Source organism: Borostomias antarcticus, assembly GCF_949987555.1.
Source record: "Borostomias antarcticus genome assembly, chromosome: 14".
NCBI lineage: Eukaryota > Metazoa > Chordata > Actinopteri > Stomiiformes > Stomiidae > Borostomias > Borostomias antarcticus.
Genome location: NC_140247.1, coordinates 6632932 through 6705020, shown reverse-complemented (window position 1 = coordinate 6705020; position 72089 = coordinate 6632932). Strand labels below are relative to the sequence as shown.

The 72089-nt window shown below is 46.6% G+C and overlaps 1 protein-coding gene across 1 annotated transcript; it reads right to left on the bottom strand.

Moving 5' to 3' along the window:
* Nucleotides 1-52253: 52253 nt before the first annotated feature.
* neurl1b (neuralized E3 ubiquitin protein ligase 1B) lies at nt 52254-64103 on the bottom strand (the record flags this gene model as incomplete). Its single annotated transcript, XM_084449072.1, has 6 exons — nt 63974-64103; nt 58476-58720; nt 57954-58287; nt 54509-55252; nt 53711-53836; nt 52254-52501 (listed from the first exon to the last, which is right to left on the bottom strand). Exons 1-6 carry the CDS (start codon nt 64002-64004, stop codon nt 52254-52256), a joined length of 1728 nt encoding a protein of 575 aa, XP_084305198.1. The 5' UTR covers nt 64005-64103.
* Between the last annotated feature and the right edge of the window lie 7986 nt (nt 64104-72089).

Here is a 72089-nt window from a genome sequence, read left to right as displayed (position 1 = left end):
TTTTGATGTGCTGTGGGCTCAATTTTTCATATTTCAAAAATCTGTGAGGATCTTTTGGTGAGGACAGTCTGAAGATACAGTAGATCAATTTTGGTGTCAATTGAACTAAAAATGTGGGAGGAGATAGGTTTGATAGGTTTTACAGTTTATGAAGAAATCAGAGTGATGGACTTCAAAATTCCTGCAAGGTCAAAGCGTATGAAAGTTTTGTCTCACTTGGGCCTACATTCACGTGGTGGTTTTACAGTGATAGCACCTATGGCTGATTTGTTATGATTTTTTAAAGTTTTAAACTTTAGACTGTTGCTGTAGCGCCACCTTCAGGTTTATTGACCTACAATGCAGGTTGAGGACTTTGGGTATACTACTGGAGCTATGTGCAAATCTTGGTGATTTTTTGTCCACGGGAAGTTAGACTTCAGTGGAAGATGGAGAATAATAATAATAATCAAGATTCCTGCAAGGTCAGAGTGTATGAAAGTTTTGTCTCACTTGGGCCTACATTCACGTGGTGGTTTTACTGTGATGGCACCTATGGCTGATTTGTTATGATTTTTTAAAGTTTTAAACTTTAGACTTTTGCTGTAGCGCCACCTTCAGCTTTATTGACCTACAATGCAGGTTGAGGACTTTGGGTTTAGTACTGGAGCTATGTGCACATTTTTGTGATTTTTTGTCCACAGGAAGTTAGACTTCAGTGGAAGATGGAGAATAATAATAATAAGTAAAACATTTTAATGCATTGTAAACTCAATTTTGATAATTCAATAATCTGGTCAATGAGTTTGTGAATGACAGTTTGAAGATCCAGTGTAGCAACTTTAGTATTAATTGATTGAAAAATGTGGGTTACAGGTTTTGTTAGCTTTTTTTTTTCATAATTGAACATTAACTTCAGCAGCTGTGTACTCAGTCAGTTGCCAATCAATCAATTTAGTCATTGTAATCCTCGGCGGGGGTTGGGTAGGGTTGCCAACAGCGATGTCTCAGATTCGTGGAGCTTGCGTTGGATTGTGGGTAACGTAGTTTTCTCTGTATGAAGTGTTGGTTTCAGAGGACAGAATTAAACATATTTTTAAAAATTCAATTTTTGAGATAAAATTCTGAAAAAAATCATACTACATCTTGGATATGTGGCCAATGTTGTCACTCTTTATGAGGATGATCAGACATTGATTTGGCGAGAATTAATAGGAACTATACAGAACTGTTAACAGTAAAACTTTTTGAAGTGCTGTGGGCTCTATTTTTCATATTTCAAAAATCTGTGAGGATCGTTTGGTAAGGACAGTCTGAAGATACAGTAGATCGATTTTGGTGTCAATTGAACAAAAAATGTGGGAGGAGATAGGTTTGATAGGTTTTACAGTTTATGAAGAAATCAGAGTGATGGACTTCAAAATTCCTGCAAGGTCAAAGCGTATGAAAGTTTTGTCTCACTTGGGCCTACATTCACGTGGTGGTTTTACAGTGATAGCACCTATGGCTGATTTGTTATGATTTTTTTAAAGTTTTAAACTTTAGACTGTTGCTGTAGCGCCACCTTCAGGTTTATTGACCTACAATGCAGGTTGAGGACTTTGGGTATACTACTGGAGCTATGTGCAAATCTTGGTGATTTTTTGTCCACGGGAAGTTAGACTTCAGTGGAAGATGGAGAATAATAATAATAATCAAGATTCCTGCAAGGTCAGAGTGTATGAAAGTTTTGTCTCACTTGGGCCTACATTCACGTGGTGGTTTTACTGTGATGGCACCTATGGCTGATTTGTTATGATTTTTTAAAGTTTTAAACTTTAGACTTTTGCTGTAGCGCCACCTTCAGCTTTATTGACCTACAATGCAGGTTGAGGACTTTGGGTTTAGTACTGGAGCTATGTGCACATTTTTGTGATTTTTTGTCCACAGGAAGTTAGACTTCAGTGGAAGATGGAGAATAATAATAATAAGTAAAACATTTTAATGCATTGTAAGCTCAATTTTGATAATTCAATAATCTGGTCAATGAGTTTGTGAATGACAGTTTGAAGATCCAGTGTACCAACTTTAGTATTAATTGATTGAAAAATGTGGGTTACAGGTTTTGTTAGCTTTTTTTTTTCATAATTGAACATTAACTTCAGCAGCTGTGTACTCAGTCAGTTGCCAATCAATCAATTTAGTCATTGTAATCCTCGGCGGGGGTTGGGTAGGGTTGCCAACAGCGATGTCTCAGATTCGTGGAGCTTGCGTTGGATTGTGGGTAACGTAGTTTTCTCTGTATGAAGTGTTGGTTTCAGAGGACAGAATTAAACATATTTTTAAAAATTCAATTTTTGAGATAAAATTCTGAAAAAAATCATACTACATCTTGGATATGTGGCCAATGTTGTCACTCTTTATGAGGATGATCAGACATTGATTTGGCGAGAATTAATAGGAACTATACAGAACTGTTAACAGTAAAACTTTTTGAAGTGCTGTGGGCTCTATTTTTCATATTTCAAAAATCTGTGAGGATCGTTTGGTAAGGACAGTCTGAAGATACAGTAGATCGATTTTGGTGTCAATTGAACAAAAAATGTGGGAGGAGATAGGTTTGATAGGTTTTACAGTTTATGAAAAAATCAGAGTGATGGACTTCAAAATTCCTGCAAGGTCAGAGCGTATGAAAGTTTTGTCTCACTTGGGACTACATTCACGTGGTGGTTTTACAGTGATAGCACCTATGGCTGATTTGTAATGATTTTTTAAAGTTTTAAACTTTAGACTGTTGCTGTAGCGCCACCTTCAGGTTTATTGACCTACAATGCAGGTTGAGGACTTTGGGTATAGGACTGGAGCTTTGTGCAAATTTTGGCGATTTTTTGTCCATGGGAAGTTAGACTTCAGTGGAAGATGGAGAATAATAATAATAATAATAATATAGGCAAATACAATAGGGTTCCGGCAGCTACGCTGCCTGGCCCCTAATAATTAAAGCTGCAAGCAGCGTTGTGGGGGCCAAGCTGACCACGCAAAAGATGAAGCAAATACGACTGATGTTTTGAAGGCTTTAGAGATATGTTTGTCAGACTGCAACTACACTGCAGACTTGGTAAACACAGCAAACGTTATAACCACTGTAAACTTCAACCACTGCAAACTATGAAAATCATTCAGCTCAATAAAACAAGAAAAGTAGGCTGGTCTAATACTCAACACTCGTGGGCAGCGGATGAGAGCTAAAGTCTTTCCCACACCCGTGTGGCCAGCCCGTTCGTGGAAATTCTGCCACACCTTCTCTTTCAAGGCTGTAGGGAGGACCAGCTGAAAGATGGAGTTTGCGGTGTTGGGGTCCCTCACACACTGATGCAAGACTCCCTCCCTCAGAGTCAGCCTCTATCTCTCCTTGAGGATCTGCCGAGTGTCACGTTGCAGGGCGATCCTTTCTGTTGCACTGGGCGGTTTCCCTGTCTGCAAGGATAACAGCATGTGGCGAATCATGTCATCTTTTTTGCTGGGCGTCCTTCCATTCTCCAGGGGGTTCGGCCCAGCTGCACTTCTTCTAGGTCAACTTGGACAGGAGAGTTAAGCATTTCTGGGCATGGGTTTTCCACCCCGGTGAGAAAAGTCTTCAGGGCCAGGATCTCCTCCTCTTCACCATCCTCTCCTCCATCCACAGGTACACGAGATAGGGCATCAGCATTAACATTGGTTTTGTCAGGCTGGAACTTGATGTTGAAGTGGTAGTTGTAGAGTCTGGCTGCCCACTGTTGCTCCAAGCTTCTCAGGTTCACCTCCTGTAAGTTTGCGAGAATGTTGTTGTCAGTGAACACTATAAAATGGGAGCCTAGAGTGGAATTTCTTGCTGCACCAGCGAAAGACGGCCTACCTTCTGATAGCAATGAAGGTAAACAGGAGTCTGGCCAGTGTTCTTCACTTCTTCACTTGCACCTTCCCATTCAGACAAACTAGACTCCATTGAATCTTCAAAACCTTCCCCTACTCCACAGAAGTCTACACCCACTCACTGCATTTCCTTTACCCACTTTGACTATTTGTACACGGCCATGAACATGGCAAACAATACGCAACCAAGTTCCGTCTGCTGCATTTTACACAAGAGGAGTGCATTACTGTACTATATGTGATTGTCTGTACTGTATGTGCTTGTGTCTATGTAATTGTGTCTATTGTATGTTATGTTCTCTGCTGTACTGTATGTCTGTGATTGTCTACTGTATGTGCTTCCGTCTGATTTTCTCTACTGTATGCAATTGTCTATGTGATTATCTTTACTGTATGAGCTTGTCTATGTGATTGTCTCTACTGTATGTGCTTGTCTGGATAATCGTCTCTACAACAAAACCCATGAATATGATGTACCGTACTGTAAGATGCCTCCCCCACATGGCAAACATTTGTAATACACACATATTACTTACTCTAAACAATAGGCACACGAGTCCCTGGTCTGTGAGCCAAATTTCACAACTTTTAACTGGCAGGAGCGACCTACAATGATTCTGTTGTCTGCCATTGACTTCCACAGCAGCATATTACAATAATTATAAGAATGCACTTTGGATGAACGGGAATCGAACCCTGAACTCGCTGCTTGCGAGACTGACGCGCTACCCGCTATGCCACAACGGATCTTACAAAGTGCGTCGCAGATTTGAGTGGATAATGTCAGCTTCTGCTTCCTCTTGGTAGAGTGAGTCCTGAGCCCTTAATTAATGTCACCTGGTAGGGTTGCTTCCTCTCGGTAGAGTGAGAGGGGGGGGTGTCTTTGTTTAAATTGGCACACAGCGAAAAGTATACATAGCATAGCTCAACTATTTACTTCTTCAGAATCCAGACAATCACGCGAACATTTCCATGTATAAAATGTCCTTCGGTCTTCAGAAGTGTAGGAGAGGTGAAGAGTTAGAAACAGTTAGAGATTCTAGAGCGAAGAGAGATTTTCTAGAGTGTGGCTCCATTGATTTCAATGGAGGGGGGGGGGTCATTATTCGAACTGTCACAGAGTGAAAAATATACATCGAAGAGCTTAGCCTTTTTGATTTTATGAATCCCAAGAGTCGTGTGAACGTTTTGATATATAAAATGTGTATGAGCTGTGAGAATTGGAAGAGGGATGGCAGTTTAGAAAATGTGTGACTTTTTCCAAAATGCGCCTTTCAGCACTCTGAAACTGGGGAAATTGTGCAGAAGACAAAAAGTGTTCCTTTCATTCTGCAATCAAACAAATGAAGTAATAATGACACCATGGGGTGTTTTGAACTCAGCATGAGCCAGGGAATCCATTGTTACCATAATTTTGAAGATTGGACATACAGTTCAAAAGTTACTGGCATAAACGCAACTCCAACTTTGACACGCTGGTGGCGCTAGAGTGCACGAGATGTCAACATGAGGCTTGGTGACAGATGTCATGGGTATGTCCCGAATGAGTGTGCCAAATGTGGTTTTGATAGATTAAAACATTACTGAGATATGACCCCAGTTCCTGTTTTGCAGCTTTTCTGCCAATTTTGATTGGCTGTCACATGCGAACGCAATGGATAATCAAAAATCCCTGTACATCCTTTGTAGACATTGGTGTATAGATGACATCCACCGATGTTCATGCAAATTGGTGAAAGTTCCTAGGAGGAGATACATTTTAAGGGTTTTGCACATCATTCAAAATGGCGGAGAAGCCAAGATGGCCACAATGACGTCATAGAGTGCGTTGAATCCGGCTTGAGCCAAGGAATTGAAGGACACCTGAAGTTTGAAAATTGGACTTGCTGAAGAAAAGCTGCATGCATAAATGCACCTCCAACTTTGACACGTTGGTGGCGCTAGAGAGGGTGAGGTGTGGACATGAGACTTGGTGAGGAGGGTCAGGGCACTGTCCCGAATGAGTGTGCCATTTTTCATAACTTTCTACCATAAGCTTCTATGGGCTGCCATAGACTACAATGGCAGAGGAATAAAGAAGAAAGAGAAACGGTACAAACTTAATGGGTGCCTGCGCAGCTGCGCTGCTTGGCCCCCAATAATAATATAGGCAAATACAATAGGGTTCCGGCAGCTACGCTGCCTGGCCCCTAATAATGAATATTTACTGCAAATCAGTGTGACTTCTGCTGTTGCCTTTCAGAGACCAGTTCAGCCCTTGGCAAGTGCCACTCTCATGTCATTTTCGCAACAAAGTCTGTTCCTTTCACAATCACACGACGTACCATCACGACAGTCACAAGTCGACTACTGAGCGCACCAAATTCCCTGCAGCACAGATAGGCCAAGCGATGTAGCGTGATCACCTGCAGCCAATGATGGCCAAGCGGGGCGTGTCATCACGAATCATATGAGTCGGGTGTGTGTCTTGACCTCCGCCGAACCCCTGAGACTGACTCACCGAACCCCTGGGGTTCGATCGAACCCAGGTTAAGAACCACTGCTCTAGATCTATGTCTGTTGCGCGCAAAAGTTCACGGGCCACTAGCCACTGTGAGAACAAACAATAATTCCAATGTAATCCGTAGCCTACTCCTACCCTACTGATTATAGCCTACTGTGAGCAGTGCCAGGGGCGGGCTGGCCATCTGTAGGTTCTGGAGAATCACAGAACGGCCGCCGGTGATAAGGGCCGGTGGCGGCCAGGCAGGTAAATTGCCTGCCCCACCTAGCCTGGTACGACCATCCCGTTCTTGCGAGCTCACATTCTGTTTCACTAACGCAGAACGGTCTGGCCTTCGCCTCCTCCAGAGCGATTATGCCAAAATCCAGACCATACCGGGCCAATCAGGGACTGCGTTTTAACTGCTGTCCCGCCCCACAGTGGAAAGCAGCCCCTGATTGGTTCGTGTCCCTGCCGCTCGCTAAACAAACATGGCGGCACCCGAAGCAACGAGTGGTAACATTAACGTTAGAAGAATAAACGCAGCTGTGCAGTTATTGCAGAAATAGACTTAATCACAACACTTCAACAAGAACAAGAGTATGCACTAGCGGAGTTTCTCGGTGGAAAATATGTTTTTGCCGTTCTTCTGACTGGATTTGGCGAAAGTTTGCTGAACACTCATTGGCTGAAGGTGTTTGTCTGTCAAGGCAAGTACCCCCGCCGATGTAATCGCTCCCTATGAGGCAAAGGCCAGACAGATATTGCGGAGCGAAGCAGTGAGCTCGCTAGATCGGGATGGTCATACCAGGCTATGCGCCCCCCCCCCCCCCCCCTCCGGTTTTCACGTGCTGATTGATGTGGGCAGGGTCAGACTCCAGGGCTGGTTTTTAGTCCCAGCACGTCCCTGAGCAGTGCTGATACTATATGGATAATAAAACTTTCTATTGTTCTTCCTGTCTCGAAGCGTGAGGCATGGCTAGCTGGCTCAGCTGTAGATTTTAGATTAGCAATGCTTCCCGCTTTATTCTGAATGCTGCCCAGCCTACCAATGGGCATTTATGATCAGCCGGCTCGCCCAATCACAGGTGAGCAAATCATTATTAGAATGATACACTTGACGGGGTGCCTTGCAACATATAAGGGAAGGGGACCCGCCCTCTGGGTCCTGTTCCCGTTACCACTTTGGAAATCTAGGTTACAAAATATAAAGAAAAAAAAATCTAGTGGGGCAGTGGGTGCGGGGGCCTCCGGTACGCCAGTGTCTCTGGGAGTGTGGGAGAAGGGGTACACATCTGACAGAGCTCCGGGTGTGGCAGTGTTTTCTGTGATCCACATCACACCGACCAGAGCAAGAAAGTAGAGGAAGAGTAAGGATGCTTAACCTGAAATTAACTCCCTGGCAATTGTTACCACTTGCTCACTATGAGCTGAAAAGTAGGATAGATGAGATCAGAGGGGTCGCGGAGCCTGGGGGTGACCCTATGTCTGCGTGACCACCGGACAGAGGGAAGGACCGGAATAGGATTCAAACATATAGAGGGGGACGACATGGCTCTAATTCATCACCGGGTTGGAAAGTGCCTTACAATCCAAGAGATTTACAATCTACCTCTGTAAGAGACTTAAAAAGATGAGTTAAAAGCCTTGAGGGATGAGTTCAGGACAAAAACCTGACTTTGTTTTGAAGGTCTGCCAAGGCTATGATGTGGTTAACAGATTTGCAATCCCATTGGTCCCTAGATGACAGTGAGCCAGACCAATGATTCGATAGGCCTATCCCTTCTGCCCCATGAATATTTAACACCAACAACACCAATATTTGCAACTCACATCTGTTTAGGTCTAACCCTACTAACACAGTGGGTTGCAACAACGTTGCACATAAGTTGTACTTAGGTAAGTTGCAACGTTACCATCAGGCGATGTTGTGACAACGTCCATCTAAGGTCGAAAATAACTTTACCCTCCTAAGTCTAATTAGACTTTTCTGCAACGTTGCAGAAACATTGGCAATATGGGTCCCAGTGACGTTGGATTAAAGTCCTATTAGGCTAGCATCGGGCTATCCCGTGACGTCACTGCTTGCTGGTTCACAGTTAAAGTAGGCGGTTCTTTACCAAACTGCTCCTGTATTATTATTTTTAAAATTTTCGCTTATATCCTTCATATTGTACTGTATGTTGAGGTTAATAACTCATCTTAGAAATGTTATTGATTGTATATTTTCCTGTTTGTTATAAATTGAATGCTTTTTCATTAATTAAAAAAAATTCTACTAACTTTTCGGTGTCGACCAAGATATCATTTTTCAAAAGACGTGTCGAGAAATCCCATTCATTCTCTCGGCATTGTGGAACGCTTCCACTAGGGGGCGATGAGATTACTTTCCCTCCCTATAGATGGGTTCGCCGCCTACGTCCCAGCAGAGCGAGCACGCAGCTTCTGGGTAAAAAGGCAAACGAACTCGCCACAGTAGCCAGCAGCTCCGTTTTATGTAGCTAATTATGCCTCAAAGCTGCTGTGCTGTGAACTGTACAAACAGAAAAGGACAAGATGATGGCCTCAGATTCTTCAGCATCCCCTTGAGATGTCACCCTTTTCAGAGGAACCGCCGAAAGCTGTGGTTTAAATCCATAAAGAGAGCAGATTGGGGACCAACAAACACTTTTTTGTGTGGTGCGCACTTCATCTCTGGTAAGTTATCTAGCTAACGTCACCTCGGGGTTTTTTTCCTCATCAAATTACATTGATTTGACTGTTGGTTTAGCTATTTATTTGTTTACTTACCGGTAATAATTTAAGTAAACAGAAGTAACTCATAACCTGCACGCTAAACTAAGTTCAGGAATTGGAAGCCCAATGATAGCTAGCTAACGTTAGCTAATGCTAGCTAGCTAAGTCGAGGCCCGAACTTGACAAACGTTTAGACAATATTGCAAATACTCCGACAAACTATTGCAAACCTTTTTTCTGTTACTGCTGGCTTTGTGTTCGCCGCGAACATTTGCAGAAACATAAGCGAACGGTCTGAGCTGGTAGTTTGTGTTAGTTAACGTTACTCTAAAATGGCCGCTGGACTGAGGGAAATGTGAATTGTTTGTTTGACTGCTGAATTTGAGACTCACATTGGGAGCTCGCTCGTGTCAGGCTTTCTAAGGCCATCACGAATCTTAGGCTAATTTTACATAGGCAAAGGTGAAGGCGAAGCCAAGATAATGCTTTATATATTTTCCATTTGTCTGGAAAGTGGGAGACTGAGAACAATGCCACCCACGAGGTAAGCGGGTTACCATGGACAATAACGTTAGCTCGAAACAAAGATGGAGGCAGCTTTGTTTGCCACATTAGTAGTATCGGTGTGTATTGTTGGAGTTCGAGTCAAAAACAGGCGTTCCTGTTAAAACTGCGAGTAGTAACGCGTGATTCACGGGCCTTATACATTTAATCTGTGCACTGCAGTGGCTAATGCCTAAACTAGCTTCATGTTTCCCACACTGATGATTGACCGCCATTGACCGCATCTGTCCTGGGCCGGCAGAGAATCAAAAAAAAAGAATAGTATAGAATAGTGGCGTGTCACTAATTACTTATCGGCTGTAATGACTTGTTGAATTGTTGTTTTAGTCGCTTCTTCCCCTCTGCCTACTTTCCCATAGGGTCCTTATGTGTTTATAAACTTAATATTTTTTTGTTTATTGGGCAGACTATTGCAGTGTGGAGTTTCTGGGGGAGGACACTGTGTCGGTTGTCCCAGTATCCTGGCTCTCCAAAAAGGATGGGGTAAGAACATGTTTGTGTGAACAATGTTTCTGATTGGTGTGCTACTTTTCAATTGTACAGGGAAGCGGGTACTAATGGTTTCACTCACAGTTGCAGATGTGTTCCTGGCCAATGAATGAGTCAGCCAACGGATAAAGAGCTGTGTGGAACCTAACCCTGGCTGGGCGCTCCACAGAGTCTGGGTTTTCCCAAAGTCCACAACTGGTACTGTTTGCATTTTAAGCTATTAAAAAATACTGATGGGGGTGGGGGGAAGATCATGACTCATTATTCTGAGGAAAAAAGGATGGCTGAAATGTATTGATTATGGTACTTTATGCACACAGATCATTACGAAGGTGCCAGGCTCATGGCAAAAGTCTTTGAGCAGCAGTCGTCAATGGACGAGTGCCAAGACGTTCGAAAGAGACGGCGCAACACACGCTATCACTCCAGTGACGAAGGTAATATACTAAAGTGCATTCAACAGTCCCAAAAGAGTAGTACTTTTGAAATCGAGTAATCTGAGCTAATTTACTGATATTCCACTAGATATTCCAAGCCCCGGGCAGCCATTGGTCCCCACAATGCAGGCCAAAGACAGTATGCCAGGTGCCGGAGTTGAAAGGCCTCTGCCAGCGGTCCAGTACAATCCACGTGTGCTGTACAATCCAGGTATGCATGTTTGTGTTGAAATGAAATGTCTATGCCTACTGCACACTGATAGTTGGACTATTTTTTATTTATTTTGAATACCATTTTACTCATCTTGCAGATTTTCCAAGCTTGTCCCATGTGGGCGAGCGGGGCCCAGGCCCCATGTATAGCACCCCAGCCAGATCATACAGCACCCCAGCCAGACCAGGTAAGAGTGGCATGTACTGCTGTGGTGTTGTGGGGTCTACCTGTCTTGTCTTTATTTAGTTTCCCTCCAAATGCCAGAAGCCAAAGCCAACACCATAAAGTTTCCTGCTAATCCCTTTAGGTTTTCAGTTAGCTCTGTGATTGGCTTTTTTAGATTGAATACCATTTACTCATCTTGCAGATTTTCCAAGCTCATCCCCTGTGAGCGAAAACCACATGAGCCCAGGCTTCATGTATAGCACCCCAGCCAGACCAGGTAAGAGTGGCATGTACTTCTGTGGTGTTGTGATGTCTACCTGTTAATGTCTTAATTTATTTTCCTTCAAATGCCAGAAGCCAAAGCATGCTGCCAACACCATACAGTTTCCTGCTAATCCCTTTCCTTTATCCCTTTTGTTTTTCAGTTAGGTCTGTGATGCCGTCGCCCAATAAAACGGCTCCAACACCATTGACTCCATGTACCCCTCTACCGAATCGATGCTGCTCTGCAGATGCTGGTATGGGACTACTTCATGTTGCATGCAGGGATATATTTTGAGTTTCATTTAGTTTTATGTCAATGTACTTATAGCCACATCTGTGTTTATCTAGATTTCCAGAGGTCTGTACATCAGCAGTTCTCAGAGATGTGGGAGCAACTCCGTGAGCTTGCACGGACTGTGAGGGAACTGGCCCAGAGCACGCGGCCTGTGGAGTCTGGAGCCCAGGGAGAAGTGCTGGATGTACTGAACCCTGCCCAAACGGACGAGGAGCTGCAGGTCTGTGAGGCCAGGTTGAAGGACCGGGAACATCAGAGGAAGATGGTGAGTGTCTGCAGGGCGGAACTTTGTCTTATTTTTGCAGTGCAGGTAAGGGTACAGTAAATGACTGTCTTTGTTTTGCAGACACAATACCTAGGTGCCATTGGTGGCAGAGACTTGGCGGACACAGTCCGGCGGGTGCTGTCAGCTGTAGCCACACATGCCGTGTGGAGCGCCTACAGTGTGCACGGGAAGAAGGGGAAGAAGCCACTGAAGAGTATGACACTCTTCAATGTTCTAACACGTAAGAAATGGTTCATATTTTGAATATTTTTTAATACATCGTCTTTGTTCCATGACCGATGTGAATTGAAACCATTACCTTTCTTGATAACTTAAAGGTGCAGTTATGGTCTCCATGCCGAAGGCTACGATGGCGGAGGTGGCCGCCCAGCTGCAGGAGACATTGAAACATGCCCCTGCTAAATGCAGAAGGGTAAGTGATGTCTTTTTTTTTGGTTTCTCCTACCCAGTGACACTGCATGGTTCCAAAGATTGTGTACCACTTTTTTGTGCATGTATGTGCGTTATGTATTTACGGCCATTTCATTGTGTCTTTAGGTATCTGCAGAAGTCCGCCTGAGCACAGCCCATCCAAGAACAGTCCATCTGAGCACTCCCCAGCATTCTGATGAGGAAGACTTCCCTTCCTAGCTGCCCCCCAGCCCATCTGACGCCCACCCGCAGCCCATCTGAGCACAGCCCCCCCCCCCCAGCCTATCTGAGCACAGCCTGCCATTTTTTTGTAAATAACTTTTTTTGTAAATAACTTTTTGTATTATTTATTTTTTAAAATCCTTTTTGTTTTTAAACTTGTTTATCATGTTGCAGGCCAGACATTGTGTGTACTTTTTTAATAAAATAAATTGTTCTTGACTGAATGGTGTTGTGTCATAACTTTTGTACCATAATTTTGCTTGCTGCATTGACTATGACATTAATAGGCTCTTTGCACAAGCTCCACTACTTCCTGACACTCTACAGGCGTATTTCTTTCCTGTCCTATACTAGTGGATGGAAGTGATTGATCAGGTGTGCTGCACACCGGATTCATCGCAATTGCTATCCAATAGTATAGGACGGTAAAGAAATATGCCTGTAGAGTTTCAGGAAGTAGTGGAGCTTGTGCAAGGAGCTGATTTGTTTTGTAATGCAAATTATATATGTAGCCAACGGAAGTGTAGTATATATAAACGTGTATACAACGTTGCAGCCATATACATCGAAATCATCACGGAAATTACAACGTTGTGTACACATTGCAGGCACGTTGCAGACATGTTGGACCTGCACGTTGCAGCAACTTGTGTGCAGATACCGCGTTTGCGTTGCATGCACGTTTAACTTGACGTTGAGTGGACCATACAAAAGTCTAAATTGCACGTTTCTGCAACATTGCTGCAACCTGATTGTGTTAGTAGGGAATAGCCATTCCAAATAATTAAAACATTTTTGTCACAAAGCAGCAATTTATGACAAAATAATCGGATTAATAGCCTAAGTGAGTTATTATTATTACGATAACAGGTCCCAAACCTCACCTGCATTCCTCAGTTTTTTGTTCCGAAGAACGGAGAAGATGACGAGGAGGTTCCCCAGAATGTCGACCACGATAGTGAAGATCAGCACGCTGGCCAGCGCAATGGACATCCGTGCGGAGGGGTTCGGTACCACACTGCTTTCGTTCTGACAGTGAGCCCAACAATTGACACCGGTCTCATTTGCATCCAAATCCATGACCCTCAATGTGTCATCCACACTGAGAAACAGTGTTTAGTAAAACTCGACTTCCCCGATAGAGTCCTTAACTTTTACTATGGCGGTAGAGGTTTCACCGATGATGAGCTGTAAGCGCCGTGATTGCATGATGGCATTTGGGGTGTGTGGTGAATAATTGCCATGAATAAAACTTCTTTAAAACGAACTCATAAAATATAAGTTCCCTGCCTCCCCTTCGAGTCTCCCAACGTTGTCATCCTTCTCGTTTTGAGTGGCATGAGGTCTGCTACCATTCTGGAGTGCGCTCAGTCTAACTGCAGGCGTTATCTCTGTGCGTAACGGGGATGGAAATGATGCGATATCCATCGTGTGGAATCTCGGACTAGCCTACTCCTCTGATTTGTGGTAGCATCAATAAGTTATCTAAGAAGCACATTCCATTCTTATGATCGGATTAGAGTCCTTGCCTTGAGTTTATAGACCTCTCCTAAATATTTAGGGAGTAGCCTATGCTCCCAAATATTTGCAACATTTTTGTTCCCTGGTCTTCGACGATTTTCTCCTCCCCTCTCATCACTGTGTCGGATTCCAACACCTCTGACACATAATCCCCAAAACCTCTATAGCATAGCCTACCACTGTGGTTAGACGTATTTCTCCCATCCAACCCCGATGTCTGTTGTATTTGTAGGCTTAGTCTATTGTCACCGTGTCTGCTAAACATTTTCAATCAACATTTTCCTTGGAAAATCCTCCAATCGCAACAATTCAGTCATCTTCCAATGCCTCGCGTCAACATTGTTCAAAGTGAACTAGCCAAACCAAGTGGTTCTTGGGAACTAAGCCTACTGCTGGTGTATTTAATGCATCCAAAATGAATGACCCACGATTCAATTAAATATACCAAAATAACTATTCCTGTATGCCTAGTTCTTTACCCACATGTCGAATCACTGTGTAAATGGCGCCCTCGTGTGTCGTATGTTGGCAGTTGCAAACTCGCCTCGCCCAGTTCAGAGAGGCCAACTGAACAGGCCAATGGCATGAAACGGCCTTCGAGCCTCCCTTGAATCCAATAAATGGTTGTTAATGTAATCAGCAGTTCTGATATACTTTAATAATCGTGACAGGATTCTCCACCTATAGAGATGCATAATGGGCAGAGGGAGAAGGTAAAAAGCTTTAGATGAACACTTGAGTGAGAGCCCGCTTTTAGAATAGAATATAAAGTTTAATTTGCCATATAGGCTTTAACCAGTACAGATACAAGTACATTGGAATCATTGTCATTGCTTGTCAGCTCTAGTCAGTTCCTCATTCCAGTCCTAGGTACTGTACGTAGTCCCAAACAATTTACTATCTGTAGTCTAGCAGTCTATAATTTCTATCAATTTGACCCTCATCTACATATCCCATATGGAGACTGTGTTCTTGATATAAGTAGTGTAATTAAATAACATTCAAGTATACAGTTGTACAGAGTCAGTTGTTTTGTCTATTGTATAGACAAGGTGCAAGGTGCTCAAAGTGTCATGTGTTCAGTTGTTGTCCATTGTGCCCGATGACGTGCCATGCTCTGGTTCATCATGAAACAAAACCTAATGCAAACATGTAAGCTAGCTGAACTCCTGAATTATATATGTCATTTATTCCACCCCAGCTAACGCTCATCTCTCCAGGGCATGCTAGTCCATGGACAGGGGGAGACATCGGAATAGCCTTTTCAGAGCCACTTCTTGCAACACATGAGGGTGAAAACAATGATGTGACGACAGCTAGACCTCAGCTTACTGGGCAGCAGGTGTGGCAACAACCTTTGGTATGAAACAGGCAGGGTTTCCAGAACCGTCATCACACTAGGTTGAGTCCATAGGAGACCTCTGAGTGCACACAGAAATACAAGAACAACTAGAAGGGCACTCGGTGAGCGCAGACCTCTGCCCATGATGCATGTCATCAGCATGTGCAATGACATAAGGGTACTGATACTTGGAGGAAACAAATGTCAGAAATATAAGGATGGTGCATCAGCTGGGGTTGGCTGAACGGGGGCTCTTTGGCTAATTCAAAGCAGTTGATCTTTGCCATCAAGCCATGATTACATTATTTTGGTCCCAATACCCGCACAATAGCTAGGTGTTCAATAGCTAGCTGAATCAATCCTTCCCAGCATGCTATCAATTACAGTACATCATAGTAAGCTATAATGCCATGTATTAAACCCGTATGTGCCGGTCTGGTGTATTTGGCAATGTTAATGAAAATGAAAAATAGTTAGTGGATACGCCCCGTGAAATGTAATGGGTTATTTCTTGGCCCATGCTACACCCCTCCACTGAGTTTAATGAAAATTGGAATGGGTGACAAACCAAAATGAACTAACTAACTAGAAAAGGGTATTCGAAAATGCAAACCCCCTGTCCATGTGTGCATGTCGGCAGCATGTAGTGTTGTTGAATGTGTAAAGAGAGTGGGCTTTTCTAGTTTAGAGAAGGACGTCTCTCGATCTTGATGTCAACGATAGTGAAACAATTTGTGGATACGCCAAATTGCCCATCTCACAATATCAATAAACACCAGAGGGCACTGATCAGTGAGATAGGGCATTCAGCCATGTTATATTACATGGCTGAATGCCCTATCTCACTGATGTTTCCAATCTATTTGAAGAACCTTGGGTTCATCAAGTATGACTACTGTATAAGTGTAGCTTTATGGAGAGAAAAGCACTTTTGTAATTGTCTAATTTTAAGCATTTTGTAACATCGTTTTAAAAAGTGCTATATAGAGTCTTCTTCTTTTTCTTCTTCTTCTTCTTCTTCTTACCACCGTATTATGGAGAGAGGTAGCCGTTGATGCCCTCTCCTATAACAACACTGGCAATGTTAATAATGAAAGTGAAAAATAATTTTGGGGGTAGAGACATGGGGTCTTCACTGGGGGGCTTGAGGAGCCATATGCAGAACCACAACGGTTCCATGGGCACTTTGTAGGCCTACTATTATTATTGGGAATGGGAAAAATGTATTGAAAACGGACTAGCATAATGGTGGGCTGTGGTAGGCTACATCTTTGTGAAGGATGGAAACTGTAACTGTAACTGAGGGCGGGACAATAAGCCTATCACAAAAGGTGATTTCAACATGTTCGCGGCCGTTAAAAATATGCACATAGATTTTTGTTGTGTTATCATAACAAAAAATGGCATGTTAAAATGTCAGGATGTGTTACCGTGTCCATTTTTGTTGTGTTAACGTGCAAATATCTAACACAGCTAACAGATTGTTCCATTCTTGTCGAATGGGGGGTGAGTAGGCTATTGCTACATTCCAGCGTACCTCAAAACCAGGCCAGATCCAGCCTGGCTTAGGTGTGAGGCTGACTTGTTTCTGTTCAGGACTGGTAGGACGGAAGCTAGTCATACCACTGAAATAGCTGTGAATTGAAAGGACATGAAATAATGTCTGATAAATTAAGATAGGTCTTGTTGCTTGGACACAGTTCCAATGCTTCCAATGCTAATCCAGCACAATGAGAGCAGAATAGCCAGTTAGCTCATGGGCTCACAACAACTAGCAGCAGCTTCCATAACATTAATGGTAGCGGTCAGTGGCTAAAGCAGTTACACTGATGATAACATAAAGTCATCCCCACCGGGAACCCCGGTCTCCTGGGTGGGAGTCCAATGCTCTCACCATTACTCTACTTGTGCAGTGGAGATCGGCGGGTGGGTTTTGGTGTCCTTCTTCCAGTCCCTATAGTGGGCACAACCAGCACCAATGAATCCAAATAATCTTGTCTGACTAGCAATTGTTTATAAAATGAGAAGAAAACGTATAAATACATAAATGTGACCACACGTCTAGTGGGCGTCACAACTATCTGACATGAAAGAAGGCTATACAACTTGCTACCGAAACAATTTTTCCTCATTGGGGTTGTTTACCTCGAGTCTTATAAATAGGTCTAGTATAGGCTAAAGAGTTGATGAAAGTAGCCTTACATAGAAAATATAACCTATTGTGGTGAATTATACAGTCCCTCCAGAAAAACGCGGGCAAAAATCCTTGATTATGCGGGCAAAAATCCTTGATTATGCAATGGAATATGCAGGGTTTTTATGTGATTTTATGCGTTGAAAATGCGGGGATTTTCTGAAGTTGCGGAAACTTGCGAATATTGAGAGAATATGTGAAAAATGCAAGAACGTGACTGTATTTTCGTGCACACCCCACTCTAATGCATATAGCCTACACTACCTCTTCACATGCTTGGAATGATACGAGAAATAACAAAACCATAGCCTATGCGACAGCGCCTAGACCAGGTACGGTAATAGACCGGCGTCATGATTGAAGGCAGCCTTAAAAGGCAGCATTGGAACTTATAAACAACCCCCGATGTCTGGTCTCTGTGGTCGTCCAGGTCATTTGCTATTTCCAAGTTTATCAGACCAAACATTTTGCCCATGTCTTGGTTTATGCTTTAGCCTACTCTTATTGGCTATTTATTTCCTTCATTCATGATGAGAATAGCAGAGGACTTTGAACTTGATATATATTAAACATAAATTGGTGCAATTCACTAGAATGCAGGAAATTAGATGTCTGACACTCCTAATCTCATGGGGGAGGACTAGGGCTGTAACGATTATGAATTTTGCTTAACGATTAATTGTCAGAAAAATAATCGCGATAATTACAATAATTGTCAGAGTTGTTGACCGGGGGGGGGGGGGGTGGGGGGGGGGGGGCTCGCATCACACCACTAGGGCCCCTTGCCGATCTGGCACCCGCCTACTTCGCCTATGCCACGGGCCGGCCCTGGCACTGATGCTCATGTCCGCATGATTTGAGTGAGAGAGTGTGTGTTTGAGAGAGAGAGAGAGAGAGAAAGAGAAAGACACAGAGGGAGTAAGTGAGTGAGTGAGTGAGGGTGGGTGGGTTCCGGGTTCTGACTCATTTTTAGCCTAATAACACAAGTACTCAGCCTATGAAGTAAACCTGTGGTTTAAAACCACGCCTCTCTAATATCATGAATGTTAATTTACATAGAACATATATCCTCCTCAATAAAAAAAAAGCATTGAAAAATTAAAATTAAGAAAATTTACAAATAGCACATGAAGTGGACAATGCATCAGTGCTTCTTTACTTCTTTAATACAGTGTCTCTTGTCATTATTTGCTATGAACGTATAGGACAAGTGCCAACAAGTTGAAGAATTCCATTGAACTGGGTTGCTACCATATTAACTCTGCAACATATTTGTATTTTATAAAAAAAAAAAAAAGGTCCAGCCCTAGGGAGGACCCCCAGACCCCTGCTTTGTGTTCCGTGAGCATGGGACTGCTGGCAAGGTGTCCCTTATTTTTTCCCATTGAAGATGGCAACCATACAAACGAGGTGAAAAACATTAAAACCTGAAGCAGAAAAATGCGGGAAGTATGAAATCAAGCGAGCCCCGCATATTCCACGTTTTTTTTCAGTTCAGTGATTTTCGCGGTGAAAATGTGCTCTTTCCAAAATGATGTGACCCTTGCATAATCTGCGCCTTTTGCCTGATTATGCAATGAATTATGCGATCGCATAATCGCGTTTCTCTGGAGGGACTGATTATACCATATAACATAGCCTATTATTATCATAATTGCCAAGTATTCAATTACCAAACAATTTATTAAGTGCAAATCTTAACACTAGGGTGCCAGTATGTTCAATATTAAGCAAAATACAATTGTTGTGGGGAGATTATTACAGTCTGATATGTCAAGTCAAAGTTTATTTGTATAGCACATTAAAACAACCTTAGTTGACAAGTGCTGCACAGGTTACACATTACAAATGCAAAATCCAAAGCAAATACCAAAATAAATAACAAAACATCACAAAATGGACAAGTGCTGAAGGCCAGTGAAAACGTAGTATATGTATAGTGTATAGTTGGACCGTCAAGAAATGTAACATTTAAAATCTTCTGTTTTTTAATAGCTCCTAGGTCATGTGATCCAGTCTCCCCAAAACCACTCAGAATATTACCCTACATTAGCCAAATAGGACACAGTAGACTTTATTGCATTTTAATGCATTTTTTGTTTGGTTTCAATCTAGCCAACAGTGAGTGTGGGTCCATCATATTCGTCCGAGTCGACGCCCCTAAGCAGTTGGAACGGACAGCGGGTCCGTGCCCACGGCCCTCTAGGCCCAGCAGCTGTCCGCCCAGTCACCACCACCTGAAGATCTCCAGTTCCCTCTGACCAATTTAGAGGAGGTTAAGGAGTTTGAGGCATGGCTGGCTGATCCAGCAAAGTCTGCTGTCAGAAAAAGGTTTTTTAAATGTATTTATTTTTAAAATGATTTCCAGCTTTTGGTCTACCTGACACTGCCTAGCCCCTCTTTTAACCTGCTAACACTGGCTAGCACTTCTTAAGACAAACTGACCATCTCCTTTTGCAACACTGCCTCTGGCTAGCTGACAGACTGACACCAACTAGCTCCTCTCAGCTTGGCCAGGGCCCCTTCCAGCTTGGCCAGGGCTGGTCTCATGTCACAGGTTGCGAAATTAGGTTAAAGAGAGGGAGTCTTGGTCTTAAACATGTTTATGTCATATGCTGGCGTCGCTTGGTGGCCAGGACACCAAAAAAGTAACCTGGAACGTGCTGGCACATATATACTCTGATGGTGTGGCAAAAAAAGTAAATTGGAAAGGCGCAAACAATAAACTCAATTTTGCACAATCAAAGATGAATGCCTACGTTGTCTGTAAGTGCTCTCTTCATTCTAGAATGATTTACTTAGTGAAGCAAAATAATGTTCTCTGTTATCAGCTGGCGTGTTGATGTTTGTCCTCAGGTGTGGTACAAAAGTCCACTGTGGGCAAGAGTGCAACCCAAGAAGAGGTCAATAAACATTGCAGGCGTCGCACCACAGTTGGAACGGACAGCGGGTCCGTGCCCACGGCCCTCTAGGCCCAGCAGTTGTCTGCCCAGTCACTGCCATCCCAGTCGACCACCCTACGCCCAGGAGTTGGTCACCTAGGTGCACATTCTTACTCTGCTCGAAAACATAAAGCAGCACCAGACCCAGCAGACCCAGATGCTTACTGCACTGGCAGCTCGCATGGATGCCGTGGAGGGAGGTCCTGTTTCTACTGAGATGCCTGAAGATGCGCCCAGCAGTTGGCCTTGTAGGCGCAGCACCACAGTTGGAACGGACAGCGGGTCCGTGCCCACGGCCCTCTAGGCCAAGCAGCTGTCTGCCCAGTCACCGCCTTCCTAGTCGACCACTCTACGCCCAGGAGTTGGTCACCTAGGACGCCATACAATCAATCAATCAATCAAAGCTTTATTTGTATAGCGCATTTCATACCCAGAGGCAACACAATGCGCTTTACAGAGAACAAGGGAGGTGGGCATACGTCCCACCCCTACATATTCCAGAGGGAAGCAAAAAAAACACAAGCACCAGCACCACAATTTGAACTGCCAGTGGACAGCGGGTCCGTGCCCACGGCCCTCTAGGTCCAGCAGCTGTCCGCCCAGTCACCACCACCGCCTGAAGATCTCCAGTTCCCTCTGACCAACCATCCGATGGTTCAACCTGGCTGCAGATCGCACTGGTGGCTGAAAGGAGCGGTACAGGTTAGTGTTACCTCAGTCACCCATCTCCTTCTATCCACCGTCCTTTCTACATCTCTACTCTGTTGCGTGTCTACTAGCTCCCTCTCTCCTTAAACAAATGTCTTTCACAGTTCATATCATCTCCTTTCCCCCCAGATTATCTCTGCAGGAAGAGTCAATGCAGGGAGAGCCAAGAGCTTCCTGTTGAGCCATCTGTTGAGCCAGACTACCACTATGTTTAAAGTCCCAGTTAACCAAAATCAGAGATTTGCTTGAAAACACATTCTATGTGTTAGTGATGCATTGCTGATAACATGTAAAAATGGGATGAACCATGTGTAGTACTGAATTGTGAAGTTAGACCAGTTTTGTGTTTTTGACCAGTTTTGATTTCTGGATTTTCTGGGCGGGCTTAAAACGGTACCGGATGACGTAGAGCGGTGTTCTTAGCATATCCCCGCCCTAACACTATATAAAGCTAGAACGGATTTGAATCTTCGGTTCTGCTCAATCTTGAGTCTAGAATTAGCTAGTTTTAACCAACAGTCTAGAATTAGCTAGTTTTTCTTAGTTAGCAATGCCTATGCATAAAACTAAACGAAAATGCATCCTTCCTGGATGCCAGCAGGAATGGGATGATAAGGTCTCCTTCTTTCACTCCCGAGTAAAGCTGAAATGAGAAGCAAATGGGTTAGCATTTTTGAAGAGCCATGGTGTTACAGAGTCTGTCACCGCTAGCGCCCGCCTCTGCAGCAAACATTTCACTCCCGAAAGCTTCTGCAATTATAATATGAGGCTTTTGGGTTTCACGGACTCACGACTGGTCCTGGTGAATTCGGCGGAGCCACCATCTCCCTCCCCGGCCTCCATTCTCCTCCTGTCAACCATCTCCCTCCCCAGCCTCCATTCTCCTCCTGTCAACCATCTCCCTCCCCGGCCTCCATTCTCCTCCTGTCAACCATCTCCCTCCCCGGCCTCCATTCTCCTCCTGTCAACCATCTCCCTCCCCGGCCTCCATTCTCCTCCTGTCAACCATCTCCCTCCCCGGCCTCCATTCTCCTCCTGTCGCATCAACCTTTGGTGCCGACAGCGCTGCCTTGTGTGCTTATAGCTAATTAACGTTATAACGTTAGCTAGGTAACGTAAGCAATAGGAAAATACACTGCTACGTTAATCTACAAAATGTGTCTTGACATTTATGTGGTAATGTCAACTATGATTAATTATATGTAATCTTAGGAGGAATTATAGCTAACATTATCTATGTAGATTGTTGCAAATGGGAGTGTGTATATAACCTTAGTCTAGCTAACATCTAGCAGCACCGACCAGGCGACCACCCACCAAATAACGTTACGGATGATATATTATGACTATAAGCGTTAACTATACAGAAACTGCCTGCCATATTTGTGGCACCTGATGTGCGTATGGGTTCACCGGTAATGGTTACAGTATATTTGTATGGGTTCACCGGTAATGGTTCAGTATATTTGTATGGGTTCACCGGTAATGGTTCAGTATATTTGTATGGGTTCACCGGTAATGGTTCAGTATATTTGTATGGGTTCACCGGTAATGGTTCAGTATATTTGTATGGGTTCACCGGTAATGGTTCCAGTATATTTCTCCAGCGGGAGACCGGGAGGCGGGAGCGAGGGGGATGGTTAGGGAGACCAGGTAGACCAGGTAGACCAGGTAGACCAGGGAGACCAGGGAGACCAGGTAGACCAGGTAGACCAGCTGCAGCTGGAGAAAGACGCACCCTCTCCCAGTGAAGCGGTGCTCGGCGGCTACTGGCTGAACATTCCAGTTCTGTTGGATATGAGAGGGAAAGTTGAAGCCGAGTGCTCGTTATTCTCACACATAACGTTGCCAACGAGAGTGGATGAGTCTGTCCCGATTATCAACTCCTGTAGTGTACGCTTCTTCGCGCTATCAGCGCTGTTCAAGCCAGTGACTAAAAGGTACATTTTAAACAACTTTTTCCATTGATCCCAAGGGACGACAGGATCGCCTGGGAGGGATAGGAATGGGTCCGGAGGTGGCAGTGAGAAAATAGGGACAGACTCATACATTCCTCGTTGCCTGTTTTTGTATTTTGCATCTAAGGGAAGTAACACTGGCGCGTTGGTATAGAGTAGCTACAGTTTTACCTGTGTTGTTTGTCAGGAGGTAGGTTAGGAGGAAGCATCTGTGCGTTTGACTCATTAGACAAGTGTAATTTCAACTCCTCTCTGTTTTCACAAAGCTGTGCCTTCCTACCACAAAAGAGACGGCGTGCCAGTGTGACAATATGCAGACCAGAGAACTGTACTATTTGACAGGTTCTTCCCTCCACACCCCCTCCCCACGCAATTGGGTGTGGCTTCGGTGCCTTCAGCAGACACGCCCCCACAGTCTCAGACCAGAGAATGCTGCTGATTTTTCACCGATTTTGAAGCCTTATTTTATATACGAAATATAGCGACATTTTTAATCACTCAGATTTGGCTGGGTGGTTAATGACATGTTTTCCTGTGGTGTGTGAAGCTCATAACAAAAATTTGAACTGGGTTAACCTGGACTTTAAGGTGATTTATGATTCAGTTATGAAACAATAACAACTCCAACAAGGCACCCAACTCACTATGTATTGTATACAATTGGTTCAGAGCTTACAAGTGGGTATCAAACGAGACAGATGTGAATAGATATTATGATCATTTTGGACCTTTCAACGTTTAAAGAATGTCACCACTGTTTGTTGTTGTATTTTTTTTCAGGAAGACAGACCACATAAAGGGGGGCAGGGGTGTCTGGGGGTCCAAGGGGGAAAGTTTGAGCATCAAACACTACATTTCCTGCATTCTATTCTATTCTATTCTATTCTATGAATTTCTATGCAGTCTGCTGCTATCTAACCTGACGCACCAGATAGTTTGCTTCGCATAATCATCTGGGAAATCTCCTTTGGTATTGCTTGGCAGGTGATTGAATGAGCCATCTGAGTATCACCATCTATCACGCGCTTCAACCACTCCTCACTGTCACACTTAAACCCACCCTGCCTGTTTATATTTCAAATTCCTCACAACCAACGCTGATTGGCGAGATTGTTTTCTGATCTGGCACAAACTGATCTTTATGGAGAGTATCCAGACTGATTTGCGAAAAAAACAGAATGTGAGCTCACAAAATCAGGATGGTCTCACGAGGCTAGCTGCTATCTAGCTAGTTAGCTAACTTGAATGCCAACATGACCATTTATTTTAGTAATAAATAAATGTATATAAAGGTATAATATGTAGTATGTGGATTATTTCCCCCATCTAGTGTCTAAAGATAAGAACTGCAACAACACAACGTATTGGTTGCCAAAATGCCAGAGAATGCACTGTTTCAGTCATACTGTGATAAGATCTTTACTCCGAGAGGAACATAACGTTACACTAATCAGTAATCAAAATCAAGTATTTCAGAGTGCCATGTAATAAGCTACGTTAGATGCTGTAGTGTGGAGATAATGTTAGGTCTGGCTATTGTCACGGCCAGATACCACCCGAGAATCATTAATGCGAACTCGGTAGTCTAGGGGTTACCTCGGGCTAGAAACTGAGCCGTGCACTCTAAGCTCCGGTCTGTCATCGGCGCGGAATATGTTGTACCTGAACAGGTTGGCTTAGGCGGGTCCTACCTGGACGCAGTAGGCTACTGACGGTCGCTCCAGTAATCGGTCCAAGCCTTCTTGGGAGGGCAGCCTGGCTTCCATAAGCGGCCAGCCCAATCCTTGGGTTGCTACTCTCAGTGTAGCGCGAAGAGCCACCGAAGCGGCTAACGAGACAACGGACACAGGATCTCTACAGGGTTCAGTCACGGTCTTAATCAATGTCCTCAGTGCAAGGTTTGGCTTCCCGGCGAGACGCTGGATCCACGGGAGCCTTCTCTTCCGTCTCCTGCCGGGTTAAGTTCAAACCCTCCCTGAGTCAGACCCGCCCCTAAGCCTCTTCAGACCAATCACCATCCCACACAATGACAGACACAGAGACTAGACGGATCCGACCGTGACATTCCTCCCCCCATCAAAAAGAAAAAACATAAAAAGACACTAGACACGAAATAGTTATTTTTCTGGATTTTTCTACAATTTCATATATTTTTTTATTCCTCCTGATTTTCCCTTTTTCCAAAAATCACTACCATTCACCCCCACAACAGCCTTGTCCAAATACCAGGGTTCGAGTAATCAGCCTAAGGCCCTTCTTTTTTGTCAAAAGACCATCCTTCAGACTATCCCCACTCCCCCTCACAGAAGTATCTGGCACCTCACGGCTTCCTTAACCAACGTAGTCCGACTTGGGTGCAATCCCACATCGTGCTGCTTCACCCTCTGGACAGGGCATCAGCAATAACATTATCCTTACCCGCTATATGCTTAATCACCATACTATACGGCTGCAAGAGTAGCCCCCAGCGAAACACACGAGCATTAGCGCTACTGAACTTGGCCAGAAACGTTAACGGGTTATGATCAGAGTAGACCTTCAGCACTTGATCACTACTGGCCACGTAGATCTCGAAATGCCTCACGGCCAGGACTAAGGCTAGGGCTTCCTTTTCTATGGTCGAATACCCTCTCTGATGACAGTTGAGCTTCTTCGAAAAGTAGGCTACCGGCCGCTCAACCCCATCAGCCCCTGCCTGCAGCAGAACCGCTCCCACTCCTACATCACAGGCATCCACTGCTAAAGCAAACGGTTGTGAAAAATCAGGTGCCTTAAGGACCGGCGCACTTGAGAGGATGTTTTTCACCTGGGCTAAAGCCTCCCTACACTCTCCCGACCAATCCCACTTCACTCCACTCCTGAGCAAGTTGGTCAAGGGAGCAGTCACGGCCGCGAAGTTTGACACAAACCTTCTATAGAAACCGCACATCCCCAGAATCTGCCTCAGCTGGGTCCTCGTCCTGGGAGGGGGAAAATCTATGATGGCCTGCACCTTCGCTGTTCTAGGCAACACAGTCCCACCGCCGACCTGATGACCCAGATAGGTGACCCTGCCCTTCCCGAACTCACACTTCGGAAGGTTGACCACCAATCCCGCCTCCGCCAAGCGCTCAAACAATGCCCCAACATGAGCGACATGCTCCTCCCACGTCTCGCTGTAAGTTACCACATCATCAAGGTAGGTGACGGTGTTACGCAACCCCTGAGTGACGGCATTCATGAGCCTCTGGAATGTGGCCGGGGCGTTCTTCATTCCAAATGGCATGACTGTAAAGCGATACAGCCCATCATGCGTCACAAAGGCTGACCTCTCCTTAGCTCGTTCGGTCAGGGGAACCTGAAAGTAACCCTTCAACAGATCCACCTTCGTGACCCACTTGGCCTGACCAACCTGGTCAATACAGTCCTCTAGGCGTGGGATAGGGAACGCATCCCCCCGCGTCACCACGTTCAGCTTTCTAAAATCCACACAGAATCTATCCGCTCTTCCCTCCTGTGCCGCCAACACCACAGGAGAGCTCCAAGCGCTGTCTGCTGGCTCAATGACTCCAATCTCCAGCATATAGTCTACTTCCTCCCGTATAGTCTCTTTCTTACGCGGGGGATAACGGTAAGGGTGTGACTTTACTGGGGCAGCAGTCCCAGTATCTACATCATGCTGAGCCTTCCCGGTCCGACCCGGTACATCCTGAAAGAGCTGGGGAAATAAACCTACCAACCGCTGGATATCTAATCGCTGAGGCCCGGACAGGTGCTCTAGCTGGCTATCCAACCTGGCAAGGGCTTGGGTGTTCTGTAGCCTCACCCCTACAACCCCTGGAGGGGAGGAATCCTCCCCTAACTCCTCCTTTTCTTCCCCCCTTTCCTCGGCAACACAGCAGACTACTGCCTCCGTGTCCCGCCCCTCGTATGCCTTCATGGAGTTCACATGACATAGGCGGGTCTTCGAACGCCTATCAGGGGTCGCCACCACGTAGTTAAGATCCCCAAGCTTCCTAAGGACGGTATACGGGCCCACAAACCCTGGGCCTAGCTGTGTCCGAGGCCCTGCTACTAACACCAGGACCTTGTCGCCTGGGTCGAAGGACCGGTGGGTCGTCTTGCAGTCATACTTGGCTTTCATGCGGGCCTTAGCCCCAACTAAGTTCTTGCCCGCCACTTCACACGCTGCCTGCAGCCGAGCTCTACAAGACTCAACATACTGCAAAACATCTCCTGGAGATGTGGGTTCAACCATCTGCTCCCTTAACAGTTTAAGGGGGCCCCGCACCTCATGCCCAAAAACTAATTCGAACGGACTAAATCCTAGAGAGTCAGAGGGGGCATCCCGAATAGCAAACAAGAGAAAAGGGATTGCCTCGTCCCATTCTTTAGGCTGGCTTTCCACAAACTTCCTGATCATACTTTTCAACGTGCCATGGAAGCGCTCAATGGCCCCCTGGGACTGAGGGTGGTATGCAGATGAATACTTGGGGAGTATTTTTAGCTCTGACATCACTTGACGATACAACTGAGACGTGAAATTGGATCCCCTATCCGACTGAATAGTCTTCGGCAAACCCGCCCAAGCAAAGAACTTGATTAGATGTTCTGCGATAACCTTCGCCCTGATAGTACGCAAGGGAAAAACCTCTGGATACCTAGTGGCCATATCCAAAATAGTAAGTAGGTACTCGTTACCTCGCTTGGTCTTAGGTAGGGGGCCTACGCAATCAATCATGATTTCCGCAAAAGGTTCCGTCACAACCGGCAACGGTTTAAGAGGGGCGACCGGGGAAACCCTCCCCGGCCCTCCCACCACCTGACATGTGTGGCACGAGCGGCAAAACCGCTTCACCTCACGCCTTATGCTCGGCCAATAGAACTGCCTGCTAATTCTGTCCATAGTCTTTTTGAACCCCAGATGACCGCCTAGACTGGACTCATGCGCCAACTGGAGTACCTCTGCTCGACATCTCTGGGGCAGCATGACCTGTTCATAACTAGCCCAGTCCTGATTCGGCCGGCCTACTGGTCTCCACTTCCTGAACAAAACCCCGCCACGCCAGAAGTAGCCAGTGTTCACCTCCTTACTCTCCTCCTCTGAAGTGGCCATTTTACAGGCATACGCCAAGGAGGGATCCGCTTTCTGCTCTCTACCCAGGGACGATTGGTCAAGAGAGGGAATCTCTGGGCCTACTGCTACCTCAAATGGCTCCATGCTGGTCGGCTCCCGGACTTCTGGCACCCGCTCACTCGGGGGCGCCTTGCCCCCAGACTTATCCAGCTGGGGGAAGACTGTCTCCCCCAGATCTATACTAACCTCACCGCTGGTCCCCAGTGAGGGGTCCTCTCCAGGAGTTTCAGTTTCCTCCGCCCAAGCCCGAGACCGGGTAACTACACACGCTGAAAACACCTCTGGAAATTCCCTTTCCAACTCGCACAGCTCTACTGACTCTGAAGGCTGCTCTAGTACTACTGGTTCTACTGGCTTAATTCTGGGCCTCGCTAAATCATTCCCCAAGATGACCTGTATTCCCCTCACAGGCAGACTACTTACTTCTGCCACGGTTGCCCATTGTTCCCCAGGGGAACACAGCTCCTCTGAGCGCAAATAGATACGGTGGAGAGGCGCCTGCTCATAGCCGCCTCCAAATCCCTTTACCACTACAAACTGACCAGTGAACGTAGTGTTAGAGAGTACATTCACCTCTTTCAACATCAGAGTCAGTTTTGACGCACTGTCCCTTAGTACAGTCACTGACTCCTGTGGCCCTTGGTCGGACTCTGACACCGTCCCCTCTGTTACATACTCCTCATACCCACACAGGTCTCCTTTGGCATCAGCCTCTGTCGAGATGGCCATTAGCTCACGCCGAGGGACGTGATCATCCCTGGACCCTAACTTAGGGCACTGGGTTTTCTTATGGCCCCACTTTTTGCAGTGGTAACACTGGATGTCCACTGGAGAAAACTGACCGCGGCCTGCTGACTGGGCGGAGCCCCCTTGCCGAAGCGGTGGACGGTCTGGCCTCCCTGAGAACCGATCAGGTCTAAACGGGCCGGCTTGGTTTCTCTCATTCACTGGAGGGTACCAAACACCTCCGTTATCCTGCTTCCTTGGGGGAAACGCCCCATTCGATCTCTCCTCATGGGGTCGTCTCCGACTAACTCCGCCCCCAGTGACTCTGCCATGAATGATCTCATAACTATCAGCCAACTCAGCCGCTCGTTCTGGGCTTTTCACGTCCTTCTCACTTAGATATATTTCTATCTCTCGGGGGGCACTATTCTTAAACTGCTCCAATATGAATAGTTCTCTTAGCTCCTGATAGGTAAAAGTCTCAGTAGAGCTAAGCCATCGGTCAATTGCTATCACTTGTTTCCTCCATAAGTCTAGATATGACTCTCCTGGCTGGCGCCTCAACTCACGAAACTGCTTCCTATATGACTCAGGTACACTACCATAGGCCTGCAGGACCGCCGTTCTAAGTGCATCATATTCCAACCCTGTTCTGCAATCCAATGCAGCTACAGCTCTTTGGGCTTTTCCCTTTAATACACTCTGTACAAGGAGCGGCCATTTCTCCTCTGGCCATTCACTGTCTTTCGCTACCTTCTCAAACATCTCAAAGAAGATATCTACTTCTCCCTCTTCAAAGGGTGGTATGAAGTGACGCGCCCGGTTTATGTCAAAGCTTGTAGATTTCTTGTTATAGACTAATTTCTCTAGTTCCATCTTGGCCATTTGGGCTTTGTGCCCTGCCATCTTGGCGTCATGCTCTCTACTCTCTCTTTCTATTCTTTCTTCTCGCTCCGTCTGTGTCACTCTTTCCTTCAGTCTCTTATTCTCTTCTAACTGACAATGCTCTATAATAATTTCAGCTATAGCTAGCTTTCTCAGATCTTTGGCCAAGTCTATATCCTCCTCCTGTGCTATTGTGATCAACTGGTCCTTGCTCAGCCTCTTACATTGTTCTGGGGTTAACCCCCACACATCGACATGCTCTCCCATGATCGATTGTGGCATTGGGAATTCGCTCCCCACTCACTAACGTTACCAGGCTATCGCAACAACACTACTGGCGCTAATGTAGCAGCACTCCTATGCTCCACACTTAGCCCAGTCTATCCAACCAATTTACAAATCACCTCACGCACAGCCAGAACCCAAGACATCAAACTAACGCCAACTCTGTGCAACCGTATACTAATTCCCCGTCAAATCCCATTTACCATCTACAAATCAGACTACTATAACTTTAGCTTTAATCTATGTTTGGTCTGGGAATTGGGACTACTTGACGCAACAGCTAATCTGCCATTTGAATTCAACGCCCCTCTAACTAACTGGCGGCGTCTGAACCATCCAAGCTGGCCAACCCAACTCAATGCGTCTTTCGTCCCAGCAACCAGACGTTCTGATGCTAAATGCTAACAAAAGCTAGCACCATACTAAATAAAGCTAACTAATAGCTAGCGGCTAAAAGCGAGCGGCTAATAGCTAGTGCAACGCCACTTAGGGCTAACTCCCCAACCTGTTAGCTAACATTCACTCACGTTCAATCCCGGACGAGCCCCCACAATGTCACGGCCAGATACCACCCGAGAATCATTAATGCGAACTCGGTAGTCTAGGGGTTACCTCGGGCTAGAAACTGAGCCGTGCACTCTAAGCTCCGGTCTGTCATCGGCGCGGAATATGTTGTACCTGAACAGGTTGGCTTAGGCGGGTCCTACCTGGACGCAGTAGGCTACTGACGGTCGCTCCAGTAATCGGTCCAAGCCTTCTTGGGAGGGCAGCCTGGCTTCCATAAGCGGCCAGCCCAATCCTTGGGTTGCTACTCTCAGTGTAGCGCGAAGAGCCACCGAAGCGGCTAACGAGACAACGGACACAGGATCTCTACAGGGTTCAGTCACGGTCTTAATCAATGTCCTCAGTGCAAGGTTTGGCTTCCCGGCGAGACGCTGGATCCACGGGGGCCTTCTCTTCCGTCTCCTGCCGGGTTAAGTTCAAACCCTCCCTGAGTCAGACCCGCCCCTAAGCCTCTTCAGACCAATCACCATCCCACACAATGACAGACACAGAGACTAGACGGATCCGACCGTGACACTATGCAGATTCCAAGAAATATAACGATAGCTAGTTAGCTACCGGTCTAGTAGAAAAGTAGCCATGTCACCATGCGACTTTATCCCATGAAACTCCATAAACTCCATCCAACGAGCAAAGGCTGGCCCAATATTTATCCGACTTTTGCTCCTTCTTCGGTCACTGAGCTTTTGAGATTCATATCGCACGGTTCGCCGGGGCTCAGGCAGAGAAGCAGGATGATAAAACTCGACCATTTTACCAAACGTTTAGCTGAAAAGAGTGAGCGGAAGTGGACAGAAAAGCTGCCGTTTTATAGTCGCACACACACTTGATGCTAACCAACATCTATAATGCTGCTAATTCATGGAAGTATAACGTTTGCTGGCTACTGCTAATCTCACAGTGGTGAAGCTAGAATAGTACCTGGCAACCCAGCACGCAGTACCAACGCTGTAATACTATTGGCTGGTATGATATCAACAGGGTGTCATTGTTGGGCCGTCAAAATTTCATAATGTAATAATGTCAGACAAAATATCATTTTTTATGGAAAAGCAATAGCCTACTTTTACTCTGCAGCCATCGCAAAGCCCTATGGATGTATTATTTTTGAAAAAATGTTTATTTGAATCCACATATAATATATTATACCTTTAATAGTAATATATTTATTTAGTTATTCATTTCCATATAATGTTTGTCAAAGCCAGTGAGCCACTGTAGAGGGGCTAAAGAGCCGCTGATTGCTTTAACCTCTGGAAGGAACTTGGAGCTACAAGACTGAACTAGAAACATAAGTATAATTGTGTTACTTTAATAGCTAGTGCTAAGTGCTAAGTCGTCAGTGTCGTTGTGAAACTGCTTTGTTATTCAATGTTATTGTGAGAGTTGGTTTCGGCCTGGGGCCTCATATATCAAAGAGCGTGTAAATTCAGGTGTAAAAGAGGGCGTACGACGAAAACGAGAAAAGGGCGAACTGCCGCGTACGACGAGAATATTTACACGCTTTTCGGATCTATCAAACATGGCGTACACGCTGCTGCGCCGATTCCTCAATGAAAAATCCGACGGTGTCGTATAAGAGAGCGGACGTGCACGCGCCCCGTGTTCCGCCCTCTCCACTCCCAAATTCAACCATATATGGTCAAAACTATGACAGCGCACAACGTGGATACCCGGAAGGAACCGACATAATATAGCGTGGAGCAAAGGCAAGACAATTACGTTTATGGAAAAACGCGGAAAGAAGAGAAACTTTTCGGAGACGGAGGTGCATGTGCTTGTTGGTGAGGTCCACGCGAGGAAAGAAAATCATCTTCGGAAGGTAAGCTATTTGTACGAGCCTACATTTGTCTGATTGCTCCTACAGTTTAGGTAGCCTACTGTACGTTTCGTGCATCCTGTATTTGGCGTAGGCTACACGGACATGCTGTATTATGTGGCTGTGAGGAAAGCAAACATTCCACACATTCTGTGGTAGGCTATGATTGATTTAGGACCAAAAACAGGGAACGATAACACAGATGATCACTTCATAATGTTAGACCACATTAAACATTTTCCCCTCTGGGAAATTAAGACTCTCATCTAAATCACCCGGTAAATCACACTTAAGCATTTATTTGGCTGCCAACAGAAAAACATATCAATTGAATATGGCTACACAATGAAATGTTTAATGCATAATCAAGTTAACAGACAAACTCAAAGAAAATGACTGAAATTGTTTCTCCAGACTCTGACGTGGGGTGGGACTCAGAGGAGGGGAAGTCTGCAGTGGTCCTTGACCTGACGGTCGTGCCCCCGCCGGTTGCAGCATCCACCTCCAGCGCCACGACCTCCAGTGCCTCCACCTCCAGCGCGCCGGCCTCCACCTCCAGTGCCATCTCCAGCGCCTCCGTCTCCACCGCCCACGCCTCCACCTCCGGCTGCCAGCGTCCCTGCCTCAAGGGTCCCTGAGGGCTGGGCTTCCTCTCAGACGCTGTGCTGGAGGCTCATGACCCTAGAGGCCCAGAGGGACATGGCAGAAGGGATTGGGGCAGTTGTGCAGCAGTTGGTGGAGGTCACCACATTACACCACCAAAGCCAACAGGACATCCTCACTGCACTTCATTCCCACACATGCTGTCACGGACCTCACACAGTCACTCACTACCACACTCACGGACCTCACACATTCACTCACAAACGCACTCACACACCTCACACAGTCACCCACCAACAGACAATAAAATGGTAGCAATGTGAACCTTACTTTGTCTTCATAGCTGGCGCATGACCTCAGTGCGGGCCCTTTGGCCCCGCTGGTAACCCTCATGACGGGGAGGGGGCTGAGGGCTTGGGTCCTCATTTTGTGGTGGGGTCTTGACTGGTTCTCATTCTTATCAGCTTTGAATATATATCTTGGCAAACATAACATAGGATGATGTACAAGGAGGGGACAGATACCTAGTGAAAGTACTATTGGTTGCTAGTAAAAAGACAATAATGAGCGCTTGGTATAAGGTGGAACCCCCAACCAAGGAGCAGTGGCTGGTGTTGTGGAGGAGATTTATGTTAGGGAGAAGTTCACGCATGCATTGAGGATGCAGGAAGGAAAGTTTGAAGGGAGATGGGAAAAATGGATGGATTATAGAAGGAAGTGTGATGATACCACTAATATTGAAATTGTAATATTTGATTAAGAGAAAAAAGCTGCATGGATGGAAGTACCCATAAGCTGTTATTGTAAGTTTTTATGTTTTATTGTATTGTCGTTGTATGGATGGAAAATGCTAATAAAGATTAAAGTAAAGAAGAAAAAGAATATATCTTGGCTATACACACACCAACAAGCCAGCCGTCACGCGCAGCGCCTGCCTCCAGTCTAGCCCCTACCCTGCTGTGCGCCAGGATGGATGAGTCATGCGTGGAGCCAGGCCACCGTGCCACTTGTGATGAGCATGTCGGCGTCACATATGATTTGGGTATTTATAGTGTGCACATTTTTGCGATTCACATAGACGTATTCATTCAATGATGGTGCCCTTATGTGGGTGCAGTCGCCATCGCCGTCACCTCTTTGGAGTTCTATCTCGGCCAGTAGGCCGAGTAGCGCCGGATTCATTTAGGCTCGCATTACGCACAGGAGGACTGTCATTTATATGCTAACCAAACAGCAAACAGGTCCACATGATCACATATTAATGACAATCTAATTGGTCAATTATTGCCGTTTGATGGAGTGCCTGCATTAGGTGTGCGCATAGGTTAAGTTTGGGGAACAAATCCGGACACGATCTTGCATTGCGATATATGTTTGTGCTGAATTGGGCTATTAGCCTACATGATTGTGCGTTCATAAACTTTCGCTCTTATTCTCTCCATCAAACATTGTAATTCACCGACGCACCACCTGCGTCGCCAGTTCCCCCTGTGTTCAAAAAGGGTGTAGAAACCCGTGTAAATCGGTACGACAAGTTGAGAGGTGTCCTACAAAAGCGCGTAGAAAGGCGACTAAATATCCGCCCTTTCGGCTTGATAGATCGCGCTGTGGGGGGGGGGGGGGGGGGGGAATGGCGTACGCCTGAAATCGCGGAAAAGACCGTGTTAAAGAAGGCGTACCTCAGTGATATATGAGGCCCCAGAGCTAGACTAATTGCCCTGTTGAGTGGGCTGAGGGAGTGGCCTACTCTCCTGGCAGACGATTAGCAATCAGCAGTTACAGGCCTGTTAAGGATTTTTATCCTTATTTTAGTTAGATTGTCAAAGAACACGCTGAGTGGTCGATCAAGCTGGTTTTAACAAAGTACAATAGTTTATTCTATGTTACGATTCTGCAGAAGCGGACCCTCGCACCGGAAGTGATTCCAGGCAAGAGTGAAGCATGGGAGTAGGGTTCGGGGGTTTATACAGTGAAGGAGGAAGTGACAGTTTCAGGGGGAATGCAGGGAAGTGATGTCACACAGGGAGGGATTTGTAGTTCTGACAGACTGATCTATGAGAACGAACTACAAGGTTTAGAATTACAGTCCAGGGGGGAAACATAACACTTTGTTGAGACTTGAAATTCATTCACAATTCCCCACTTTGTGGATTAAATATCCACAACTATAATAGAAATGAAAGAATCAACAATGTGAAATCAAATTATAAAATAGGCCTATCATAAAAATAATCTAACATCTTTGGCAAAACCCTATTCTACACTTATGGAAAGGAAGTAATCTATTTCTCCACTAGGTGGAGCATAATAAAGATTTAACAAACTCAAGTTATTTAACCCACCAAGATCATTTTCTTCTCATATGCAATCACTTACCAAAACTCCTCACCTTAATTTGGCATAAGCAAGGTAAAAAGATACCATGATTATTAATCTAAGACATCATATATTCATGACTGAGTGGGAAAACCCTATTTGTTTTAGAAGAAAACCCTTAAATTCAAATTAGAACCAACAGATTATGTATCAAAATATTCCAAATAGTCAATGTCAATGGCACAGACATCATTAAGATCTTGAATTGAATTAATAGTAAATTTAACTTTTTCTATCATTATTTAGGCAGCATAGGCATATCTGGAACAGCATTTAAACATACACTTAAGAATATTTAGAAAATAATAACGATGAAGAACATGCATACAATTGAAAACACACATATTTGAGAATATCCAGGACTTGCAACAGCATTCCATTTAGGAACATTATCTAAGATCTGAATACCTTTATCGTTTGCTTCATGGAACTCAATGTAGCATTGGGATCTGAACTAACCGAACAGCAGATATAGCCAGTATTATCTCTAAGGGAAGTCTATTTTGTAGCACCATCTTTTCCATGTAATTTACTTCTGTAGCTAAGGCTGAAATTACTTGGTATTGTGCGATCATGTGTCATGCGTTCATGAGAGAAATAATATACTGAAACTAAATAGAAAATTCGAGACAGCTCTATGGTGTCTAGTTTGATTGCTGATGAATTCCCTGCATTTGAGTGTGATCAATCTTCTTAATCCTGGACATTACATGAGCAAGATAACATTCATATGACACTGTTGCAATTTAAAGTTGAATACGCTATTTCCCTATAGCTCAAAAATACGCCATTTGGAATGGCTCTCTGAACCTTAATTTCACATCTCATAAATCTGCTTAAAACATTAATTTGTCCTAATCTATGTGTTGTATCTGAAAATATTAATACATGCTGTGATGTATTGAAGAGGTCACTTCAAATTGTTTAACTCGCTTTTCAAGTTCAGCCCTGTGGATGCAATTCTGTTAGGCTTCATTTTAATACTTGGTTGATGTAGTAAGGTGCATAGCAGTTAAACACAGTTAAACACAGTCCCCTGAGAATAGTCCGGAACAGCTTCTACAAAGATCAACTTTATAATTATGAATTTTCAATACTTCTATACCCACTCTAAACTAAACTCCAGTCACAGTTTCAACAGTATAACCTGGAAATCTCTGTTGCTTTCAAATCTTATATATGCAGAATGTAGTATTTTCCATTCATCTTCGTCTACCGTATAGACTCAACAGTCAAGTGGAGTGCAACATTCAAATAGGACAAACGCTTGTCCACGTTGCCATAACGATCCTGAGAAGGAGGTGACAGGCAAGGTCATTTCTTTCAATAGCTCCTCCTCAGAGGAAGCCACAGTGTGGTGGCCCATGATTGTGTTTTGCTGAAGTGGTGGTCAGAGTTGTCCTCCTGACAGCAATGAGGAAAAGTAGTGCGTTATTCTTTGTCTGATTTCTCATCTGAGACCAGAGAGTGAGCTTTCGCCCTGGTGGTGACACAGGATATTGCATCCTGGTTGTTGGAATTCTCAGGCCGGGTGGCCTCGTCCTGGTTTGGAACCAGCCTGCAGTGGCTGGCGTGTACCCGCAAAGTCCTCTCTGCTACGTCTGAGTTAGCAGCAGGAACTGGTACGGGCCCAGCCAACGGGCACTCTGGTTTCAGGTCTCTGCTCACAACCCATTGGCCTGGTTGGAAATGATGCAGGTCGGCTCTCAGGTCGGCAGAGACCTGTGAATCCACAGATGAGACAGCATAGACAAAACAGGATATCACCGCAGCTTTTAGCAGCGGAGTTAGCAGCCATACTGGACACAGGCTCAGAGGTTTCAATGAGCTTGGCCTTTGCCACCATCTTAAAATATTACACATTAAGTTTCTTCTTCAGCTCTGCATCTCGTTCTTTCAACTACTTTCTAATTTCCTTCAACTACAACCTCCTCACTACCTTCAATTCAACTTCCTTACTACCTTCAATTCAACTTTCTCACTACCTTCAATTCAACTTTCTCACTACCTTCAATTCACTACTACTAGTCGTTTTCATTAGCAACAACCAGTTAACTTGATAACATCCTTTACTCCCCCTCTTTTTTGAAACATGATCTGGTCAGTGTGCTAATTTGAAAACATAATGAAAGCATGGAAGATGCAGTATAGGTTATGCTAACTATGAAATGAGCATTCATTCACATTCACAATCAGAGTGAGAGGAGAATATCTGACAGGTTTGAGCGTGGCTTAATTGATCTCGTTCAATATGTTGAGTCATGTCTCTCTGCCTTCTGGAGGAGGAAGCAGAGTTAAGAACAGTGCATCTTTGAAATGCACGGTCAACAGTTCAGTCTTATTAAAGCAGCAGCCACGCTGTGTGTAGGTGCGATGTAAAAGATGAATAGACACAACATGCCGGACATGGACAAAACAGTGTGCGCAGTGCTATTAGGTTTAAAACAGCACCAGTGGTAGCTGCCACTGGTTTCAAGTAGGACCCAAGTCCTTTTAACAGAGTCAAGTCTTTTTAGTCAGAAATACTTAAACAGAGTGCATTAGTCATCGTCAAAACCAGTCGGGCTCGTCAGTCCATGTAATCTTGTCAAGTGAAGCTAGCTTTTGTCTAATGAGGGTTGTCTGCTAAATCAGGGATAGACTCTGCAGTAGTCTATTACCAAGCAGCCTTTGTTTACTTATCATTAGTAAGTGACCAAGGTAATTAACCTGCTCACGCACCAATTAGATTTAGTTCTTAGAAATTCTATGGCCATTTCCTAAAATAAAACAACATATTCGTATCATCAAACCATGAGTCCTTGTTTCTAACAAGAAATTGTTATTCAAAATAATCATTTAAAAAAAAAGGAGCACCAACACATTATGTAAAACAGCGCCCTCTAATGGTGAAAACAAAAATTCCCTTAAATCAGGGTGAACAAATGGAAAAAATGCATTACTCATACCAAAACAATAAATGAATAGCTTCATATGGGGTTCTCAAATCATGAACAAATATAATTTATCTAAACCGCTCTCAAAAGAACACTATGGGTGTTATAAGTTGAGCTCAATTTCAATAACCACATTTCTGCGTTTGAGGACAGAGGGTTATGAGCACGCTTAGGACGTGATGGTTCCTTGGGTCTGACAACCACTTGGTTACTATTCTTAAATTTAGCCTAGATCATATCTATCTCTTACCCACAGTCAGTTGGGCAACGTGGGGGTGAGGTGGTTGACCAGCGTCCCCACGAACCAAGGTGTCAGGCCATCTTAAAATGGGAAGTCAGTTACCCCGGTTGTATCCAATTCTTGGGGCAGCCTCCATCTCTCGTCCCGTGCCTGTGTCTACTCTGTAAACAAACTTCAGATATAATTCGTGACACATTTGTTTTACCATGCAGCTGTCTCCGTGGGCCGTCAGACGCACAGACAAAGCTGCATGGGCAGTTTACATACAATAAAAGACAGACAAAATAAAAGACATTTCAATTTCTCACCACTCTTGTGGGTAACACCAATTCTTAGAAATTATGCGCCGGAGGCACATAAACATAACAAAATAAATCATAGACCGCAGTTTTGATAAATTGGAGTGATGTCTTTTCTTTTCTTTTTTTTTCAAGAATATGTATCTGAGCATATTAAGTTAACATGACAATACAGTGAATTGAGGTTGAAGTTAGCATCATCTAACACAACTTTAAGTGGCAGTCATTTCAAATTATTAAAATACTTGCGGTTCCAACCGGTTTGGCATTTATCCGGTAGTCCAGGAACGTCAATTCTCTGTAAAACTCAAAACCAATGAATGTGCATCTGAAATCAGTAAAACATGAAATCTTAAACAAAACAAAATTCTCAAAATTGGGTTGTCAGACAAATGTATCAGACTAAGATATTGGCAAATATGAATGATTTTTCTTTTTTCTCTTACCTCTACCCTCCCCCCCCCCCCCCCCCCCCTTGTCACGTACACTCTCACTCTCCCTAGAATGGGAGAGGAACCAGAGGGAGGTGTCTCAGAAGAGTAATACCCTAGGGGGGGCGTTATTTCAGACATCCCTGTTTGGGGTAAGGGTATGTAGCAGCCGTAGAGATGACAGTTGGTCGAATAACAGGAAGGGACGTTTGGACAGGAACAACGGACGTGGCCTGAACCAACAAAACTCTTGTTTGGATAGGTGTCATAAGGAGGAGGGGCCAGTATTGGGGGTTGGTTGAACATATGTAGTTTACATCTGCTTAACAAGGGACATGGCCTGAAACAACAAAACTCTTATTTGGATAAGAGGTCAGAACAGGAAGAGGCCTATCTGTCCCTTCACTTCTCACACACATGCTTCAGTGCACTAAAAATAACTCCCATTTTAAAAGAAAATATTAGAACAAACAATGTAATTAAAAAGTTACAGAAAAAAAAACTAAACACGTTCAGTCAACCAAATTACTGCTGTGCTGAGAGATACTTGTTTTTTTTTTTTTTTTATCCTGTTATATATTTTTTTCCCAAGATGGCAGTCATCAGAAGCCAAAATGGTCGACCCTCAAATGGAAAAGAGGAACAGGAAGTCTCTCTTTTTTTTTTTTTTTTTTTCACACAAGCAGCAAACCAGGAAGTTAACCACGTGGCACAGAGGATAGAACTAACTACCACGTGGGTAAATCAACATGTGGACGAACCAGCTAGCATTGAAACAATAGAACAGAGGAGAAAGCTAGTTTGTAGCTAGTTTGAGCAGAACAAGAACAGTAGCCTAGCTAGACCGCAGCTAGCACGAAAATCAATCACAAATGTACACAAACCAAAACCCAGCATAACCCCAAAACACCCAGCATAACCATGGGTTTCAACAGTTTAACAGGACCTCAAATCCCAAAACAAAACAGATCTACCTTGGCGTAGACCCAACCATACAATGGACCAAACATTTAAGAAGCCTCAGCTTCACATGAAACACAAAACGCAGCACAAACAGACATCCAAGTCTACAAACAAAACAATAAGGATTACGTTGTAGGTACGACTACCTAGCTAACCCCCCCGGGGATTCCAAATAATCTTTCGAAGTGAAACAGCCATCTTCGTGTCGTGCTCCTTCACAACACGAGAAACAGAAATAAAAAGAAATAATGAGCCCAAGATAACAAGCTCTCTCGCGCCGAGGCAACCTCCACAACGCGGATCCCAAAAACAATCAAAACAGTAGGCTTTCCGAAAGTGAGACGTCGTGTAGTACTAAACACACCCGTTCTCAGAAATGCACACTTACAAGACCAACCCTGGTATATTGGCCTTTAAGCGAACATGCGGTTCAACAACCGGCTTTCTACCCAGGACACGTGTGCGCGACACCGGCTCGAATAAACACTATTGTCTAAGTTTTCACACAGCTGAACAAACAAAAGACCACTCTTAACTAGGTTCAAACAACGTACCAGACTCCAGCAGTTCCAGGCTGATTCGGGTCCCGGGGGAAAAACCACACCAGCTAGTGTGTGCGTCCCCGAGATTGAAATCCCCCGTTCTTTGAGAAAGGAACGTCACGCGTCCGTGAATTCAGCCCAAAACACACCGAAGTCCAGCAGTCGTTCCCATTTAGAGCATTACCGTCGCCATATTGTAAAGGATTTTTATCCTTATTTTAGTTAGATTGTCAAAGAACACGCTGAGTGGTCGATCAAGCTGGTTTTAACAAAGTACAATAGTTTATTCTATGTTACGATTCTGCAGAAGCGGACCCTCGCACCGGAAGTGATTCCAGGCAAGAGTGAAGCATGGGAGTAGGGTTCGGGGGTTTATACAGTGAAGGAGGAAGTGACAGTTTCAGGGGGAATGCAGGGAAGTGATGTCACACAGGGAGGGATTTGTAGTTCTGACAGACTGATCTATGAGAACGAACTACAAGGTTTAGAATTACAGTCCAGGGGGGAAACATAACACTTTGTTGAGACTTGAAATTCATTCACAGGCCTTAAGCAATGACGGCTTAGACGGCGACAGCTCCCTCCGGCGCGCGCGACCAAAGGCACCGGGCGACTTATTCAAGAGCGACTTTGTCAAGAAAGACAGTGTCAGGACAGTAGTACGTCTAGATTTACTTCTGTACCTGTTTTGTTAGCATTATGTGTTTGCATCCAATTCCTGTTGTGTTCCCTCTCCGGGGGTCACGCAGACACTGGGTCACCCCCAGACTCCGTAACCCCTCTAATCTCATCTATCCGACTGTCTCAACTCATAGAGAGCAAGTGGTGACAGGGGGACTTTGGAATTGCCAGTCGGCGGTGCCCAAAGCTGAGTTTATCTCAGGCTATGCATCCTTGCTCTCCCTCAGCTTCCTTGCTCTCACCGAGACATGGATCACACCAGAGAACACTGCCACACCCGCAGCCCTGTCAGATGTGTATTCTTTCTCCCACACTCCCAGAGCTGCGAGGCGAGGTGGTGGTACTGGCCTGCTCATTTTCCCAACACGGAAATACTCACTCGTCTCGATTCCACAGTTCTCCCCTCCCTCTTTTGAATTCCATGCTCTGTCTGTCATGTATCCAATCAAGCTCACCATTGCTGTTGTGTATCGCCCACCAGGTCCTCTTGGTGAATTCCTAGAGGAGCTCGATACACTAGTTTCGCACTTCCCTGATGATGGGTCCGCACTCATCCTTCTCGGGGACTTCAACATCCAGAGTGAGAAATTGGAACCTCTCCTCTCCTTCCTCTCCTCCTTCGATCTTCACCTCTCTTCTTCTCCTCCTACTCACAAAGCCGGCAACCAGCTGGATCTCATCTTCACTAGACACTGTTCCACCTCTAACCTGTCTGTCATGCCCCTCCATCTCTCTGACCACTATTTCATGTCCTACTCCCTCTCCATCCCCTCTTCCCCGGTAACTCCTCCTCCTACCCACATGGTTACCGCCCGTAGCCATCTCCGCTCGCTCTCCCCTACTGACCTTTCCTCTGCTGTCACCTCCGCCCTCCCTGCCCCTGAATCCTTCTCTCTCCTACCCTCTGATACTGCCACTGATCTTCTCCTCTCTACTCTTTCCTCTTCTCTGGACAATCTCTGTCCCCTCACCTCCAGGCCTGCACGCCCAACTCCACCTGCCCCATGGCTGTCGGACTCAGTGTGTACTGATAGACGGAGCCTCAGAATAGCTGAGCGTAAATGGAGGAAAGGCAAGCTCCCAGAAGACCTTCTTAATTTCCAATCTCTTCTTTCCACATTCTCCTCCTCTCTGTCTGCTGCTAAAGCTGCTTTCTTCCGCTCTAAAATCCTAACCTCTGCTTCCAATCCTAAAAAACTCTTTGAAACCTTCTATTCACTACTCCAGCCCCCACCTCCTACTCCCAACTCCTCCCTTCTCCCTGATGATTTCGCCAACTTCTTTGACAAGAAAGTTAACGATATCAGATCCTCTTTCCCCCCTCCTCCGGTCAACGCTCCGTGCACGAAACTCACCCCCCCACCCTCTCTCCCCTCCCTGCTCCCCCCCTCCTCTCCACGCCCAACCTTATCCCACTTTTCTCCCCTCTCCCCCAACGAGGCCCTCAACCTAGTAACATCTAACCGCCCCACCACGTGCTCCCTAGACCCTGTTCCCTCGACTCTCCTTCAGTCTGTTTCACCCGAACTCCTTCCCTTCCTAACCCACCTCATCAATGCATCTCTTGTATCAGGATGCTTTCCCTCTGCTTTCAAGACTGCCAGAGTCACCCCCCTCCTAAAGAAACCATCTCTCGACCCCTCTGATGTCAAAAACTACAGACCGGTTTCCCTTCTATCCTTTCTATCCAAAACCCTTGAACGTCCTATCTTTAACCAACTGTCTTCGTACCTCCACCAGAACGACCTCCTAGATCCCCACCAATCCGGGTTTAAGGCTGGCCACTCGACAGAGACCGCCCTCCTTGCAGTAACAGAGTCACTCCATGCCGCAAGAGCGAACTCTCTCTCCTCTGTCCTGATACTCCTAGACCTGTCAGCAGCATTTGATTCGGTAGACCACCAGATCCTCCTCTCCACCCTCGAAGAGAAAGGCATCGATGGCTCTGCACACTCCCTGTTTGCATCCTACCTGACGGGCCGCTCCTACCAGGTGACATGGAGAGGGTCGACGTCGGAACCGCGTAGTCTGACTACGGGGGTTCCACAAGGGTCTGTCCTGGGTCCTCTCCTGTTTTCCCTCTACACTACATCTCTGGGCTCTGTCATTCGCTCACATGGCTTTTCCTATCACTGCTATGCCGATGACACCCAACTGGTTCTGTCATTTCCCCCTTCTGATTCAAAAGTGGAGACACGCATAGCTGGGTGCTTGGCTGACATCTCGGAGTGGATGACGTCACATCACCTCAAGCTCAATCTGGACAAGACTGAGCTGCTGTTCCTCCCGGGGAAGGGCTGTCCGCACCGGGACCTGGCCATCACCATTGAAGACACAGTGGTGACCCCGACTCGGACTGCGAGGAATCTGGGTGTGACCCTGGATGACCAACTGTCATTTTCCTCACATGTCACATCCGTCACACGTTCCTGCAGATTCATGCTCTACAACATCAGGAGGATTCGCCCTTTACTCACTAATGAAACGGCGCAGGTACTCATCCAGGCCCTGGTCATCTCCCGTCTGGACTACTGCAACTCCCTCCTCGCTGGGGCACCGGCGTCAGCCATTAAACCTCTGGAACTTGTTCGCCTGGTGTTCAACCACCCCAAATTCTCCCACACAACTTCTCTCCTCCGTTCCCTACACTGGCTCCCTGTAGCGGCTCGCATCCAGTTTAAAACTCTGGCGCTAACCTACAGGGCAATGAAAGGAACAGCCCCCTCCTACCTCCAGGCCATGGTCAAACCCTACACCCCCTCCCGACCGCTACGCTCTGCTACCTCAGGGCGACTGGTTGCCCCGTCACTCCGAGGCTCCTGTGGTCGATCGACACGGTCACGGCTCTTTTCTGTCCTGGCCCCGCAGTGGTGGAATGAACTGCCCACTGATGTCAGGACAGCAGAGTCGCTGCCCATCTTTCGTCGCAGGCTCAAAACTCATCTCTTCAAGAAGTACTACACCAATCCTCCCACCTAAGCACTTATTGTATTATATTGCACTGTACTTTAGATTGTGATTATATTATTATATTGCACTGTACTTTAGATTGTGATTCTTGCACTTTGCCTTCAGCACTAGATTATGCTCTTAGTCACTTGTTTTAGAAAGAAGATGCACTTGTGAGTTCTGGCAAGTAGTAGTACATTGGCTCTTCCTACGTTAAATGCAATTATTGTTAGTCGCTTTGGATAAAAGCGTCTGCTAAATGACTGTAATGTAAAAATGTAATGCATGCGCCTCCAGAGCCGCAGGTTGCAGTCCCCTGTGCTAGAATTACACTCAACAAGGAACACAGTCTATCTAAGCATATTGCTGCCCTCCCGTGGCCAAAAACAGTAAATGCAGTCTATCTGCCTCTTGTGGTAGCAACATAGAACTGCAGGTCCTGGGACCACTGCCTCTTGTGGTAGCAACATAGAACTGCAGGTCAACAAGGGGACGGAGGAAGCCAGGGTGGGAGGGAGTGACAACCGGACATTTGCTATCATTGGTGCGCTGTCTTACAGCCACGCACAAAAACACTATAACATCCCGTACTTTCAAGTTCCTCGGAAGTTTAGTGGATTAAGTGTCCGACTCTCATGTGGGAGATCAGGGTTACCCATTGATTACAAACTTTAGCCACAACCTTTCTTCCTCTCCTCTCTGCCCCCTTTTTGTGCGTGGCCCCTCCCTCCCTCCCTCCCTCCGTTGAATGTTATTTCTCTGTTGGCACCACAAGAGATAGTAGTCCCAGCACACCAAAATAAAGAAGGATGCCAAAATCAATGAATCTATCTTCACTGCACAAGTAGAGTAGTGGTGAACGCAATGGACTCCCACACAAGAGATTGGGGTTCAAGGCCCACGGTGGGGATGATTTTATGGGACTATACCCCAAACCTCCACATGTTCATCCTTTCACTCCAACCTTCTTGCCTTATAGGTCAGATCCTGTCCCAGCCCCAACCCTTATTCTAACCCCAACCAACACTAGGCTGTAAGCCAGCGTACCTAGTGTAGTGTTTTTTGGAAGTATGGGAGAGATTCCATAGCAACAAAAACACTATGACATCCCACACTTTCAAGTTCCTCAGTAGTGTAGTGGATTAAGCATCCGACTCCCATGCGGGAGATCAGGGTCCGATCTCCGGTTGAGGACGAACCTGTTTGATTCCTAACTTTAGCCACAACCTTTCTTCCTCTCCTCTCTGCCCCCTTTTTTCAGACGGACAGGAGAGATCCCATGGGAACAAAAGGTTTTTTATTTTTAAGGAATTGTACAGTCTGTTTTGCAGATGAATTAACTGTGTCAAACTGATTGCAGAAACTGGGTGACCAATTAATTGACCAATTACAAGTACCATTGATATACTAGATTTGTACTGTTATGTTTCTCTGTGTATGCAACTTTGTGTTTTGTTTTCTGCTCCTCATGTTCTCGGTCCCACTCCCAGATTCCTGAGTGGATCCAGTTATAATAAATATAATTCAAAGAATATTAATAAATATGAGCAATGTGATTTGTTATTTGTGTTTGCCACTGGATGTTATAGAAATTATGTAAAAACGTGGTTACCTGGTGGTGTTATGTCAGTTATTGAATTTATGTGCAGTAATTGAACATTTGAAATACTCCTGTTTTGAAGTATAGGTGTCTCAGTAATTAGTATAGGTGTCTCAGTAATTACCCATTATATATTAGGCTATACTTTGCATATATTTACCAGGTAATGTTAAGTAATTGGGGGACTATGAAAGGAAGGGTTACCAAAAAAAATGTTCAGAGTAGGTTAATTTAGCAATAGAAATCCATAAGCCTAGGGCCAATGGGCCTAGGATATAGACAATAAACTACTGGTGGAATGGTGGTGGAGCAATAGCGGGAGCATTTCGGATTACTAGCGGACCGGTGTCCCTGACGCTAATAATCCACCAGAGGTCCGCTTGTCATTCGATGTGCAAATGGCCAGGCACCCGCCAGCAGATTCGGCCGGAGGTCCGCCAGCTCGTCCATTGGGGACCCGCTGTAGGTCCACAAGCATTGTCTCCAACTCGTCCTTCGGGGACCCGCTGTAGATCCGCTAGCCTTGTGTTATCTGGGTTTATCCCTTACCTTTGTCCAGAAACATAAGTTGAAACAATTGCAGCAAAATAGCTAACGTTACAGTAATCATCAGTGTAACTGCTTTAGCCACTGACCGCTACCATTAATGTTATGGAAGCTGCTGCTAGTTGTTGTGAGCTCATGAGCTAACTGGCTATCCTGCTCATATTGTGCTGGATTAGCACTGGAACTGATGTGTCCAGGCTACCAGTGGCATCTGGTGGGTCCCAGAACTGGGTAAGCCAGGACCAACGAAGCACGCACGCACGCGCAGCGCACACGATCTTTTGGGGGGGGTGCTTTCAAAGCATGCCCTGATGGGCGGTTTCACAGCACCAGAAGGGCGCTGAGCAGTGGTATTTTTATATGTAAAAAACATACAGGAAAACTACAGTAGCCTGGGCTAATGATGTTTTTTAACATGTCAACAAAGGCCAATAATTTGAGAACGAGCGAATAAGAGGACAATATTTAGGCCGAAACAACCAAGCTTTTAGGGACACACTAAATAAACTACAGAGCCATTATATGACAACAATAGCCAAGCACCACAAAGAGGAATGACAGGATGATAATATACACCCCCTTAGGGCACAGCACTCAATAGCCTAGCCCCAACATCACTAATCAGCGTTTAGGCTAATTCTAGCCTACTAGGCTACTAGTCCTATAGCCCACCGCGGAAGCAAAGTTCACGCTATCGAATGCTGATTAAATCTAGGCAAAGCAAAACACACAGCCTTAACGACTGGTAATTAATCACAAAAGACCTACCTTATATCGTAACCCAAACTCGTTTAATCCACTTCATTTTGGAATCAACTTTCAACAAATACTCAAGATCTCCGTTTTCCATGTTCATTGATGTTAGCTAGGTAGCTAAAGTGGGTAATGTGATTGACAGGTGACGTGAATGACGGGACAGTCATGACAAGTTTTGATTGGATAAACCGTCCCAATGTTAAATTGTCAATAGGGAATTCCAATGTAAGCACTTTGAGATCTGGCTTACTCTACGCCCACTTTTAAGCATTTTGACAAATGACAGATTAGATTACATTTCGACTGATGACGACATAGTTTGCGGTTTTGTATGTGTAGGCTAATTTGATTGGTTGATTTTTCATTCAGTCTTGATTTCCGTAAGCCAGAATCATTTTACCTGGCCTACAATATTAAGTGAATGACGAGCTAGTAAAACAGCTGTCAACAGACCGTAAGGTGGACTGTATTTTCATGAGGACTGTAGGGGGAGACGGAGCACTACCAAAACGCTAAACACGGATGAAAATGAAGCGATATGGCAGAGTACAAGACGCATTTAAGTCAAAAACAGTCTGAAAGTCGATTTTCGTGCCTCCTTTCACTGAAAGAAGGCGCAAAAAAACAAGTTTTATTTGGATTTGTATGGGTAAACCAGGCTTACCCTGGGGCAGCTGTAGCTCAGTTGGTAGAGCTGGTCGTTCAGTGATCAAAGGGTCAGTGGTTCGAATCCCAGCTCCAACTGTCCACATGTCAAAGTGTCCTTGAGCAAGACACCTAACCTCTAATTGCTCCCAATGAGCAGGTTAGCACCTTGCATGGCAGCTACCGTGAATGAGAGGCCATTGTAAAGCGCTTTGAGTGCCGCTAAGGTGGAAAAGCGCTATGTAAGTGCAGTCCATTTATAGGAACAATCGCCACTGCAGGCGACAAGACTTAAATCTTAATTTATCAGACATTATTTTATGTCATTTATATTCACAGCTATTTCAGTGGCATGACTATCTTCCGTCCTACCTTTCCTGAACAGAAACAAGCCAGCCACGCACATAAGCCAGGCAGTGTTGCCAGATTGGGCTTTTGATCACATTTGGCCGGAATAAATAGCATTGGGCGGTTGGGCTGGAAAAAATAGCATTGGGCGGGCGTTTAAAAAAAAAAAAATTTATGTATTAAAACTGGCCGGACAGACGTTTCAATTTTATCCAATGATGTTAGTAATAGGGTGAGAGATGTGCACCTGTCCAATAGGGGCGAGGGAGCTCTCCCTGTTCAATGCATTTGATTCACACGGTCAAGGAGAAGGCACGAGGTCGAGGTCGGAGTCAAATCTAGCTAGCTACCCCCTGAAGAAACCTAAAGATGCCAACGAGGGATGTGGGATCAGCAGGTTTCTGTCATGATCACCGCATCGATGCCTTTTGGCTGGAGGTAGAGGCCTTTAAAGATGCCCGGAGGAAATCAGTGCTATCAGGATGTGTCACTTGGCGCAATCAGATTGCTCACTCTGCCCATATCAAATGCTCATGTGGAGAGAGCATTTTCCCAAGTGATGCTAAAGATGATGGCAGAAATTGCATGGGATTACTGCTGCTTTCTGCTCTCATGGACATGCGCTCTGGTCTAACACAGAGCGGTTTGACGTCTGCAACGGTCCAATCTCCCCGACAGTTGTTGGGGAGCATTGACTGAACCATCTATTAATACTTGCTAATTAGCAAGTTCACATGTACATAGTTTTACATTGACGAGTTATGTAAGAAGTTGGAATGGACTCCTGGCCTGTTCGGCGTGAAGGTAAGACATTTTTATTTTACTATACTGCAGGTGTTTCTGGATGTCACATCATTGAGTGATGCATTACTTGTGTCTCTGCCTGCTTGCCTGCCTGAGTGTCACACTCCTGACTCGGTTATTGTAGGCGAGCAGGTAGGCTATTCATGGGTGGTTATACAGGTGGTTATATAAGCCTACCATTGGAAGTTGTGTAGCCTAGTCCACTTGTCACGTTCTCTAGCGGTTTCTTGTCACCACTAAAGCTTGTTATCTAGCTTGTCATCTTGTTATCTTGAGTTGCTCTCTTGTCTATGACCGCAACATCGCCGTTCCTATATTCATGATATAGCCATGCTTCTCATGTGTTATTATAATTTGTTGCCTGCATTATATCATTTTGACTATTTGATGGGATTACGCATCTTTCTCTCTCTCGTAGACTGTGTGTAGGCGTGTTGCAGTTTACCACATTGGTTATTATTATTTTCGGTATTTCAACTGAAAGGCATTTTTCTTAGCATGCACTGCTATATATTATATACTATAATATTTGGGCGTTTTTTTTATCACATTGGGCGGATTTTGAGCACTCATTGGGCTGGAAAACATCACACCAATCTGGCAACCCTGAAGCCAGGCTGGACTTGGCCTGGTTTTGACGCCGCGAACACGCATGTTGTTGGGGGTGGAGACAGAAAATAAAGAGATAAATAGGGCTCACCTGTCCTGCGTCAGTCTAGTCCGTATTCTACATTATCTTTCACAAGCATAAGAAGAAATGTGGAACTTTACTAAACTAACTCTTGCCCTTCTTTGTGTTGCCGGTAAATTCAAATTTCAATGATTGTTTTACAGTTTAGTTTAGTTTAATCTGAGACGTAACACGAATTAGGCCTATATTTTAGTGTGTTTTTTTTTGGGGGGGGGGTTGCTTTGTTTTCCAAACTAGGCTGTGTGTATTCGGTTTTATCTAACGTTAGACTAAAGATACTCTCTTTTCAGTGTTGGCACACGGAGCGAATACCCTTGGCGCAGCAGAGGTGAGTGGGCAGGGTAGCCTAGCCTACGTCCATTGAAATACAGCCGAGCAAGACGATATGTTACGTAACGTGTTTTTGTCTGTATAATCACAGCCCAACTGCGAACAGTACACGTTACCAGCGTGCACACGCGAATATGAACCTCTCTGTGGAACTGACGGCGTCACCTACTCCAACGAATGCATGCTGTGTTTGGATAACAGGTAGGCCTATTGACTGAGGCTGGAAAAATGAGCCTTTTTTATTCTGGTCCTTGGTCTTGGAATGACCTTCAGTCAAGCCTCAAACTGATGGCACTTATTCCTTTAGCCAGCTTTAAACTGAAACTATCAGAAGTCCTTACCACCAGCTGCTCATGTAGTAATATACCTTAATTTCTTGTTCCCACGTGGTCTACGCCTTTTGTATATTTAGTTGTGTTGTTCTCTGTATTTTATATGTCCTTGTGTCTTTGTATGTTAAACTTTGCTGCCTTCTTGGCCAGGTCAGTATTGTAAAAGAGATTTTATCTCAATGCTTTTATCTGGTTAAATAAAGGTTAAATAAAAAAATAAAAAAAATTGTAACGTACGTGTTGGCGTGTGCGTCCGTGTGTGCTGTGGTGGATTGGGGGCACAACTTGTAGCCTATCTCTTATCCTTGTTGTAGCCTAAACGCATGTGATCATTTATTTGCTGCAATTCTATTCCCACAGTGAACATAAGATGAACACACTCATCGGGAGAAAGGGGGAGTGCTGAACCAGCGAAGAATAACATTGGCAACCTGCTATCAGGAATGGTTTATCTGAACTATCCCTATGGCACATTAGAATGTCAGTGCAGGGAAGTGTAAGCAATTGAAACTGCACTGTCCCCATACCCATATTTTTTATTAATTGATGTGTATAATGTAATTTAATGAATGTAATATTTTATGTTCACTTTCCAGATCTACTGTAGGCCTACTCAAATGTATTTTTTAATGTCTTAAAACAATTAAATGTTTTCCCCCTTACAACCTGACAAATTACCTTTTGGATTTCTTTTGTTTGCCCCATAGCCTATAAGCCAGGGTTCATATGACCAGAATGGCTCGGGGAAGGGGAGGGGCGACAGGTCACAATCGATGAGTCAGCATACATGTTCAATTCTTGAACTACACTGTCAACCACTCTTTAATATAACTTTTCATGTGCAATACCATGGACCTTTCATTCATCTTCAAATAAAGGTTCAAATGTATTCTGTTTACAATGAAGCCCCTGAACAACAAATCCTCTATACAGTTCCCTTTGTCCATTTCAAACAAACATACTGGAGCTGTTTAGTAGAAGCTCTGTTCTTCACTAGCCTACCAATGTGCCCCCCCCCCTTTTTTTTTCTTTTAATTTTTTACAACAAAACTCTTAGCAATATATTTTACAAATATAACAAATAGGATTGTCATCATAGTTAATACCTTGGACATAAAGACATTTGACAGACAGATATTGTTTAAGGCACAAGAAGATTATTTGGGATCGGGAAAGAGTCATAATAGTCCTAGATAGATGTAGCCTACAGCAGTCCAAGTAGTCGGCATCAACTGAAACCAATCTGGGACAGGGATTGAGACACATAGGGGCCTCTTCCGTTCTACTCCACACACTGGAGGGCCAACGACACATTGAAACACTGACATGAAGGAGGCAAACAGGGAAAGGAAGGACGAACAAGTGTTGATTGAGACACACCGACACCATAGACCCAGCCTCAGATGGAACATAGTCTCTGGTCAGTTCAGTCTCTCTCATGAAACGGTATCTGACAAGCCGGCGTGTTCAAGTCCTGGGTTAGCTGAGCTGGACATGGGCTCGGAGGTCCTGGGCACGGTATTGTTCCTTGGGACTGTGATCTCTGGATGGAGCTGGGATTGGTCTCCAGCCCGGCCTGCCACCTCCAGAGGAACAGCTGGTCTCCAGAAACCACTGTGACCCTAAGGCGTAGTGGCACAGAACCTGGGACCCGGTCACCCTGGAGCCTGTGGAGGCTACTGCGGTCATGGCCGATACGTCTTGATGACGTCCTTGATGGGCCTCCGACAGATGGGGCAGCAGGCGTTGATCTGTCTCTTCAGCTTCAGCCCACAGTCATTACACAGACACATGTGTCCACAGGTGTAGATGACAGTGTCCACCTCCTGGTCGAAGCACACAGTGCACTCCCCGTTCTTGCCAGCAGGGGGCAGCTCAGGGGCAGAGAGTGCGGGAGAGACTGGGGGGCTGAGTGGGGAGCTGGGAGCAGTCACTGGTGGAGAGGAAGAGAGGAGACAGGATGTATTAGAGAGGCCCTTGAGGAGGGCTACAAAATAACTAAAAACATGCTTTTCCACCCTACAGGAAGTTGTGTGGCTGTGTTCCAATCTTTATATCCAAATGCTAATATACACTATAATGGAAGCTACATATGAATGTTCTCTGAAATGTCCTCAGGTGAGAGGTGAGGGTTGAGAAGGTCCTCAGGTGAGAGGTGAGGGTTGAGAAGGTCCTCAGGTGAGAGGTGAGGGTTGAGAAGGTCCTCAGGTGAGAGGTGAGGGTTGAGAAGGTCCTCAGGTGAGAGGTGAGGGTTGAGAAGGTGCTCAGGTGAGAGGTGAGAAGGTCCTCAGGTGAGGGGTGAGGGTTGAGAAGGTCCTCAGGTGAGGGGTGAGGGTTGAGAAGGTCCTCAGGTGAGGGGTGAGGGTTGAGAAGGTCCTCAGGTGAGAGGTGAGGGTTGAGAAGGTCCTCAGGTGAGAGGTGAGGGTTGAGAAGGTCCTCAGGTGAGAGGTGAGGGTTGAGAAGGTCCTCAGGTGAGAGGTGAGGGTTGAGAAGGTCCTCAGGTGAGGGGTGAGGGTTGAGAAGGTCCTCAGGTGAGGGGTGAGGGTTGAGAAGGTCCTCAGGTGAGAGGTGAGGGTTGAGAAGGTCCTCAGGTGAGGGGTGAGGGTTGAGAGACCCTCAGGTGAGAGGTGAGGGTTGAGAAGGTCCTCAGGTGAGAGGTGAGGGTTGAGAAGGTCCTCAGGTGAGAGGTGAGGGTTGAGAAGGTCCTCAGGTGAGAGGTGAGGGTTGAGAAGGTCCTCAGGTGAGGGGTGAGGGTTGAGAAGGTCCTCAGGTGAGGGGTGAGGGTTAGGAAGGTCCTCAGGTGAGAGGTGAGGGTTGAGAAGGTCCTCAGGTGAGAGGTGAGGGTTGAGAAGGTCCTCCGGTGAGAGGTGAGGGTTGAGAAGGTCCTCAGGTGAGAGGTGAGGGTTGAGAAGGTCCTCAGGTGAGAGGTGAGAAGGTTCTCAGGTGAGAGGTGAGGGTTGAGAAGGTCCTCAGGTGAGAGGTGAGAAGGTCCTCAGGTGAGAGGTGAGGGTTGAGAAGGTCCTCAGGTGAGAGGTGAGGGTTGAGAAGGTGCTCAGGTGAGAGTTGAGGGTTGAGAAGGTCCTCAGGTGAGAGGTGAGGGTTGAGAAGGTCCTCAGGTGAGGGGTGAGGGTTGGTAACGTACCCAGCGAGGACTCGGAGGCGGAGGAGGATCTGTTGACGCTGAAGGCCAGGTCCGAGTCGCTGTCGTCTGGGCTGCTGCTCTGAGAGCTGCTGGGGGAGGTGGAAGGGGGGCTGGACTGAGTGGTCCCTGTGGCACAAAAACAAATCTAACATTTATTACACTCCTTTATTGTACTTGTACTAATACTGTATAAAACATATAGCTAAAGATACAGCTTTTTTAATTAATACAGCAATTTGATTGAGAACCACCACACACAAAATCAAACCTCTCACCAATTACATCATGGATTAAGGACATATTGTCTATCTTGTACTCTGATTCACAGCTGGTAAGTAGTAAACACTTTAATCAGATTAGTCGTGGTGCTCATATTGTAATTGTATAATTTGACGGTTCCAATTTTGTGCGTATTTTACTTTTCAAAGTATGTCCCCACCAGGCCCCTCTGGGCTGTAATTCAAGGGACTGTCAGGCTGAACTGCCCAAAGGGAGCGATAGGATAGGGCAGCTACAGTAAGTCACAACCCAAAATAAACCAGAGACGGACATGAGGGCATCAGCTCTGCACAGCATTCCTCTCGGCCTGGGAAAATAAGAGGATGTTGAAATGTTACATGGAGAACAAGCTGGTTTACGGCTCTCACTGGTACAAAACCATTTAACTACCCCTGGGTGCCGTTAAACGACACACAGTAAACAGACAGTGTGGTGATTAATTCTGCTGAGCTCTGCCGCTTTGCCATCGCCGGTTAGGTAAACAGACCTGGGCTGCGTGTGGTCGGCTGGCTCGCTTACCCAGAATCCTGAGCCTGTTCACCGCTCCGTGGAGAGTGAAGAAGGCCCAGAGGACTTGGGAGGAGTCCACGCACAGCAGCCTCCCGCGGGGCGCGCCGTTCACCCCGTGGCGCACCTCGCCGCTGGGCAACAGCGTGAAGCTCAGCACGTCCCCGGAGCAGGGCGTGGGGAAGCCCCGGTACACCACCCAGTACTCCTTGCGGTCCAGCAGCACCTCCGGGTCGGCCGGCAGCTCGCCGGCGTGGAGGCTCCCTGGGTCGCAGGAGGTCACGCCGAAGAGCAGCGCCCCGAAGTAGGGCAGGCCCAGGTGGCCCGCCTCCACGTACAGGGTCTCGCCCACGCGCAGCGGCCGGTCACTGAACACCAGAGTCCGGCTGCTGTCCAGGAACTGGATGCAGGCCGCAAAGCGGTCGGCGGAGAGGATGACGTCGGGCCCGCGGACGAGGTGAAAGTGCAAGTCGGTGTCCAGGGGGGAGGGCGGGGCCCGGGCCGCCCGGGGAACGGTGAAGGTGGAGGACGAGGACGTGGAGGACGCGGAGGAGGAAGAGGTAGCGGAGCAGCAGGGGATGTGCTGACTGTAGTTGCCGAGCTGCAGGTTGGCGGCCATCTTGGCGGCGGCGGCCTGGTTGTTCTCCAGCTGGTTGTTGCTGTAGTTGGCCGAGTCGTGGCTACTCTGGGGCAGGTAGGCACTCAGACGGGCGGCACTCAGGCAGCTGGAGCCCACAGTGTCAGCAAACGTGCTCTCTGTGAAGGGGCAGATAGACTGGTCAGACAGGGATCCCCTTCAGTGAATCTTATGCGTGTGATTTTTCCTTTCGTCACTTATTTAACCAATCAGCTTCACGCTTAGATCACCCAAAGTCATAACCTCAAGACCAGCCGATGTTTTCTGACTGGCTTATCATAAGTGACAATTCAAAATGTTGTTAAACTGTCCCATACGTTAGGTGCTGGAGCTAAAGCTGGTTGCACACCAGAAACCAGCAACCGCCAGCTGTGCCTCCGTGGGGAGCATCTTGGCCGTGGCAAGACCCAAAAGTCGAACACGGCAAATGCTCGCCACCGCCGCATACCGGTGCATCGCTTCTCCTGGCGTACGTGGATAAACAGTGAGGCGGGACTGATGCAGCTGTCTGGTGTGTAACCCCCCTCCCCCTGTAAGAGGCCTTCTTGGCTGGCGGTGCTGTCCCTGACAACTGTCTCCTGGGGGGCTGGAGTAGTGGCTCTCTGGCCCTTCACCAGAACTGCTGCGATCATACGACTTTACCAAACATGGCCATAGCTCTGAGAGACAGTAGTAGTGAATGAGAGAGCGTCATCTTTCACAGGAGACTCAAGACCCAACATTAAAGCACCTGGGGTCCTCCTATACTGGCCTCTCCACCACGTAACCCCACACACGGCTTCTCACTATTACCTTCCTTCTACTTTGGGTACATGGGTCAACCCTGCCCGTCCCGCTACCCTCACACCATGTCTAAAGGTATGAAGTCCTCATCTTTGTTTTAACACTTTGACTGCTGGTGTCACTTGCTCTTATAGAAGGTTTTACTGATGATGACTGGGATATATTGGGTTCACTTTCTCTAGAAAATTGTACTTATTGTTAGTCGCTTTGGATAAAAGTGTGCTAAATGACTACAATATAAAATGTAAAATGCCTGAGAGACTACTTGTTATTGTTTTCTTTACCATTGATTTTAATTATTTGATGATTACTTACTTACTTACTTACTTACTTACTAGCTTACTTACTTACAACTAGTGTGTGTGAGAGAGCACTGTCTGAGAGACAGTAGTGAGAGAGAATAGTGAGCGAGGAAAAGAAATATGGAAAGCAAGAGAGAGAGGGACTAGTGAGAGAAAAAAAAAGACAGAGAGGGAACAGAGAGAGTAGTAACAGAGCGTAGTGAGAGAGAGAGAGAGCTTTTTGACGTCAGCGCCCTGGATTCTGGTTATCTCTCCATGATGTGCGTCTCGGTCTTGGAGAGCAGATTTATGACCTTGCAGTGAAAATACTGACCCCCGCTAGTACTCTGCCCTCCATCTCTAGACCCCCGCTAGTACTCTGCCCTCCCTCTAGACCCCCACTCCTCTGCCCTCCATCTCTAGACCCCCACTCCTCTGCCCTCCATCTCTAGACCCCCACTCCTCTACCCTCCATCCCTAGACCCCCACTCCTCTGCCCTCCCTCTAGACCCCCACTCCTCTGCCCTCCATCTCTAGACCCCCACTCCTCTACCCTCCATCCCTAGACCCCCACTCCTCTGCCCTCCCTCTAGACCCCCACTCCTCTGCCCTCCATCTCTATCTCTAGACCCCCACTCCTCTGCCCTCCCTCTAGACCCCCACTCCTCTGCCCTCCCTCTCTAGACCCCCGCTAGTACTCTGCCCTCCATCTCTAGACCCCCACTCCTCTGCCCTCCATCTCTAGACCCCCACTCCTCTGCCCTCCCTCTCTAGACCCCCGCTAGTACTCTGCCCTCCATCTCTAGACCCCCACTCCTCTGCCCTCCATCCCTAGACCCCCACTCCTCTGCCCTCCATCCCTAGACCCCCACTCCTCTGCCCTCCCTCTCTAGACCCCCACTCCTCTGCCCTCCCTCTAGACCCCCACTCCTCTGCCCTCCATCTCTAGACCCCCACTCCTCTGCCCTCCATCTCTAGACCCCCACTCCTCTGCCCTCCATCCCTAAACCCCCACTCCTCTGCCCTCCATCTCTAGACCCCCACTCCTCTACCCTCCATCTAGACCCCCACTCCTCTACCCTCCATCTCTAGACCCCCACTCCTCTGCCCTCCCTCTAGACCCCCACTCCTCTACCCTCCATCTAGACCCCCACTCCTCTGCCCTCCATCCCTAGACCCCCACTCCTCTGCCCTCCCTCTAGACCTCCACTCCTCCGCCCTCCATCTCTAGACCCCCACTCCTCTGCCCTCCCTCTAGACCTCCTTGGCTCAGCTGCTCTTTGTGGGCCTCTTAGGGAGCAGATCCTGGAGGTTCTAAGCCATTAAAGCAGGATATCAAGTCCTGCTACTGACTACTGTGGAGCTGGTTCGAATCTGGTGTGTAATATTGTTCAGCTAATACCTTACTTCTGCTCGTGACCGTGTTCAAGTCCTGATCAGTGGTGTGTGAAACAGCCCCAGGCAGCCAGCTCTGCGTTAGCTCTGTTTACTAACCCCAGCCCCAGACAGCCAGCTCTGCGTTAGCTCTGTTTACTAACCCCAGCCCCAGAGAGCCAGCTCTGCGTTAGCTCTGTTTACTAACCCCAGCGGCAGCACTAGACTCCGCCCATATATGCTTTCATTCATTCTGGAAGCTGTGTTAGTAAACCGAGCTGACGCACTGTGGCGCTGTTTAACACATGGCGGACCAGGGCTTTAACGGCAGCGTGGCGGTGACCGTGTCATACACTGAAAGGACGGCATGTGAGAGCCTCACCAAGCAGCGTGACCTCCTGGGTGAGGCCGTAGATATCTATGATGGCCCAGAGGGGGCAGCCCGTGCTGAGGCCGCAGTGGAAGAGGACGGGCTCGCCGTCGTTAATGCTGTAGAACACTCGGCCGTGGCGGTCAGCCCAGAAGGCCAGGACGACATCCCTGAGGGCCAGCCGCTCCGGCAGGGCTTTGGCCCAGTAGCCCGGCCGGGTCACCAGGTCCGGACAGGCGTACTTGGGAATGTCGGCCAGGGCCAGCTCACCAGGGTCCAGGCTGGTGAAGCCGAAACGCAGAGCGCCGCTCCAGCCGGTGTGGACGCCCGACAGACGAAGGCGCACCTGAGGGGGAAGATGAGCTTTGAGTTCACATAGCCTCCCATGGTAGAGGAGCTTTTATGTTCACAGTGATTCACGCCGTAGACAAGAGCTTTGTATTTACAGTGTTTAGTTCATACATCAGCAGCTGCACGTGGACATTTGTGGGTGATTATGAAGCAGGAAGCACCCAGCTGAGAGTGGGCCCGTACCTTCTCATAGAGGCGGACAGGCCTCTGACTGAAAGTGATGCCGTTGCAGAAGCTGTTTTTGCGCGTGGCACGACGCAGCTGGCCGTCCAGTCTGATGTTCTTGCCCTTGGCGTGGGGGTGGAAGCGAGGCGACTCCAGGCTGATGCTGACCGGAGGGGCCGACGTTCGTCTCTCCACACCGGCTCCGCCATTGGGGAGGGTGTAGTACTGTCTGCTGACAGCCGGGCGGGGCTGCAAAGTCCCATCTGTTGGGGGAGAAGATCAGGGAGGAGAGGAAATCAATTAATTGATTGATTGACAACGATGGAGGTGGACAGCAGAATAGTATAATGAATAATACTGATGGATTAACAATAAGATAATAGAACCATTCGTACGAATGGACGGACATTTAAGGGTCAATTTGGACCATTTCCCAGCCTGACTCAAAGCATAAAGGAGCAGTTACTAAAATGTCTTTGTGACTCAGATGCCAGGACAGTAATATCAGGGATAGAAGCTGTTGTTAATAGACAGGAGACTGTGTCAGCCAGCCAGCCAACAGCAGAGGTGGTGTGGAGCAGGAGGTTCTGGGGGAGTGTTGGCGTGGAGCAGGGGGTTCTGGGGGAGTGTTGGCGTGGAGCAGGGGGTTCTGGGGGAGTGTTGGCGTGGAGCAGGGGGTTCTGGGGGAGTGTTGGCGTGGAGCAGGGGGTTCTGGGGAGTGTTGGCGTGGAGCAGGGGGTTCTGGGGGAGTGTTGGCGTGGAGCAGGGGGTTCTGGGGGAGTGTTGGCGTGGAGCAGGGGGTTCTGGGGGAGTGTTGGTGTGGAGCAGGGGGTTCTGGGGAAGTGTTGGCGTGGAGCAGGGGGTTCTGGGGGAGTGTTGGCGTGGAGCAGGGGGTTCTGGGGGAGTGTTGGCGTGGAGCAGGGGGTTCTGGGGGAGTGTTGGCGTGGAGCAGGGGGTTCTGGGGGAGTGTTGGCGTGGAGCAGGGGGTTCTGGGGGAGTGTTGGCGTGGAGCAGGGGGTTCTGGGGGAGTGTTGGCGTGGAGCAGGGGGTTCTGGAGAAGTGTTGGCGTGGAGCAGGGGGTTCTGGGGGAGTGTTGGCGTGGAGCAGGGGGTTCTGGGGAGTGTTGGCGTGGAGCAGGGGGTTCTGGGGGAGTGTTGGCGTGGAGCAGGGGGTTCTGGAGAAGTGTTGGCGTGGAGCAGGGGGTTCTGGAGAAGAGTTGGCGTGGAGCAGGGGGTTCTGGGGGAGTGTTGGCGTGGAGCAGGGGGTTCTGGGGAGTGTTGGCGTGGAGCAGGGGGTTCTGAGGGAGTGTCGGCGTGGAGCAGGGGGTTCTGGGGGAGTGTTGGCGTGGAGCAGGGGGTTCTGAGGGAGTGTAGGCGTGGAGCAGGGGGTTCTGGGGGAGTGTTGGTGTGGAGCAGGGGGTTCTGGGGGAGTGTTGGCGTGGAGCAGGGGGTTCTGGGGGAGTGTTGGCGTGGAGCAGGGGGGAGGTAGTGTAGGGAGAAGAGGTTATTAATGATGCAGCAGAAACCACAGTCTCTCACACTTCCTTTCCCACATTGACACTATGGGGCCGGCCTGCTACAGTCAGACTGTACTTAATAGACTATTTTAGCCTGTAACCCATATTTAATGTATAAAAAGGCTTATTTCCCCACACTGTCCCAAATCAGTCCTCTCCTCTCACCACATCCCTCCCCAGAATTTCGCTCCCCCTAAACTAACATAAACTAACATAAGGAGCAGGAGGTGTGTCTGCTCTCAGGACCCTAGGAGGAGGATAGAGCAGCAATCCTTTTCCTCAGACGGAGACGATGAAGAAAATGTTAAGGTTTCACCATGACTTCAGTACAGAGCGGCATTTCATTACCATGGGACACAGCTTGACAGGCAATGGTGATCATACAAGATAAAAGCCCCCAGCGGCTGAGATCACAAATCATCTAACCGAAACTAAAATAGGGGGGTGGTCAACAACACAGTAGGATAAATCTCCCATCTATTAATGGATCCCAGTCACACACCCAGAGCCATCAGCACAAACACATCCTAAATACCTCAGGGGATGGATGAAAGTGTCTATCTTTAGACAGGGCTGTGGCAGGGCCATACTCTGTCTACTCAGGGGGAAGATTTCACTGAGTAGTTTCAGCCTTTGATCACTTCCACGCAAGCATCACAGCTGCACGGCCTGCTCAGTGATTGGCCAGCACTGTGAATGCGGTTGGTCAACACACAGGTCAATGATGACAAACCATCTTAAGATTTAAGATGAATTTAGACTGTAATCTGATTGAAAAGTCCCTCCAGTCGTTGACGACGGTTGCCAGTGTTGTTTTAGAAGATTTAAAAGTTGTTAATAAAGAAGGTTAAGTGTTTGCCTATCCTCAAGGGGGTCACCCAGCACACCAGATACTAGCAGTACCTAGCCAAGCTAGAGGAGGATCGGAGGTTTTGAGGCTCTGCTTCCCCATGGGGTTCTGGCCGGGGACATGTAAGGAGAGACTGGGGTTTTTGTTTATGACGTGCTACTTCACTGTGATCTCCGTTGGAAGTATCACTCAGTGAAATGTACCACGCCGCATTTCCCAAATTACACATCATCCCTAATTACATTCTAAACTACGAGGCGCTGGTGCTGAACATCTGTAACATCTCTGCAGGTCTCCCGGGTGCACGAGAGGCTACTACACCATCAGATGGATTGTATTACTCTGGCAGCTGCCCGCCAGCAGCAACAGTGGCCATGGCAGCGGCTCGCTGATTGGAGAGCTCCCAAACACAAACAGACAAGAGGCCTGAGCGAGCTTTACGCAAGTCTCCCGCTCAACGAGCTGGCTGACAGAGAGGCTTAGGGCTCTCCAGGTAAAGAGAACGACACTGGAGAGAAGTGCGGACTGATATAGCAAGGCGGTTGCCATTATTAGATGAAGGGCATAGCTCGATAGGTCACGCTGCTTAGGGAGGGGGGTGGGGGTGGCGGTTGTCAATGTTAGATTTAGGTACAGTACTGAAACTCTGGCATCACATGTTCATGTCTATCATACATAGCCAACATCATACATTCCACATACATAGCCAACATCAATAGCAGAGGTCTAAGATTTAAGGTACATCACTGGAGACGTGCATATTCTTTACACGCAGTGGCTCAACTATGCAAGTCTGCCACATCCAGTTCTGGGGCTCAGTGTCTTTATTTGATTCCACATCCAGTCTAATGATCAGCAGTCTCAATGACAGGAGCCAGCGGCTCCCAGATACACGACAAATCCAAACAACACGTTCCTATTGCACACACCACAACAGGGATGAGAGAGAGCTGTACGAATGCTCTGTGTGGGTCAGAGATAAGGAGATCTGGCCACACGTCGCCTGCCAGAGCCAGATGACCTCTCCCAGGGCTAACAGGGTAAACCCAGCACTCTCGTTTGGGTCGTCTGTTAGAATGAAAAGGGCTGTTTTCTTATCGCACTCTCTGGAGATGGGAGAGGGAGGGATGGAGAGAGAGAGATGAGGAGAAAGAGAGAGAAAGACAGAGAGGGAGAACAAGACAGATATAGAGATTGAGATGGGGAGAGAGAGAGAGAGAGAGAGAGAAAGAGAGAGAGGCAGAAGGGAGCAGGGGGTGTTTGAGGCAGCCGATCTGAGATGTAGTCAGGATTCACAGCCTTGCTAAGGCTTGGGGACCATTAATGTCAACAACATGGCCTCCCCCTCCCCAGAACTGCTAACACACGTCATTAGTTTATTTTTAGAGACAGAGCGTGGTATTATGCGTAGCTGTACCCTCTCATTCTTCATGATCCTCATGAAAGACGTAATGCAAACAGAGTATCAGCACAAGATTATTCATCCATAGTGTTTGCAATGAAAATGGTCCATTTTGTGACACGATTAAGCACACTGTGAATCTGGATATTGAGACTGCTCAGAGCACTGGTGGACAGCGCCAAGCCCACAGCCATCAGCAAGGACTTGGAGGTCAGCTGGTCAAGCTCACATTCAACCATCATATTGGATCTCTAAGACCTTTGCCTCACATATGGTCACTAGGTTCAACGTTATCAATAGGTCATAAATCTAGCACATAGGGGCCTACAGCATGCAGCAGCCAACACACAATGCATATGGTGCCATATCAGAACTCAGGCTCTCTTTGGCCCTTTGTGTTGCTAGGAGGCTGCGACCATGGATTTCCTCTGTGAAAGGCAGTACATTTCAAACTGGAATCTGATGACTTGAAACTCCACTCACTGATTCACTGTGCTGCTACTGTACTGCTGGTTGCAGGTGTGATGGAGGCCCCTCCCCTCCACACACGGCCCTCTGGAGGAATGACCCGGCCAGGGATGAGGAGTCAAGGCTCTGGCACAAACACCCCTCCACCAATGACTCTACATACATCTATATAGTTGCCAAACACATCATCTCCTGCCCCTCACTGTGAAGACGAATACGTTTCTCAGTAGGGCCAACAGTATTGATAAACACCGACATGTAAATGGTTCCAACTTGACTGACTGCAGGAGAGAGGAGACAGTGCAAAGAGCGAGGCAGGATTCGAGCCAACAACCTATCGAGCTTACGTCTTCCCAGCTTGACACAAGCCCACGGCCCTCTAAGCTGATCTGACTGACATCTAACTACGGATCATCGAGTGACAGGACGGTTTATTCAATTTCAATATGGCCAATTAAGGAAGTTGATGCAGAAAATAAGTAATTTCTTTGGCCTTATTAAATTGACTGCAACAATGGATGCTGCAATGGGGACTTAGAGGGAATAAGAGGGTGCATAGGCCTACAAGGCAAGCAATATTTTCTCGGTAAGACGAGAAGCACTGTGGCCTGCAAAAGCCGCAGACATCTGACCATCAGGTGTACAAACTCGGCTAATATTTCACATTACTGGGCAGACGGCTAGTTTCACCTCAAATCTCCACTAGTCAACTACAAAAAGTGCTGGTAAGTCTTTGGAAAGTTGTTATAAGCAAGCTGGTTTGGGTTTTTCCAACTTCACATGGAGAAGATGCCCTACAAGGATATTCTAATTAAGCAGTTATAAACTGTCGAATTAGGCGTATAAGTGCCGTTTTAGTAATGGCATTATAAAACCCTTATAATACTACCTAAAAAGAAACCTTAAAAGAAATTCTACAAAACATGTGACATGTCTGATTTGGCCTATCTGGAGAATTAATCACACGTTGTAGATTTGCATATATCCATAGACAAATATATCATAGGTTAGGCCTATAGGAAATATTTATATAATTTAAAAGAAATCGGATACACCTTTTATTTAAGAGCTTCTTGGGAATCTGTCCCACGCAGTGCTTCTCTGCAGCGACTCAGTTGTCAGGGATCCAATGCGCGTACAGAAGCAAGTCGCGAATATAGGACAAGCCATATTTATCAACACAGCTCAAACACATGCGGACGGGTAAATACGGTCTAAAAATATTCATTAAATACAATATTCCAATTATATCGATGTCATTAATATATTAAATATCTTACCTAATAGAGGTTTAGGTGTCGTGTTCCCCATTATATCCAGTAATTTGTCTCACCGTTTGACAAGTGAATTTTGAATGCAATATTTCGCTGTCCATCCATTCACCCCCTTCACATGCGGTGCAATAAGTAGCTACTGGTTTGCTTTACAGGCTGAGTATGGTTGAACCGCCGGAATAGCGCTGTATCTTCCCATTGAATTGTGGACATACATGCTCGTCTTATCTCGAAGCTCAACGGGCAGGCAGTTCAGTTCCAGCTGCTCTCCCACCGATCCAGCAGCCAGCCCCCCTCCCTTCCTTACGGTCTCACTACAGCACGACTTTAAAGACACAGTAAGCTGCGCTCCCACCCACAAAGCAGTCATGACTCCATCAGCTAATAATAATATGGTCTAATTGTCTAGGGAAGCATCGCTATTTCTTTCGAGTTTGGATGATCTTGGATGAAGGACTGACGCATTCTGACTCATAAACAACAATGTGGCATGAAATAAAGGACCTGGTATAAGAATCTAGGAAATCACATGTGGAGAAAAATAAAACACCATCTGTTGCCACAGTGGTTGAGTAGCCTACATGTATGACTTTGATATGAATTCCACAAAGGTTGCCACAGAGGCTGAACGTCTTGGTGAGACGGGTAAATCTAATAACATGATAATAATTCAATCAGCTTTGTTCATTGTTGCATGATGTGATCTTCCTGCCCCTGAATATCCCCCATAAGGGGAAATACCCCTTCCCCTGGTTATCCCCCACAAGAGAGGTTGAGGGATTGGATTACTGGTGCTTTCCTCCGGCCAATGAGATGTTAACTGGTCAAAAAGACATCCAATGAATCTCTAAGGAACATCGATTCAATCGGATGGCCATCGTTTTGCCTAAAACATCATGAAGAAACAGCTATTGAAAAGAGTCCAAGCGCCGTATGAGGAAATCCCAGCTTTTCCACCTCTTATCCTCCCCCATCCTCCCGTGTCCTCCCCCGTCCGGTCCCATCACACGGCCTTGACTGCTGGGCTCCTCTCAAGCTGTTTCCTGCCTTCTGAACTCACTGGTCTCCGAGGAGCCTGTGCCTGGAGGGCTGGGTGTGAGACCAGCAGTGAGGGGGTGTGGAGGGCTGGGTGTGAGACCAGCAGTGAGGAGGCGTGGAGGGCTGGGTGTGAGACCAGCAGTGAGGGGGCGTGGAGGGCTGGGTGTGAGACCAGCAGTGAGGGGGGCGTGGAGAGCTGGGTGTGAGACCAGCAGTGAGGGGGCGTGGAGGGCTGGGTGTGAGACCAGCAGTGAGGGGGGCGTGGAGAGCTGGGTGTGAGACCAGCAGTGAGGGGGTGTGGAGCGCTGGGTGTGAGACCAGCAGTAAGGCGGTGTGAGACCAGCAATGAGGGGGTGTGGAGGGCTGGGTGTGAGACCAGCAGTGAGGGGGCGTGGAGGGCTGGGTGTGAGACCAGCAGTGAGGGGGTGTGGAGGGCTGGGTGTGAGACCAGCAGTGAGGGGGTGTGGAGGGCTGGGTGTGAGACCAGCAGTGAGGAGGGCTGGGTGTGAGACCAGCAGTGAGGGGGCGTGGAGGGCTGGGTGTGCGACCAGCTGTGAGGGGCTGTGGAGGGCTGGGTGTGAGACCAGCAGTGAGGGGGCGTAGAGGGCTGGGTGTGAGACCAGCAGTGAGGGGGCGTGGAGGGCTGGGTGTGAGACCAGTAGTGAGGGGGCGTGGAGGGCTGGGTGTGAGACCAGCAGTGAGGGGGTGTGGAGGGCTGGGTGTGAGACCAGCAGTAAGGGGGTGTGAGACCAGCAGTGAGGGGGTGTGGAGGGCTGGGTGTGAGACCAGCAGTGAGGGGGTGTGGAGGGCTGGGTGTGAGACCAGCAGTGAGGGGGTGGGGCTGACACGCCATGTGCTCTGACTGGATCTCTGGATGTGGAGGAAGAGAGACCCCGGGCGCTGCAGCGGCCAGAGGAGGCAATTTGTGTCACGCTTGGATGAGCAACCAGCTCAGAGATGACAAAGGAGATAATGAGAAAAGCACGAGGGCCATGCGGGCTCTGGTGCCAGGGATGGATGTGTGCTCAGGAACATCAACGTATGGTGATGTCATTGAAGGGGTGGAGGGCTTAGAATTTAATTGGGAAAAATATTAGAGTGAAAGCATTTTCATATGACTGGATTGGAGGGAATCAAATTGATCACTTCATCTATGGAGCCTCACCACTCACTTGATTCATATAGCCGGCCCTTCTGTCCCATTGGGGGACTCTCATAGGCAGGATTTGAGCTGCCCTCCCGGCCAATAAGGTCATATGCGATTCCAGTCAGATTAGTCAGTGAGAGAATGGCGTTGGGGTGCAGGAAGCCCTTGTCTAATTATAGCTCAAAGACAAAAAAGGTTTTGTTTCAGTCTCCTCAATGTGTTTGTGTTAGCAGGAAATGGTGGGTCCTTATGAACCAGTTTGCTAGAATAGCATTTGGGGCGAAGTGAAGCAGAAGTATTATTCCTCTCTACCCTTGTCATCGCCTCGGAAAGAAAGGGCTGCCATGAAGGGAATTACCACAGGAAGTGTGTGTGAGGCAATGATGGAGGTCGCAATCAAGCCCCACGCATAAACACAGCCGTAGTAACAAGTGCTTCTTCCCCTGATGTTCATTTCGATCGTGAAGCGCAAACCGTGGAGTGTAAATTAAAGTCTAATGACACAGCTTGCTTTTATCCCTGAAGTGATTCCATTCCAATTTACTCCTCGGCTCCTTCATTTCTGACAGGCTACTGCTGCACAACTGAATAGGTATTGTAGATGTTTCTTTTGTAAGGAGGATAATGTTCTATTTTAACAGAACAGCTGACTCTACTTTAAAAATAAAATAAAAATAAGTTAGGCTTGTTATGTGCCAAGATAACCCGGCCACATTGAAACCCATCACTCTTATGGGTGGCGGGGCAGCTGTAGCTCAGTTGGTAGAGAGGGTCGTTCAGTGATCGAAGGGTCAGTGGTTCGAATCCCAGCTCCGACTATCCACATGTTGAAGTGTCCTTGAGCCAGACACCTAACCCCAAATTGCTCCCAATGAGCAGGTTAGCACCTTGCATGGCAGCTACCGCCATTGGTGTGTGAATGTGTGTGTGAATGTATGAATGAGAGGCCATTGTAAAGCGCTTTGAGTGCCGCTAAGGTGGAAAAGCGCTATATAAGTGCAGTCCATTTATTGCACTGGACCAATTGAAAGGCTTCCACTGTTGATAACACCGGTCCACTTACTAAAATGTACAAATTCTTCTTCAAGCCTGACTTGAAGTCTGCTGACGCTGGAGTCTTCAACAAAACACCTGGGTGTAGAAAGTGTGTCATTCGTTTTCTCTCTCCATAATTCAGACATTTATTTTACTGCTCTCTACTGCTCCGGTCCCTGGCCCCTGGTCACTGTTAACACAGATCTGGGAGTCAAACAAGGCTCAGAGACAGTGCTGCTGACAGAGAAAGTCATTTGCATGCAGAGACAGGCTTATGGTTGTGGCTTAGTTTTTTTTTCTTGCATATATGAGCTAGCGCCAAAGTAGGTGAAGGACATAGCTAACCAAAGTTAGATCTATTTATATACGTATATTTGGATGCAAACTAATATGCTCCACGCTGAAGAAGTATAATTCTCACCGCCCTGTTTTCAGGGACCTAGCATCTGAGATGTAGCTTTCTCATGCGGACCATAGTCAGAATAAAGAGAGTATATTGAAATGTTTCTAGGGGAACAAGGACAGTCAGTGTGCAATCCGCCCGGATTGCACAAGGAAACTTGGCCCATGGCTGTGCAAACTGCTGCCATGCGGTAGAGAATAAGAAACTGTTCTTTTGACTGCAAAGTGTTATATTTGCAGTATTTTAATTTCCCTTTAAAGATTGAAATGCTGTGGAGAAATGCTGCGCAGATGGCCGTTTGGGAGGTTGCATGTGGTGGTCTCAGCGTCAGAGCAGGGCTGCTGTCCAAAGCCTCAGCCACTGATCTAATGGCTGGAGTGAGTCATTCAGCACATATGAACACAACATCTCCAACAAACACACATGGGGCTAGCACAAAGAGACGCATTCATAGTATCAATGTTTAACTCATTATCTCTGAACTGAAAAGATCTGGGATTGGTTTTTAACCAAAGGCCCATCTGTTTTCCAGTATGACCAGGCGATCATCTTCTCATTAGTTTGATGCTGTTCTTGACAGGTCATGGTAATCTACACCTTCCAAAATGATTCTTCATTAAGCTCATGCGCTGGCCAAGTCAGTGGATCAATTTACCATTCGAAGACAGCCCGTCTGCAATGAAATCATTTTAATCCAAATCTTTCAGGCCAGCAAAGCACTATCAAAGCAACTGTGCAGCATTTGCTCCTAATTGGGCCCATTTGAACGGGAACTCTTGCCATGTGCTCTGAGCCCTCACAGACTGTTCTGATTTCCCGAATCTTCGGATCATGAGACTGAATGTTGTGGTAGTCTTGAGCAGACAAAATGCACACACGCTTGGTTTCAGTTCTGCAATCTCAGATGCTGTGCAAATTGAAAACACCCCCTTTAAAGTGGATCTCAGGCAAATGCTGTATATTGGTGTAGCCCCCAGGGAAATTATATCATTACATCTGGTTTTCTTGTTTACCACTAGTTTCTATTTGTTCTGCTCAGAATAAATCGGTTTAGTTAGTAGTAGACCAGTTTGCCTTCTACCCTTTCTATCCAAAGCACTTGAACATGCTGTCTTTAATGAACTGTCTTCATATCTCCACAAGAACCTCTTGGACCCCACCAGTCCAGTCACTCCACAGAGACAGCCCTCCTTGCGGTGACAGTCGTTTCTCGCCGCAAGAGCAAACTCTCTTTCCTATGTCCAGATACTCTACCATTTGTCAGCAGCGTTTGACACAGTGGACCACCAGATCCTCCTCTCCCCCCTCGAGGGGATGTCTCAGGCTCTGCTCTCTCCCTGTTTGCATCCTACCTGATGGGTCGCTCCTACCAGGTGACATGGAGAGGGTTCTTTTATCCCTTCTTCTTTTATCCCTTCTCATGACATCCCTAGGTTGTGTTATTCGCTTCTGACACCAACTGGGACTGCGTGGAATCTGGGTGTGATCCTGGACGAGAAACTATCGTTCTTGGCAAACATTGCATGGGTTACACTCTCCTACAGGTTCCTGCTCTACAGTACAACATCAGGAGGATCCACCCCTTCCTCAAAGATGAGACGGCGCAGGTGCTCATCCAGGCCCTTGTCATCTCCCGCCTGGAGTACTGCATCTCCCTCCTTGCTGGTGTCCCGGTGTGGACCATCAGACCTCTGGAGCTTGTCCAGAAAGCTGCAGCTCGCCTGGTGTTCAACCGCCCCAAGTTCTCAACCGCCCCAAGTTCTCCCACACAACTTCCCTTATCTGTTCCCTACACTGACTCCCTGTAGCCGCTCGCATCCCGTTTAAGACTCTGGTGCTAACCTACAGGGCAGTAAAAGGAACAGCTCCTTCCTACCTCCAGGCCACAGTCAAGTCCTACACCCCCACCCGACCACTTCACTCTGCTGCCTCAAGGTGAGTGGTTGCCCCGTCGGCCCATCTACCCGGTCACAGCTCTTTTCTGTCCTGGCCCCGCAGTGGTGGAATACACTCCCCACTGAAGTCAGAACAGTTGCCCGTCTTTCGCCGCAGGCTGAAAACTTAACTCTTCAAGAAGTATTATCATGACCCTTCCTCTTAGCACTTATTGTAGGTATTTATATTTAGTTGTTTGCACTTTACTTTAGCAGTGCTTAAGCTTGTAGATGCTTGTTTAGAAAGGAGACACACTTAGGATTTCTGGTGACTAGTTGTTCTCTTGAGTTACCTATGTTGAATGCACTTCCAGTATTGTAAGTTGCCGTAATGTCATGTAATGTAGTAACATGTATTCAGTTAAATATAAGATATAATCTGCCACTTTCAATAGATTGTTTGCAGTGTACCTAGAATGTGGTGTAAATAGAGTAGAATCTATGTGGTTTAGTTTTATAATTGGTTGTATAATCAATCATATCACTCTTCCTGTATTGTGATTGGCTGTTGGGCGGGAGCTAGCGAGGAGGGATGAAAAAAAAGCTGATTAAGAGTTTAAGAAAGGAAAGTGAGTTGGGAAAAAGACCATGATACATGTAGTAACTAGAGATTTACAGTGTAAAGTGTGTTTGCAAGTTATAGTGCTGTAGAAACTAGAGCATAAATCTGCATACCAGCCAGAAGTGTGCTCTGTGAGTAGTTCAGTAGCGTAAATATCAACACAGTAGCTGCCTCTTTATTTAACCAGTGAGTCCTGCTGATGATTTCTCAGCCAGGCTTCATAAACTAATTACAGAAGAGGGAAAATGGTAAATGATGTTCATGCCCTACTGTCAATGGATGTTCTACAGGGGAAGCAACATCCGAGCAGTTGGAGACCTGTTAGGAAAAACCATGAGACCTACCAATGAAAATAATTAATTTAGACATCTGCGGATATTCTCTGGCAACCTTCCCACATCAGCAGGTGAGGAAAGCCTTAATCACTGGCTTGAACAAGCCCACCTGATGATTGAAGAGTGTGACTGCTCTGACAGAGAGAAAAGAAAGAGGATAGTCAAGAGTCTAAAGAGACCCGTACTGGAAATAATGCTGTATACGAGTGAATAGTCCAGATGCTAGCCCCTACTGCTATGTTCAGGCCTTGGAAAGTGCTGGAACCCCTAAGTCTGGTGAAGACTTGTACTTTTCCTTCAGGAGCCTGCACCAACAGCCAGGAGAAAAGCTGTCAGACTTCTTGAGAAGGCTGGAACGCTCACTGACCAAAGTAGTGCAAAAAGGGGGCCTTCCCTTCCTCACAGCCAATCATGCCCGAATCGACAAACTTATAAGAGGTGTGGCTGAGTCAGATATGATGCTGAGAACTGAGACTACTCCTACATTTTCATGCCCCTTAATTTCACAGCCTTTCTTGCCTAAATGCTCTACATAGTATGTACAAAAAGGCAAAGGGGAAGTTATCTAACCGTGAAACATACTTTGGTGAAAATTAAGATCACTACACATCCATATCAGCCACTGTTGACCATGTCTAAAAGATCTGTAGCTTATGCACAGCTCAATCCACCTGCGGTCTCACATGGAACAAGAGGCCCTTCTGTATATCCTTACCCGCACGCTGATGGACAGAAATACTGGATGTGGTATGTCTTTGGAACCTCCGGACTCCTTTTCCATTCCTGGAATCTAAATCACTAGATTACATAACACGTCAGCCCCTGACACTAGTGACCCTGCTATTGTACCAGAATGTAAGCAGCCAGGTGAGAGGGGCTTCCACTGACATCTGATAGGCTAGATAAAGAACAGCGCTTCCTCTCTGGTTGAGCACTCTGAAAGGCCCATTTCAGACACTAATCAATAATGTATTCATCAGACAGGTATCATTAATGTATTCATCTACTTCTTTATGTGTTACTGCGCAGAAAAGAAGAAAAAAAAGACTAAATAGCAGTCGAAGGACTTAAATAATGGACTTGAATTGTCGCATAGTGCTGTTTTGGGGTCAGTTACTGTACATTATACAAGGAGAGGAAAGTAGGCTTCCTGCAGCATTTCTATTGTCTCAGAGCTCTCTGGGATGAGGAACGGATGCGCCACTGAAGGAGCCACAGGAAACAAGGCTGAGGAACAACATGACCAGCTTCTGCTTGTCCTCCTCCAAGTGTATGTATTTTACAAACCTTGTCTCTTCTCTTCAAGAGAATGATACTCTTTAACCCTCCTCCAAGTGTATTTATGCAAGACTCTAACCCTTATCCTCATTCGTCCCTTTTCTATCCAACTCCTTGGAATTGTTTCCAACACAACTTGACTGTAGCCTATATTAAAGTCGCACTGAAATGAAAAAAGCATTCTGTCCCATTTTGGTTCACATAATTAGTCATAGTGTTCACCTATTCAACGATGGTGATGCCAAAAAAATTACAAAATTCTACTTTTGTTGTAATCTTATATCAAAGTATATAATTTCTTACTTCCTGGAAAACGGTAGGTCACAACAGGTGCGGTGACGTGACGTACAGTGACGACAACAGGTACCTTAGATTTTAGGCCAATAATCT